Source organism: Cynocephalus volans, chromosome 4, assembly GCF_027409185.1.
Source record: "Cynocephalus volans isolate mCynVol1 chromosome 4, mCynVol1.pri, whole genome shotgun sequence".
In the NCBI taxonomy this organism is placed as follows: Eukaryota; Metazoa; Chordata; class Mammalia; order Dermoptera; family Cynocephalidae; genus Cynocephalus; species Cynocephalus volans.
Genome location: NC_084463.1, coordinates 40362519 through 40434607, shown reverse-complemented (window position 1 = coordinate 40434607; position 72089 = coordinate 40362519). Strand labels below are relative to the sequence as shown.

The following is a 72089-nucleotide window of genomic DNA, read 5'->3' as shown; positions in this document are numbered from 1 at the left end:
AAAGTGTCAGCCTCTGCGTGCATGGTGGTCAGAGGTGAGCTGTCCCTGTGGGGTCTGCAGGCTTCCCTCACCAGCCACACCCTCCCCCTAACAAAGGTGCTGGATGATGTGTCCACTGAGGAGCAAGGCACTCTGGCCCTGTAGTGTGAGGTCTCAGAGCCCAAGGCCCATGTGGTGTGGTGCAAGGATGGCGTGGAGCTGTGCCACAGTGACAAGTATGACTTCCTGCACATAGCAGGCATGTGCGGGTCTCATGGTGCATGACCTGAGTCATAAGGATGATGGTCTGTACACCTGCCACAAGGGCACCAAGGAGACCCAGGCCCATATCAGTACGAGTCGTGCGTGGTCATGTTGGCCAGAGCTTGGGGAGTGTAGTGGATTGGATTGTCTCCCCCAAATTCACTGAAACTTGAATTGTGTCCCCCAAGTTTTATGTATTAGGAACTTAGCTTCCACTGTGACTGTTAAGAGGGTAGGAAATCCTATCATGGTAGTCAGAAGGTGGAGCCTTGAAGAGGAAATTGGATTGCAGGACCATGCAGGAGTGAATGGATTAAGAATCACGGTCAGGGGCGCAGTTCTGAGGGCTTTAAAAGAAGGGAGCAGAGAGTCTGTCTGTCCCTCTCTCTGCTCTCTCCGCTATGCCATTTTTTGCAATGTGATACCCTGTCACCACCCTGTTGTTTCTTTACCACCAAAGAAAGCCTTCACTACATGTGTTCCCTGGACTTTGGACTTTCCAGCAATACATTGTGGAAACTGTGAGCAATACATTTTCTTCTCATACAAGGCGTCCAGTTCTGTGTATTTCATTATAAGCAACAGAAACAGACTAATACAGGGAGAGTTGGGGTACTGAGGTCGGGTGCTCCTCCTCCATGCCAGGTGGCCCACCCTGCTCTCCAAAACCAATGGGCTGCTCTGTAGACCCAGGAGAGGTCAGGGAGCATCCTGGAGGAGCTGGGGGATAAGGGGCCCAGGTGTCAAGGGCAGTAGACTGCCATGGCTCCATCTGGGAGTCCCCACAGGGGCCAGAGATGTTTGCTTTGCACCACAGCAGAAACCAGGTGTGCGGGTACAGGGGAGAAATCAGGGGAGCCTCATGGAGGTGGTGGGAGGGAGACTCTGAGCTGCTTGGCAGGAGCAGACTGGGAAGGGTTCCCAGGCCAAGGACACAGCATACTACAGCAGCAAGGGGCTGTGGGTGGGCCACAGTCCTGTGCTTCATGGAGCCTCAGAGAGGCCCAAAGGTCACCAGGCTGGCAGGTGGAGCCATCTCTCAATCCAGCCATGCTGCTTCAGAGGCTCAGGTCCCCTGGAGCACATCCCTCTCCACCAGGGCCACATTCCCTGACTGCAGGGCAGCTGCCTGGCCCCCCACGAGTGGCTTCTGTCTGTGTCCAGCTACCTGTGTTCCTGGTCTCAATTTCTAATGCATTCTTTTCTGCTCAGTGTGTGGTACAGTTGGTCTACTCTCTCAGAACCCCGTGGAGGGTCCAGGACAGCCTCGCTGGTTTGTGCAGAGATGGGGAGGGGATGGTGGCATAGTGAGCTGGTCCTCGGCTGGACTCCCCCTAGAGAGGAGGAGGCCCCCTTCATTCAGGTCTCTATCCTTCCTCTCCTGGAGGGGATGAGCGAGGGACTCCTGTGAGTGTAGCCCACAGCCATTGGTCATTGCAACAGCAGGCATAGCCAGCTGGAGGCCAAGTGGTGTGGGCCAGGGCAGTGTTGCTCTCTCAGACAGGCATCTGTGGGCCACTGGCATGATGGTTCTCTCATGGTCCACAGATAATGTTCTTTTGTGGGAAGAACATGCCCAGGGCAATTCTAGTCTGCCATATCCCTCAATCCTCTCTCTAAATCCAGTACCAGCTTTCTGACTCCCCAAACTCATGCTTAGTCCAAACTTTGAGTCTCCAGGCAGTTCACCCTTGGGGCCAGTGCAGTCACTCACTCCCCAGCTTCATAAGGGTCTGTTTTCATGACCTTCACAGGTATGGCTGGCTGTTGCCCCAGTGATCACCTTGCAACAGGGTCTGTAGCTGACCAGGGAGTCATAGCCATAGGCTTTCTGCAGCTGGACATGAGGAGGAGTTCCTCTGCCCAAAGATTTCAAGAAAAAAATTCTGAAGGGCCCTTATTTGTAATTCTAACAGAGGTGCTCCATGGACTCAAATCTGCCCCCAAATTGCTCCTCTGGCTGAATAAAACAGTTGTTGGCCACCACCTGAAGTAGCTGGATTTCTTGAAGCACTTTAATTTCCTACAGTCAGAGGAAAGAGCATGGTACTGACAGGGACTGCGTGGTTTATGCTGGAGGAGTCTTGGGCAGAGTTTTGGAAGTGGGAAGGGGCCAGTGCTGCAGTTGACTCTTGCTGCAGAGCTGACCCTAAATGTGGCATCAGTGCTGCTGCTGACTTTAGAGGAATCCTTGGAGATGCTTGTGCATCCAGATCAAGCACTAGAACTGGAAGATCCACCAACATAAGTCACTTTCCCCTTGCTTTTCAAAACACAGAAAACTCTCACTGCCTTTAAGGAATGTCGTAATGCATAACCTCTCACCCAGAAAGTCTTCTAGACTGCAGTCCAAACCACCACCCTGACTGTGCCTCAGTGGACACTAGATGCTCCATCTGATGAAACAGAAGGTGTTCAGGATGCTGCAGATCTGAGCTGGTCACATTGAACTTCACATAGACCACCATTATCTGGAAACAAGGAAAGTTCTGAAGTTGACAGGAATCGTTTGAGAACTGATTCAGCCAGGTGCCAAAGATGGAATTGCTGGTTCTGGGGTAGTCATATTGGCAGCAGCCAGAGACATGTCAGTTCCTTCCAAAATGCCCTTTCATGGCATCCTTGTTTAGCTTTGTGCTGCTGGAACTGCTGTTGCTTAATCAGAAGACAGACACACCCCAAACTCGGGGTCAACATACTCTTCCCACATTGCTGGGGGGCACAGAGGGCACTCCTCCTGGACCTCAATCACACTCATTTTTTTTAGTTGGTCTAGGGGTTTGTCATCCCCATCAGGATATGGGAGGATGGAGCCATACCTAGAGGGCACCATGAGGGTGTCCCATCTATCATTCTCTGAACACAACCTGCGTGTGAGGTCTACTGTGAGATTCTGACGTCCTGAGTAGAACTGAGGATCATGAATTGGCAACTCCATTGTTCATTAAATTCTGCCAAGTGTATAGAAAATTGACTGCATATAGTATGTACTTAACACATTTTTCTTGTATGATTAAGGCTCAGTCAGAACCTTCTGAGATACCTGAGCGATCCTGGAACCCCTCTCCCATAAACAAGAACTAGGGATGCTGTTGTGTCTACAGAAAAGACAAGGACCACCAAGGTTGAATCTCAAACCACTGATACAAGCAGTTAAACAGTTTTTCTTTCTATGTGATTCTTTCAAAACACATAAATCCCTGGGTCAGTGAGGGGTGATAAATTCTTTATAGAGGAAAGGGAAATAATAAATCTGAACAGCCATAGCACATCTGGGAGCCACTCATAGGGAGCCAAGCATTAGGTAACCACCTGCCACTCCCTGTCCTATTTAGTCCTACGAAAAGTAAATGAGATCTTCCCTGTCACTGAACTGCTTTTTAGCATAGAAAATTTAGGCTCAGAGGACTTCAGTGACATTTCCAAGAAAGCTAATAGACAACAGAGCCACCACTGTGCCCCAAAGGAACACACATTCACCAAGAACAGCAGAACCATCTCAGGCTAATGGCCTCACAACAAATTTTTTAGACATTACTAATAATTTTGTCATTCCTCCTCAAAATTGTTCTTGAAAACTTAGAATATTTCTCACTGGAAGCTTTCATATCTCTCCTCAAGCACACATTTCTGGAAGGTTTATACTTCTTCACCTGAGCTCCACCCTAGTCCTCTGAGTGGTTCATGGAGCTGCCACTGACTATATGTCTCTCCTCGTCCCACCCAGTGGAAAATTGAGTTGATCCTGAACTATGTCACACCCTCATGATGTAGACCCTCCATGAAGGCCTGCTGGAGGTGGCTCAGCTCTTCTTGGTGCCTAAGTAGCAAACTGACACTTAACTCATAGTAACTTAACCTATCAAAACTGTCTACTAGCCTTTAACTACAGAATTTCCACTTAAACCAATCAAATATTTCATTTGTTTTGCTGCTGTGAACACTGTCTAAAAGTTTCCCCCTTATGTTTCTTTGGTAGAGCCCCAAGCCACCTGAAGTTTGGTGCTAATTCATGAATTTCTGGTTACTCAAATAAACTTTTTAAAATGTTAACGTGTCTAAGCTCATTTTTATCAGTTTTGGCATCAGAAGTAGGATGTGAAACATACCTCCTGCGGGTGACCCACTGGAGCAGTGAATAACAGATGTGGGTACTTTTGAACCCCTTGTACACGTTGTTTTCTTGCTCTGTACTTAAGGTTCACCACCAGATGATGGACTATGTTAGAGAGAGCTCAGTCATGGGACACAATACGGGAAGACTGAAGGAATGAGAGTGTGTTTACAGAACACTGCAAACAGATCTCTCAGGTTTCACAGCTTATTTCTCCACCCCAGACCACACTCTCAAACTTATTAAATACAAATTTTAGGAGGCCATTGTCTTGGACTAAGTTTCTGTACTGGGCCCAACAAGAACGGACTAAAACTCAAAGTGGAGTTGCCCCTGCTAAGTTCCAGGTCACTTAGGTTGAAATCAGGAGAAAGAGATAACAGCAGCTTCCCAAATGGGCTAATTTAAATCTTCAATAGCCATGATAATGAAGTTATCTCTACTTTAATTCTTCCACAAAAGGAATAGTTTTATTTCTATTATTCTGTCTTCCTGTTCTCACCTTAGGAGGAAAGTAAATAAGAAATACCCAACCCATTTCTTTTGTTTTTGCTTTCTTCTGCCTTTTGCTGTCTTTAAAATCAACCTCCTCTGCTCAGCTCATTAGAACATTTAATTCTATTTTATGGAACAACTTGTCACCCGATTCTAAAATCACTTTAAATTAAACTGAGATCTTCATCTAAATTTATTGAAATTTTGTTCTTTGACAAGCCCCCTCCAATAAAGTAACATTTTCTAGAACCTTGCCTATCTTTCTCAGTCCAACTCTTCTTAGGTCCATTACAGAATTGAGTCCTCATGTCAAACCAGTGCCCCAAATTGGAGACCCAGAGGCACATCCAGAGAATCATAACTTACTTCAACAGAAACCATAAGAAACCCCTGGGGGAAGAGTACAGGTATAGGAAAACCTAAACTATAATTGGTGAATTGCTGAAGTTCGTGAGCTAAAATCCTTAGTGTTTTTATTAAGGTTTTAAAAATTTTTTAATCAGAAATTTACATGATTTACCTCTAGAAATAGTACCAGGCTCTTACAGTGAAGATCTTAGAAAAAAAATTCTCCCTGCCTTCAGCAAAGGGAGGCGAGGAGGAGAAATTAGCCATTTCCAAATGGGCCCAGAGAATTCTGTTCCTCTTAACAAGTTCTGCCTTCTAAAAAGCCCAACTATTTCTCAAATGACTAACAAACTGAGATTTTACCAGGAACAAACTATCTGGGGAAAGGAAAACACTTACTTCCATCCCCTTCTAAAATTCCTGTCTCACTAAACAAAAGCAGGAGGGTGGGGACTGAGAAGGATTTATGCAAATCAAGCCATAGAAACACAGGCTTCCTAAATGTAAAGCTAAACCATGGATCTGTAGAATGTTTCTCCTCACCCCACACCTTCCCACCATATCAACAGCTGCACAGCACATGCATAAAAACAGCAGAGCACAGCTGCTTAAACTGTATGCCTCTGACATATTTGAAGAAGTCTCTCGGGGTATGTCAACAAGTGGAAAACACTGGTGAAGTGGACAAATGTCAGGAAACACACAACGGACTGAGACAAAGTCATGAAGAAACAGAAAATTTGAATAGACCTGTAGTTTTAGACTGATGTGGTAATTAAAAACTTCCCAACAAATAAAAACCAAGGGCCAAATAGTTTGACTGATGAAATCTACCAACATTTTAAAAATTGTGAATACCAATCCTCCTCAGACTCTTCCCAAAAGCTAAAAACCCAACTCATTCTATGAGGCCAAAATTATACTGACACCAAGAACAAAAGACACTACATGAAACGAAACTGCGAACAAATGTCTTTATGAATATAAATGTGATAATTTTCAAATATATACTAGCAAATTGTATTTGGCAGATATTAAGAGGATTATACACCATGAATAAATGATATTTATCCCTGAAATGTAAAGATGGTTCAACACATGAAAATCAATCAATGTAATATACCACATTAGCAAACTGACTGAAACATCCCAAGTGTCTCAATAAATGCTGAAGAACATTTTATAAAATACAAAACCCACTTATGATAAGAACACACAAGAAGCTAGTATGAGAAAAAAAACTATCTCAGTATAATAAAGAACATATATGAAAAACCCACAGAAAGATCATAATCAGTAGTGAAATTCAAAAAGTCTCTCCCCTAAGAAAAAAGACAGGACACCTGCTTTCACCACTTCCACTCAATACTATATTTAAAAATCCTAGTCAGAGCAATTGGGAAAAGGAAAATGCATCCAAATTTGAAATGATGAAATAATGTTATGTCTCTTCACAGATCAAATCAACTTATAAGTAGAAATTCATAAAGAATGCACACACAAAAACAAACACCCCAAAAATTGGAACTAAAAATAAAATAAGCAAAGTTGCAGGATAGCAAATCAACATGCTAAAATTATTTGCATTTATATGCACTAATATGAATGATGTAAAAAGAAAATTAAGAAAATACCACAAATAAAAACTTTGAAATGCATAAAATACTTGGGAATTAACTGAGAAGACAAAACACTTGTACACTGAAAACTACAAAATGTTACGGAAAGAAATTAAGGAAGATACAAATAAATAAAAAGGCATTGAAAGGGACCTTAGCCAGAAAATCAAAGATCTTTGGGGTAACTGAGACCAAGCAGAACATTTTGGTCAACCGTTAACTTGGAAACTGATAATTATCAATTCCTTGAAGTTAGCAGAAGAATCAAGAGTCCCCCAGGAGATGAAATCAACAGCTCTTATGCCAGCTGACTTCAGAGGGGTGCACCTGCAATTAAGCGCTGAAAGTAACTTTCTTGTTTTTCTAACCTCTCTAATTGGCTGCGAACAAGAGGAGACATAAGAGAGAGGCAAGACAACCTTGGTGGCTGTAAACTCCCCCTTTTACTTAAAGGAAAACTGCATCCACATTAATTCAAAATCCAAGTCAGGTATTTTTATGACATTTGCTTGAGGTTATTATCCTTGAGCTCTCCCTAGGAGACAAGGACTCCAAAATCAAGGTAACATCAAGAACTTGAAGCTGACCACAGACTCTGTGACACTGAAGTTTCTGATCCATCATGGGACCCCAACATTTAACTCAGACCATCTGCTGCTCCAGATTCACCCCCTCTTTTTTTCTTTAGAACAAAAACATTTCTCATCTTCCTGCCTCTTCTCCTTTATAATCCACAGAACAGGCATCAGAAGTTGGGATGATTTCAGCCTGGTCATCCCCCAGATGCCAGTTATCTCCATAAACCTTCTAATCCTTGCACCAACATCTGGACTTTTGAGTCATTTGTTTAATGCAAGAGGGCAAGCTGAGCCAGGTCTGGTGGTAACAAATTTGGTGAGCCAAGCCAGGAAACACCCTTAGTTGCCAGGACATTCCCCTGAATCCCAATGGCTGGAGCAATTGGCTGCAGAAGCACACTGGATTAACCCAGTCATGTTTTGGGAGTTTATCCTGGGCTGTCAAGCAAGCCCTATGATGGAGAATTTGGGGGATTCCTAAGTGTCCACCAGGGTCCTTTTAACCCTGTGGATTCTCCTGTTCTCCTCACCATGCTGCTGGCTGCCAGTTTTCTCCTGGTTGGTGAGGAAAGAAGAGTTTGTAGCTGGATTGATGAATCCTTGGATCGGTGAGATATTGTTGGTGTGCACACCACAGACACCCTCTATTCCATGCTGTTTGTTAGGATTAATGTTGGGATGGGTACCATAGGTGTGGAATATGGCAAGTTAGAATTTTGCCCAAAGAATTTGTTTGTTAGTTGAGACATCTCATTGGGATGTGTATGTGTCCACGTGCTTGAGTGTTTTCATCTATATGTGGCAACTGTTTCTGCCTGTTCTTTGTGCTACTACTTTGGGGTCACAAGATCTAATCTCATGCCTTTTGGCCTTACGGTCACTGAGGAAAGGTAATGCCAAACCACAGCTGTTTTTAACTCACTAGGAAAGTGAAGGAAGGACCGGCTCTCTGAGAAAGACACTTTTGGTCCTGGAACCAAGTCACAGTCAGTTGCCCATTTCTTGTCTTGTGTTACCCCTCCTTCCTCCACTAGCCTTTAGTGTCAGGCTCGGGCCTTTCATGTGAAATATTTCAATATGGAAAATCCAGTGGTGTTTGTGTCCCAGCTAATCATAAGAATCTTCCAGTTGAAGGTTGGCACCAGACTTGAAATAAAGATCAAGGGTGTGGGGTAATATGGGAAGTACGTGTCAGTCCCCACTCAGAGTCCCCTCGGGTGCATAATCACAAAATGGGGTGAATACAGCTGCACCCCCATGACTAAGAAAATGATGAAATATTATTGTAATACCGTGGGGGCAGTGTATGTGTTAGATTCAGAAGAATGTTGGCCCTTGAATGGATCTCTGAACTACTGTACTTAAAATGGTATAGTATTAGAACTATTTTGTCAGAGATCTGGAAAATGGGATCAGATCCCATATGTCCAAGCCTTTATTCTTCTCCACAATCAGGATGCTAAGAAAGAAGGAAATCATCTCATGGTCCAAAGACAGGATAAGAAATCTCGGAAAATTGTTTTAGAGCTAGAAAACTCAGAGGAAAAAGAAATTGAAGACCAGGATTTAATAGAAACCTTAAATCTCCCTCCCACCTCAATTGATTCTGCACCTCTGCAGCCAGGGCACCTCAATGCTCCTCCAGATCCACCACTGTCAGGAGATGAGGACACAGAGATGCCTGGCCCCAGGTCTCTCCCAAGGTATAGTCAGGAAGCTGGAACGGTCTCTCCTTCCATAATCCCCAGGGCACCCAATTTGTCCAGGTGCAAGCTCATATGCAGCAGGGCAATTCCCTTTAAAGCAATTCCCCACAGGAGGACTGAGTGCTCAGCGACAACCTGCTGGTAATTTTTGGATTTATACACTGTTCTCAATGTCAGATCTGATGAACAGGAAAAACTCAAATCCGCCATATCGGGAGGATCCACAGAAAATGGCAGAACCATTCACTATTGTGTTTAGTACCCACTGCCCCACATGGGGTGATATCCAGTCCCTAATGTATATATTGTTAACAGCCGATGAAAAGAGACTAGTTATTGACAAGGCTACTGCAGAGGCTTGACAAATACATCAGGAAGATCCTAATGGGACCTCTGATCGAACAACTGCTTTGCCTTTGGTAGACCCTAATTGGGATCCCAGTAATGGGGGAATGCCGAGACTGGCACATTATCATCAATGCATATTGGCTGGCTTAAAGAAAGGGGGAACAAAGTTAATAAGCTTAAACAAAATCTAGGAATTATGTCAGGAGACTAATGAAAGACCTGCACAGTTTTTAGAATGGTGTATCAAGCCTATAGATAGTATAGTGATGTGGACCCAGAGGCCCCAGAAAATTTGAGGACAGTCAACTTAACATTTATTGGAGAGAGTGCCCCTGACATTAGAAAAAACTGCAGAAGCTAGATGGCACTCTTGGTATGAGTCCCTCATCACTGGTGGATATTGCTTTCAAAGATTACAATGCCAGAGAGGCTAAAAAACCCAGACAGTCTACTATCTTTTTGGAGACTGTAGGTTATAAGAAGAGAGAGGGGAAAAGGGACACTAGAAGAAGTTTGGAGGCCAATCAGTGGGCATGCTGTAAACATAACATTGGAGAATCACAAATCCAAAGTTAGAGAAGGGAAAAGAAAGAAATCAGCGGGAAAGAGTACAAAAACTGATGGTGAAAAAAGGAGAATAAAGAGGCCCAGGGGCTCCCCTCAATCTAAACAAACCAATTTCTATTTCCCCACAGGAGCCCTGGGTACAATTGACAGTGGGGAAAAAATTAGTTAATTTTCTAATCAACATGGGGACAATGTCCCCTGTGTTAAACAGTAGGTTGGCAAAGGACTTTAACCGATCTGTGCCTATAATAGCAATAACTGGAAAACCCCAACAAAAGACCTTCTTGCAACATCTTGAGGACCTTCTTGCCATCTAGCTTAAGACAGCTTCTGGTACCTACCTGAATGTCCAATTCCTTTGCTAGGTTATGATTTACTTTGCAAATTAAATGCTCAAGTAACCCTTTTCTCTGAAGATAAACAGCTAACTACAGGTGTCTCCTGAACAAGCTCTGCGACTTCACATGCTACTTGCTCAAACTGAAGATCCACTCATGGACTCATTTCCACCTGAAATTCATAAGAAAGTGAGTACACAAGTCTGGGCAGATGGGGTCCTAGGCTATGCAATCAATGCCCCACCCCTATCCATTGAATTAAAGCCTAAGGCACCCATACCAAGAAAGAAAAAGTAGCCGTTGAGGAAAGAAGTTTTAGAGGAGATTCAACCAGTCTTACACAAATTTTTAAAATATGGGCTAATTAGACCTTGCCAATCTCCTCACAATACTCCAATATTACCAGTAAAGAAGTCACACATGGGAGAATATCAGTTTGTGCAAGATCTCTGGGCCATTAATGAAACAGTACAAGATATTCACTGCACTGTTCCTAATGCATATACTTTATTGACCACAATTCCTGGAGATTATGTTTGGTTCTCTATGTTAGACTTGAAGGATCTTTTTTCTGTATCCCTGTAGATGAGAAGACCCAAGAGCTACTTGCCTTTAAATGGCAGGATCCAAAGACAAAAATGATTTTTCAATATTGTTGGACTGTGTTACCACAAAGGTTCAAGAATTCTCCTACCTGGTTTGGTGAGGCTTTGGTTCATGACTTAAAGCCTTTACAACTCGATGAATGGATTTTACTACAATTTATGGATGATATACTGCTACACATCCCCACTTATGAAAAATGTTTTAAAAAATACTATAGAGGTGCTAAACCACCTTGCCAAGCGTGGATATAAGGTATCTTCTCAGAAGGCCCAAACTTGCAAGGAAAAGGTTACCTATTTGCGGTTCCAACTACAAAAAGGAAAAAGAAGACTTTTAAATGAGAGAAAACAGGGCATAGTGGCCATCAGGACTCCTAATACCCAACACCAATTGTGAGGATTGTGGGGCATGGTGGGAGTTTGCCATATTTGGATCCCCAACTATGGATCTATAGTAAGGCCCCTATATGAAGCCTTAAAATGTCTGGACTCTGAACCCCTAGTTTGGACTACAGAATGTCAACAAGCCTTTGAAACACAAAGAAAATCTGCAGTTGGTTCCACCTCTAGGCCTTCCTAACGCCAGAAAGACTTTCAAGTTATATGTGCATGAGAGACTGGGGCTGGGGTTAGGAGTTTTTAGTCAAACTGTAGGAGAAAATCAACAACCTATCACTTACTTCTCCAGACAATTAGATCAGACTATAAAAGGATGGCCCCCATGTTTATGAGCAGTGGCCACAACATATGACATACTCCAGGAAGCCAAGAAATTTACTTTGGGACAGCCAATTGCTGTTTATGTGCCTCATCAACTGCTCACCCTCCTGGAACAGAAGGGAGCATACTAGCCAACAATGGGAAGGATGGGAAAATATCAAGCAATTTTACTTGATAATCCTAACATTAGCCTACAAGTTACTACCTCTTTGAATCCAGGAATCTTACTGCCTTCTTCTGATGAGCTCCCTTTATAGCACCAGTGCATTGAAGTGTTAGATTTGATTTACTCTAGTAGACGAGACCTGCTGATCAGCCATTGATGGATCCTGATGGAGAGCTATACATGGATGGCAGCAGCTTTACGGGAGATGGTAAACACTGCACAGGCTATGCTGTTGTCACTGCTAATCAGGTGATAGAAGCCATTCCCCTCCACACTGGGACTTCATCCCCAAAAGCCAAACTGATTGCACTCACCTGGGCTTTGGAATTATCTCAAGGTCAAAGAGTCAATATTTACTTCAATTCCAGGTATGTCTTTAGGATTTTGTATGCACATGGGGCCATTTGGAAGGAAAGAGGACTGCTAACTCCTGGAAGTAAAGATGTGAAATACCCTAACAAAATACTAACACTTCTACAGGCAGTGATGTTCCCTGCAGAAGTGGCTGTCATGAACTGTCCTGGGCATCAAAAGAACAATTCTATGATAAAAAAAGGGAGCTGGGCCACTGACTGAGGAGGTAAAGAGGCAGCTAAACAAGCCCCCTTAGTAGGTGATTTAATCCGACACATAGACCTCACCAGATTTACACCTCAATACACCATTGAGGATCAGGAAAAAGCTAAAGAATGGGGTTTCACATGTGAGGATCCTTCCAAGAAATGGAAAATTAATAAGTCACGCAAGATTTTGCTTCCTAAGGCACCTGTGTATTTAATTATTAAACATTTGCAGAAGGGGATTCATTATGGTCGAGATGCCCTGAGAGAATGGCTGCAGCCCCAACTTAAGGGACTTCACATGAGGAAAATTATTCAGCAAGTAACCAGAGGATGCCAAATATGTGCCAAAAAAATCCTAAAACAGAAGTACACCCAATACAACAGGGTGTACAATATAAAGGCATTTGTCCTTTTGAAAACTGGAAAATAGAATTCACTCAGATGCCCAGAGCTGCTGGGGATTTCAGGTATTTGTTGGTAATGGTAGGCACCTTCTCAGGGTGGGTAGAACGCTTTCCCATCTGATGTGAAAAGGTGTCTGAAGTAATAAAAACACTATTAAAGGAAGTAATTCCAATATTTGGGTTGCCCGCCTCAATACAGAGTGATAGTGGACCTGCTTTTGTGGCTGAACTGCTGCAAGCAGTGAGTAAAAATTTAAAGATCATCTGGAGGCTCCACACCTCCTGGGGGCCGCAATCCACTGGGAAAACTGAAAAGATGAATCAAATCTTGAAAAAGTCTTTACCAAACTCTGCCAAGAAACCCACCTTACCTGGGATAAGGCATTGCCCCTTGCCGTGCTCCATATTTGAGAAGGATCTAGAAGTGGACTCAAATTGAGTCCTTTTGAAATTGTATTTGGGAGACCTTTCCAAGCATGGTTATACTTAAGTAATCCTGAATTAGGAAATGAGATCCAAGTGAAACGGTATGTAAAACAGTTACATGAAACGTTGCTATTAATTCATCAGTTTGCTCTTTCCAGGTGCACTTATCCCACTGATGATCCTTTGAAACTTTTTTTTTCTTACCAGGAGATAAGGTGTTATTGAAGTCTTGGAGAGAACAGGGTCCTGAGCAACAGCTAAAAGAAAAGTGGGGAGGGCCCTATGACGTTTTATTAACCACCCATTCTGCCTTAAAGCTTTCAGGTATAAAGCCCTGGGTTCATCACACATGAGTCATAAGGGCACCTACTGAAGAAAATTCAGGAACAGGAGAGCTCCAAATGTCAGTGGAATTATAATCCAGTGGAAGACCTAAAATACCTGTTCAGGAAAGTTAAATAAATGGTTTTATGATTATATTTTTATGTAATTAATAGAAGATGCTTTTACATTGTACCTTGTTTCCCATGGTCCTTTCTATCTGAATGACACCCCCTCCACCACTTTTTAAGCCTGAAGGATATTTCTGGGAAATTGCCAATCTTACAGATCTCCCTGTGGGACAAGCATATGTCATATGGCATGATTTTGATAATTATGTAATGAAAGGTACCAGATGAAACAGCTCAATTTTGAATTTATGAAAGAAAATCCTTTCCTGGGATACCTTTACTTCAAAAGCCATAGAAAATATGACTTGTTACAAGAGCATTTGCCCAACAACGACACTGATAAACTATTAGAGCATTCTGATCAGAAAGAGCATTGTGTTACTATAGAAACTAATGATCAGAGGCTTAGAACTTTGCTTGGTATAATGGGAAAAGGACAGCAGCTTCATGTGTATTCTGCCACGGTATGATGTGCTCAAAATCTCCTCAGTCTTGTACTTGTGAATGGATGCCCATGGCCCTGGATAATAAAATTCTTAAAAATAAATTTATGGGAATCACATGGTTGGCAGAGATACATGACAGTACAAACTTGACCATTAGATCAGGTCAACTATGGGAAGCTTTATGGAATACCCAGACAAAAGCCAACTTGGGAGTAACATCCACCCACCTAACAGTGGTTTGGGACACCCAGAGATTCTGGATCAATTCTATATATCCTAATTCCACTGAGGCTACTAATATAATTTGACAGCAACATTCATGTTGAATACACAAGAACTGGCCCCCACAGAGACTGAAAAGAGATCTCATAGGGGGAATAGGAACAGGATTAGGCATTATGAGACAAGCAGAACTTGCAGCCACTGAAGAAAGGCATTCTCTAGGAAAACCCTCTTTATCCAAGATAGGACATATAGAAGGGATATCATAAAAAGAAGAAGGGAAAGGCTAGAAAGCAGCAAAAAAGGTTAATGAGGTCCTTATCAAATGGATAGAAAAAACCAACAAATCATACAATCTTATTCTGAAACTCAGAGATGGAAACATGCATGCACCCGAACCCAATGGGCACTAATGACCATACTGATACAAATGGAATCTGAAATAGGTATGAGACAATGGACCACAATACTCAGAGCCGACATCCAATCTCAACCTTTGGGAGGCTTATGGCCCCCATGCCTTATAGAAATTCCTGGATGGTAAATGTGAACTTAGGTACTGTGTTCTTAAAGCCCAGGTGCCTAAACTAAATAGAACCCAGAGTTAGTAATTCAATTAGCAGGCATTGGGATGATTGTCGATCACACCAGAGTCCTTCCTATGGGAAGTCATTGGGCTATTCTAACTGATTCAAACACATGGAATCCTATTTCTCTTTCTGACTGTGAAAATAAGAGGGGAAAATGGCTTTGCCTTCAATTTACTTGGAACTCTGATACCTTCCAAGTATGGCCTTTAATATCAACTCCTATGAACCACAACATCTGGTGTGTGGGAAAGGGTCATTTTTGTTGGGAGGGTCAATACAACACCACAGTGAAGCTGTTTGATTACTCCTGTATAGAATCTTCCTTCCCCATCTCTAAAACTGGCATCTGGTGTAATACAATGGTCATAGGAAAAATAGGTTTGCCTGCTGTAAATAAATCCTATGATAACTTAGATATTGAAGACAAATTGTTCCTTCAGACCAATTTCAATCCCTCTCAGGATGTCATATCCATGGAAGCTAAACGGCCACAAGAGGAATTATGACTTTTAGATGCTGACTTAGAATGAGTTTTACAAACCTCCAATGAGGTCTACCATAAAGTTCAAATGACAGTAGACAGTGAATGGAAACATATCCTGAACCTAATAAAGGAATACAGCAATGCCAGCAGAGGGGTTTGGGGATGGTGAGAATGTTTATTACCCACTGAGTTTCTCTATATATCTCTTGGATGAATCATTCTTACAATAATCATGTTATTCCTTGTTATTTTGTTCATATACATTTTATACAAATGTTTCAAAGGAAAAAAAAACTATGCAAAAGAAGATCAAACCTCAGAACAGAAAACTACGTCTTATTACCCCAAAGATGAAGAAGGAATTAAAGAATATTTCTATCGCCGTGTCAAGAAATTCCATTGGAAGATAAATTGTATGATGCCCTCCCTCCGCAGGAGGTACCTAGACAACATCTATGGCCCATATCCATAGAAATGGATAGAATGACTGACAGCGGGGCATTGAAAGGGAACTTAGCCAGAAAAGCCGCCATCTTTGGGGTAACTAAGACCAAGCAGAATGTTTCAGTTGGCCCTTAACTTGGAAACTGATAATTATCAATTCCTTGAAGTTAGCAGAAGAATCAAGAGACAGCCAGGAGATGAAATCAACAGCTCTTATGTAAATTTGCTTCAGAGGGGTGCACCTACGATTAAGAACTAAAACTAACTTTCTTGTTTTTCTTACCTGTGTAATTGGCTGCAAACAAGAGGAGACATAAGAGAGAGGCAAGACAACCTTCCTGGTTGCAAACTCTCCCTCTTACTGAAAGGAAAACTGCATCCACATTAATTCAAAATCCAAGTCAAGTATTTTTTATGATATTTGACTGAGGTTATTTTCCTTGAGCTCTCCCTAAGAGGTAAGGACACCAACCTCAAGGTAACATCAAGGACTTGAAGCTGACCACAGACTCTATGACACTGAAGTTTCTGATCCATTATGGGACCCTGACATTTAACTCAGACCATCTGCTGCTCCCAAACACTCCCCCACTTTTTTCTTTAGCACAAAAACTCCTTCTCATCTTCCTGCCTCTTCTCCTTTATAACCCCTAGAATAGGCATCAGAAATTGCAGTGATTTTAGCTGGTAATTCCCCAGAAGCTGGTTATCTGAATACGTCTTCTAATCCTTGCACCAACTTCTGGACATTTGAGTCATTTGTTTAATGCAAGAGGGCAAGCTGAGCCTGGTCTGGCAGTAACAGCATCTCATGTGCAAGGGTTAGAAGACTTACTATTCAGATGTCAGTACTATCACAAAGGATGTGCAAATTTGATGCAATTCATATCAGAAGCCCCATGACATATTTCAAAGAGAAATAGAAAGCAACATCCTAAAATTAACAGAATCTCATGGAATGCCAAATAGCCAAAATAAAAGAAAAAGAACAACAAAGTTGGAAGTGTCACCCTTCTTGATTTCAAAACTTACTCAAAAGTACAGTAATCAAAACATTGAGGTACTGGCATAAAGACAGACATGTGCATCAATGGAAAAGATAGGGAGCCCAGAAAGATACCCTCATATATAAATAAAATAATTTTCAACAGCCAAGATCATTCTGTGGGAAAGGAAGTCCATGGAAAAAACGGAGCTGGTAAAACTGAATATTCACATGCAGAAGTATAAAGCTGGCTCCTTGAGTCAAAGACCTAAAGAAAGAGCTAAAACTAAACAATTCTTAGAAGTAATATAGGACAAAACTTTCACCACATTGGACGTGGTAATTATTTCTTGGATATGACACCACAAACTCTGTCATCAACAACAAAAAATAGAAATTTGATTTCATCTCAATTAAAAACATTTGTCCCTCAGCGGACACTATCAACAGAGTGAAAAGGTAACACGTAGAATGGTAGAAAATTTTTCAAATCCTATATTTGCCAAGGTGTTAATATCTAGAATGGATAAAGAAAAAAGCATTTGACAAAGTTCAGCATACCTTCGCAATGAAAACAATAAACTAGAAACAGAAGGGAAATTACTCAAGATATTATATGACATCTATGAAAACCCCCACAACCCACATCATACTTGATGCTGAGAGACTGAATGCTGTCTCCCTAATATCAGAAACAAGACAACAATGTCTGCTGTTGTAGAGCATTAAAAATCTTGATTCTCATTTGATTTTAGAATAGGATTTTTAGGTAAATGCATGTATGGTTGAAAAGCCCTTCGGTAGGAGGCCACAGTTTACAGATAGAGGGCAAAAGCCCATCTAATCAACTCTTAGGTATGGGATTGTATACTTTAATGGTTTTAGAGTCAACAAGTGGTTGTCATACCGATCGTATTCAGAAATTTTAAGAATTGCTGAAGGGAAAGATGTGAAAAAAAATGTTTGCTAGGGGCAAGATGTCTGTTAGGGGAAATTTCAGAAATAATTATACTTAGATTTTATCATAAGAATGTAACTCTCGCTTAAGGAGAGGTTATACTTTAGATAATGAGCCAGTTTGACAAACTTAGCTTTTCAGTAATTGTACTTTGGAATGTCACATAATTTTACTTATGCTACTAATTTCCATTGTTTAAATATACTTAGTCGTAGATAACTTTTGTAATGTTGCCCATGTCCTTGTGTCCCTTTGTAATGATCAAATCAACTGAATTTTCTCGTGAAATTTCTTTGGCTTTACAATATAAAAGAAAAGCTAACTTTGAATAAGGGCTGTGCACACAGTTTTCTCCTTCTAACAAAGGAGGTACTGGGGCGCAGACCTATGGGCTTCTCATCGCATTCATGGTGTTTTGAGTAATCCTTTTTTTTGTCTCCGTTACACAGTGGCAAGTGTAACATGCTCTCCCCACTTCTATTTATCATGGAAACAAAGATGCTACCAGGGAAAATAGGCACAAAGGAAGTAATCCAGATTTTAAAGAGCACACACTCACAGTGCCCCCCTAAAATACATACAAAACCACATAGACTGTGTCACCACACACACAGGTGGGTGCACCCACACAGACACAAAACTCACTAACCATTAGAGATAACAGACAAAGGATGCCAAGAAATGCTCAGAGACACACACACAGCCCAGGCCTCTGCACTATTCACCACCTTTCTCTCCCTCTTCAGCAATAACCACCATCTGACACATTGTGTATTTTACTTCCACCCCTCATCTCTTGTTTCCTACAATGCCAGCTTCAACTGAACAGGGATATTTGTTCAGTTTTATTCACAGCAGCACCTACTGGAAAGGCTGTTACACAGAAGAGCAGCACTTGATAAATCACTGGGCTCCAACTCACACACAGGTTTTACACAAACCTCACCATAGACCCATATCCACTCAATTTGCACAGAGTGAACTGTTCTCATTCCAATCCCACGGGGCAGAGAGGTATGTCTTGGGCCCCAAACCAATTCCCAAGGGTGGGTTTGCCTAAATGAGTTGAAAATGTAGATCCACACAAAACCATGCACAGGGATGTTGACAGCAACATTGTTCATAATTTTCATAACTTGGAAGCAACCAACATGAAGATGTGTTCACCAAAGTTGGAGATACAAAATTAACACACAAAAACAACTGTACTTCTATGCACTTCCAGTACAATATCTGAAAATACAATTAAGAAAATAAATCTATTTACAACAGCACCCAAAGAATAAATACATAGGAAGAAATTTTTTTAAGTACAAAATTTATACTCTGAAAACTACAAACCTGTTGGAAAAAGCTAAAGATCTAAATAAATGGACAACCATTCCATGTTCATGGATCAGTAGGCTTAATATTAAGATGGCAATACTCCCCCAGACAATGTACGATTCAATGCAATCTTTATCAGAATGACAGTGACTACAGAAACTAAAAGCTGATGCTGAAATCTATATGAAATCATGAGGGACTCAGAATACAACGTGAAAAAGGGCAAATTAGGAGGACTCACACTTCAGAATTTTAAAACCAGCTACAAAGCAATGGTAATCAAGATACTGTAGTAATGACACAGGAAAAGTCATTTAGATAAAAGAACACAACAGAGAGTTCAGGAATAGAGATGTCAGCAGAATGACAAAGTTAGCTGCCCAAACACCTGTTCCTGGACAGAAATACGGAAAAACAAAAACTATCAGAAACAAACTTTTCTTTTCTTTTCTTTTTTTTTGACTGGTAAGGGAATAGCAACCCCTGGGCACAGTGTCGTCTGCACCATGCTCAGCCAGTGAGCACACCGGCCATCCCCATATACGATCCGAACCCATGGCCTTGGCACTACCAGCGCCACACTCTCCCAAGTGAGCCACGGGGCCGGCCCAGAAACAAACTTTTCAAAACTCTTAAAAACCATCAAAGATTTACAGCAACCATGTGGATGGAAAAAAGAGAGAGAAATGGTGAGAGAGCTTTGTGGAGTTTTCACTTGTCCTTGGCCCAATCTCTCCCTGATTTGGTGCCAGTCCTTAAGACAACAGCCCTAGCTCCTACTGCGGAGCCCTTGTCACTGGTTCCAGATACAGCAGAGCAGATCTTACTTGCAAATTATTGTGTTTGTATGTTATAATCTGTCTGGGGGTAACAAAGGATCTGAAACAAGGTTTGATTTTCTGTTTTGACAAAGTTAGAAGCCAATCAGTGTGGAAAACTGGGAGATCTAGACAATCTTCGTCATCTTCTTCTCCTTCCCTTTTTCTTTCATTTCCTTTTTTCCTTTTCTTTCTTTCTTTCTTTTTCTTTATTTTTCTTTCACCCTTTCATTCTTTCTCTTATTTAGCACCTGACATTCAAGAAAATCTCGGTGAAAACATTGGCTGCACACACCTAAAAAAATCAAAGACTTACAGTGACTACACACAACATGTAATACAGTCTCTACAGAAATACTTTTGAAAAGTCACTAAACAAATGGACAACTACAGCTTTCAATAAACAACAGTAGCAAACACAAGAGTCAAGTAAGGCCATCCTATCACTTGGGACATCCTCTCACCCCCATCTGGCTCACTGAAACAGTCAATGACCACCCTCCATGGAGACCCTGCACTCTGCCCCCACCCCCACCTTGTGTCCAAAGTGAACTTTGCTTTGCAGGATTTTGCACCATCTTACTGGTGTGGGTTTTCCTTGTTTTTTGGGATAGCTTTTCTTTCTTCACAAATCTGAGAGACTCCAGAAGGCAGAAATAATTTCTGTCATTTCCTCTCAATACCAGCATCTGATTGGCTGACCACTAATTTGTCTATAAGGAATAAAACTGGGGTTAGCGAAAGAAAGGGTTCATGTCCAAGAGGTTATGTTTTTAGGTGAAGGGCAGGCCAGGAGATTCCCACCAGTGCCAGGACAACCAGTTGCTCCCCTTAGAAGCTCCGTCCACAGCCACACTTCAGGCTGTCCTCTGAGAGGAGATGACCCAGGGGCTGATGTCCACTAGACCGTCCAAGAGATATGGCTGCTGTGGGCACCTTGTGTCAGCCCCAGACAGCTTCGATACCCAAGACAGGAGGATAGGAGGGTGGCTGAGGACACACCATCCTCCTATCTTCCTGCCCTGGGTATCGAAGCTGTCTGTGAAGTTTCCAAAGAGGAATCTCTATAAAAAAGATATTCTTGGACTGGCCAGTTAGCTCAGAGGGTAAGAGCACAGCCTTGTAGCACAAAGGTCATGGGTTCAGATCCCCATACCAGCCAGCCGCTTCAAAAGAGAAGAGAAAAATTTTTTTGATAAGGTGTCTCTGCCTAGGGACGATAATAGGAGGTGAGGCACAAAGATTTTTTATAGCAGAGTGGGAGGTAATTGTTCTCTGCTTATCTGTCATATGAAATGTTCAAAAACAAAAAAAGAAATACTTTTAAAAGACCCATCAATTGCTCTGTGAAAGTATGATGAACAATTAAAATACTGTTTCTGTTTGCAATGTACAATAATAAACAAATAGTCGACAACATTGTGAATTGGAGACAAGAAGTTGGCTTTGGGAATGTGGAGAAGGAACTGGAAATTTAGGGTTTTACTGCAAGCCCTAGAAGATGGCAGGCTGAGGGGACAGGGGACTGGATTTGAGACTCTGCTTTCCATACAATTGAAAAAGGCAGGGGGAGGCCAGCCCTCTTTGGAGTGTTAATTAAAACTAGGCAATAAGAGTGAAGGGGCTGTAGGCCCCTAAGGAAACTGAAATCTAACTCACACGCCTTTCTTGTAAATTACTAACTTAGAGAAAAACAAAATTTAGGCTTAAGCAACCAGGAACCACAAATGAACCTCTAATTACACAATCAGGAAATTTCCACCCAAATGGTGCAAATAAGGAGACTACACCACTGCAGCCAATCAATTATCTGCTGTTTTGCTTCCACCCACACCTTACAAACGTTTTTCCTTAAGACCCTCCCATGGACCCCAAACCACATACCAGGACTGGAGCTTCCCAGTCATAAATCACTGTTTGCTTAAATAAACTCTCCAACATTTTGACGAAGTCTCAGTTTAATTTTTAACAGTAGAAAGGAGGGACTGGAGACCCCAGGGACTGCATCTCCTTCTCTCCTGGACCATACACCGCGTGGGGATTTTCCCCATGACCCTCCCGCTGTCACCGCAATCTGAGGAGATGCACGGAGCTGCCCACAGAGGGCTCCGGACTCCTGAAGTCACAATGAAGGGATGAGACAGAACACCCAGGGGATCTCGGCTGCCACCCAGTGCACACACCGTGGCCATAGAGGACCAGTTCCGACCAGCCCCCTTCCGTGACGGAGGACCCTCCCCATACACCCATCATTTCCCAGCATCCAGACTGTCCTTGCTTCCTTCCCGAGGATCTCCCAGTCCCTGCAGGTCACAGGGCGACAGAGGCCATGGGTAGTCACCTGGGCCTCCCGGACAGGGAGCTGTGGAGACCCGCGGAGCTCCGCCAGCGCCAGAGACAGAAATCCCACCAGACTGTGGAAGGCCGCCCCCTCCTCCCTGGCTGTTCCCTGATTGGACAAAGCTTCAGGCCCCGCCCCTCTCAGGCCCTGAGTGGCAGGAGGTAAGCGCAGACACGTTGCTGAATGAGGCAGAGTGACAGGTTTTGGGCTGCAGCCCTTTTCAGGCAGGGCTTCCTCCCTGCTGTGGGATCTGACCCTGCCAGAGGAGATATTGGCATGTGACCTTGTATATAAGGTTATGTTCATTTATGACTTGTTCATATATGAGTATATCTACGTGTACACACACACACACACACACACGTTATTCACAAGTGGAAACAATGTGATAACAATTATTTTACCATTTAAGATTTTATAACCTTCCTGGCCTCTGGAATTTTGAGGAGGCAGCCTGAGCTTTGCAAAGGGAGGCGGTCATCTGAGGCAGCAATGTCCAGTAGAAATAAAACGTGATCCACGTGTGTAATTTTAAATTTTCTTGTAGCCGCATAAAAGAAAATCAAAAGAGACAGATATAAAATTGATTGTAATAATTTGTTTAACTCAAAATATTATCATCTTAATATGTGAGCAATACGAAAATATTAATGAAGTATTTCCTTTTTCTGGTACTAAATCTTCAAAACTCGCTCAGTATGTTATGCTTTCAGCACATGTCAATTCAGACCATCCACATGCCAGGTGCTCAGTAGCCACACGTGGCCAGCAGCTGCCACGTTGCAAGTGCAGCTCTGAGAGCTCTGATGTTCCTGATATCAGGGGGGTGAAGGAACTGAAACCCCCTTCTAGGTAAGAGGTGAGGGAACACCTGCTTCCCACCAACATCTCTCCTCAGGCCCAAGGGTGGGAGAGGTGGTGCCCAGACAGACAGCAGAGGGCTGCAAGCAGGAAGGGTCTAAGGAGAAACCACTGCTTGCCATCTGCTGCTTGGTGTGGGCCCATTTACCTTCCTAATGCAGCAATGCAATAAAAATGGGTCCCAGAACGAAGAAACACCGTGTTCTAAGATCTATCCACGCCTTTGTCCCTCTGAGTTTGGATTTGGAGGGGAAAGATTAAAGGCAAACTTCTTAATTTACTATTTGTTCTTGGCCATAGGGGATTACCCAAGGGTCAGGATATGAATAAACATCTTAGAATGTTAAAACCTATCTGATGATGCCAAGAATGAACTTGTAGTACCTTAAAACAAAAGAAAACACTGCTGAGTTTAGAAATTTTGTGCAAATATGTAATATTTAGAAACTTTAACAATGTATAACATTCATATTAAAATACATGCACAAAGCATTCACGTAAAGCTCTATGCATTACTTCAAAGGGAACCCACTTGTGTAACCACCAAATAGAACCAGCCTGACTCATGCATCTCAATAATCACTTTCTCCCACCCTCCTCCCCAAAGTAACCAAAATCTTAACAGCTAACAGTAGAGAACAACTCTGTCTTTTATACAAGTGTTTTGTTAATGAGCATTTTAAACATACAAAATAAACAAAATAGTATAATAGACCTGTCACCCAGCCTCAACAGCTAAGCATGTGGCACTTTGCTTTCACCTATACTTCAACCCAATCTCCACCCCTACAATTTTACATACATTTAAAAAAATTGAAACATGATTGTACATATTTGTGAGTTACAGAATTGAATATCAATACCTGTGTACAATATGTGATGACAAAATCAACATAATTAGCACATTTATATTATAAAATATATTCTTTGTCTATTAACCAGTTTCATGCTAATGCTCCTCCTCTCCTCCGCCTTTCAAGCCTCTAGTAACCACAATCCTGTTCTCCTGAAAGATGAGCACATTATTGTAATTGTTTTCTTCTTTTTCTTTTATATTTATTAATTTTTTTATTAGCTCCCACTTATAAGTGAGCATATGCATTATTTCTTTTTCTGTGCCTGGCTTATTTCATTGAACAAAATTTTCTCCAGGCTCATCCAGGCTGCAGCGAATGACAGAAGTTCATTCTTTTCTATGGCTGAGTAGTATTCCATTGAGCATATATGCCATATTTTCCTTATCCAGTTGTCTGTTGATGGAAATTTAAGTTGATTCCAACTCTTGGCTATTGTAAATAGAGCTGTGATAAACATGGGAGTGCAGGTATCTTTTCAACATGATGATTTCCATTTTGGGGCTGTATACCGTGCTAGATCATCAGGCAGTTCTATCTGTAGTTGTTTCAAGAACCTCCATAGTATTTTCCATGGTGGCTGCACCAATTTATAGTTCCACCAACAGTGTAGAAGGGTTACTCTTTCTCTGCTTCCTTGCCAACATTTCTTATTCTCTGTCTTTTTGATGATTGTCAGACTAACTGGTTTTGCTTTGCATTTCCATGATGATTAGTGGTGTTGTGCATTTTTTCACGTACCTGTTGGTTATCTGTATGTCTTCCTTTGAGACATGTCTATTCAGCTCCTTTGCCCATTTTTTAAAAGATGGTTTGCTTGTTATTTTACTGTTATTTCAGTTCATTTTATATTCTGGATATTAATACCTTGTTAGATATAAAATTTTTGTTGATTTTGGTATATGGCAGGAGGTACAGGTCTAGTTTTATTCTTCTAACATGGATATCCAGTTATGCCAGCATCATTTATTGAAGAGGCAGTCCTTTCCTTAATGTGTATACTTGGTGCCTTCCTCAAAGATCAGTTGACTATAAACATGAGTTAATTTCTCAGTTCTCTATTCTGCTTCATTGGTCCCTCTGTCCATTTTTATACCAGTGGCATGCTGTTTTGGTAATTATAGCTTTATAGTACAATTTGAAGTCAGGTAGTGAAATACCTCTGACTTTATTTATTTATTTATTTATTTATTTATTTATTTATTTATTTATTTATTTATTTATTTATTTATTTAAGTTCTCACGATTGCTTTGGGTATTCGGGATCTGTTCTTGTTCCATGGAACTCTCAATTCTATCACCTTTTCTCCAACCCGACACACACACAGGCTAACTACATGAGGAGATGGATACATTACATAGCCTGATCGTGGTGATCATTTCAAAATGTATACATACATCAAAACAACATATTTTACTCCTTGAATGTACATTTTTTTTTGTCAATTATACCACACTAAACCTGAAAAAATTAAAATAAGCATAAACAACCAAACAGGTTTTTATGTTAAAATATATATATTACAAATATATGTAGGCAACTAGACTTGTATCTTGAGGACTGGGAAGGATTCATGCGAAAAACATAATTTTTAAAATATTCATAACTTTTAGGAGCTAAGATTTTAAATGTCTAGTATTTTTTTTTTCTTTTAAAAGATGACCGGTAAGGGGATCTTAACCCTTGACTTGGTGTTGTCAGCACCACGCTCACTCAGTGAGCTAACTGGCCATCCCTATATGGGATCCGAACCCGTTGCCTTGGTGTTATCAGCACTGCATTCTCCCGAGTGAGCCATGGGCCGGCCCCCAAATGTCTAGTATTTTAAAGGTTGAAAAGATAGATGGAAGCTTCGCAGGAGAAAGGAGAAGAGCTAAGAAGATAATATCCAAAAAGCAAATTAGAATCCCCTGCAAAAAATTACATCTAGAAAAGAGAAAATATCCCATGAAATTATAAAATGATGTGCATTTGACAAGGACAAAGAAAATAACAACTTAAATTGAAAGAGAGACCATTTCTCCCATCAGGAAGTTAAACTACATTCTATCAAATATACAATATGTTCACATGTGGAGCCTCACATGTTGTGGATGGGTTGTAAATAAGCCTGGACCATTCTATTGAAATGGAGATGTATGGCCAGTTCCATGGTGGTATGACAAGTTCAGTTGCTCTGCTGCTCACAAAATGGTCCCACATATGGAGTTTAATGATCTATGATTGCTTTCTTTAAATGTTTAGTAAATTTAACTTGGATTTGTGTTTTGAAAGTTGTCTGATGAGAAAATGTAGCATAGGCCAGGGGGCTTAGAACCTGGGTTCATGCGCAGTTTGATCTCCCACTGCCTCACTGGCATGGGTCTTGGCCCCCTGCTCTTCTGTAACCTGGTGCTAATAAGCCTTTCCTTTCCCCCCTTTGTTCATGACTGATGCTGCCCTCAGCTCCAGGCAATGTCTGGGTGTGGGCACACTGACTGTTGGGGTCATTTGTGCACATCTTTCATGGCATCATGTGGAGGGCCATGATGGCTTCTCACCTAAGTCAGAATCTACATTTTTGTGTTCCCATTATTAAATGCTTAATAATTCATGAACAAGTTGTTCTACCTGGGGCCTCCACCTTGTTCTTACTTTTTTAGCTTCTTAAGGTGTAATGTTGGGCTGTTTATTTTGAGTTTTTCTTCTTTCCTGATGTAGGTGTTACAACTTCCTTCTTAGAACTGCTTTCAGTGTATCCTATAGGGACAGGGATGTTGTTTTCATTTTCTATTGTCTCCACGAATTTTCTTATTTCCTTTTTATTTTCTTTCTTGATCCATTCATTGATTTGGAGCATATTGTTTAATTTCCATGTATTTCTTATGGTTTCTAGTAACCCTTTTGTTATTGATTTCTAGCTTTATTCTAATGTGGTTAGACAAGATAGTAGGTATAATTTCAATTTTACAAAAATTTGTTAGTACTTGTTTTGTGTCCTATCATGTGGTCTGTTCTAGAGATTGTTTCATGTGCCATTGAGAATATGTATTCTGCACCTGTTGGATGATATATTTTGTAAATGTCTATTAAAGTCAGTCAGTCCATACTACAGGTCAATTCTAAGGTTTCCTGGTTAAGTTTCTGTCTGGATGATCTGTGTTTGGCTAAAAGTGGGGTATTAAAGTCTGCAAATATTAATGAGTTTAAGTCTATGTCACCTGTTAGGTCTAATAGTAATTTGTCATATAACTGGGTGCTCCAAAGTTAGGTGTTGATGGAGTTTGGATGTGTTGTCCCCTCCAAAACTCATGTGGAAATTTGATCCCCAATGTGGCAGTGTTGGAAACTGATTGAGTCATGGGGACAGGTCCCTCATGAATGGATTAATGCTCTCCCTGGGGGAAGGTGGATTAATGAGTGAGTTTTCACTCTATTAGTTCCCATGAGAGCTCATTGCTTAAAAAGACCCTGGCCCCTTATCTCTCTCTCTTGGTTCCTTTCCCCATGTGATCTGCTTGTACCCCCGGCTGCCTGCCACTTTCCACCATTAGGAGAAGCAACCTGAGGCCTTTGCCAGATGCAGCTGTCCCAGAATCATAAGCCAAATAAACCTCTTTCCTTTATAAATTACCCAGCCTCAGTTATTTCTGTTATAGCAACACAAAACAGACTAAAACAGAAAATTGGTACTGAGGAGTGGGGTGTTGCTAAACAGGTATCTGAAAATGTGGATGCAGCCTTGTTTCCGGGTAATGGGCAAAGGTTGGAGGAGGTTGGAAGACTTAGAAGAAGAGAAAAAGATGAGGGAAAGTTTGGAATGTCTTAGAGACTTAAGTGATGGTGAGCAAAATGCTGATAGAAATATGGACAGTAAAGGTCATGTGGATGGTGAGGTCGCAGGTAGAAATGAGGAATGTATTGAGAATTGGACAAAAGATAACCCTTGCTACATCATACCAAGGAACCTGGCTGCATTGTGTCCATGCCCTTGGACTTAGTGGAAGTTGCAACTTAAGAGTTGTGAACCAGAGCATTTGGCCAAAGAAATTTCCAAGCAGCAAAGCATGAAGGAAGATGCATGGTTGCTTTTAAGAGCCTATTCTTACTTATGGTGGCAAAGTCATGATGTAAAGCCAGAATTTTAAAGGGAAGCAGAGCATAAAGTTTTGGAAAATTTGCAGCCTGTCCATGCAGTAAAGAAGTAGAGAGCCAGCTTTGCGCAGTGGCAGTATCATAGCCAATGAGGTTTATCCGAGGCATGATTATTGCTAATTGAAAGAAGTAGAGAGCCAGAGAACAATGCAAGGGTGAAGCAGATAAACTGGTTGTTAAAGACATTATCTTGGCAGTGAGGCATCCAGATGGTAATAGTGGAGAAAATGAGAGGAAAGCCCTGCAGGCATTTCAGAAGTCTGGAAGCATGCCCCACACATCACAGACCCTGAGGCCTAGAAGGACTGAGTTATCCTGGAGGATACACCTGGGGCGCAGCTGCCCTTGGGATCCTGCTCCCTGTATCCCACCTGCTCCAGCTGGAACAGCCCCAAGTGTGGTCTGTGCAGCAGCCCTGGAGAGTAGCGGAAACCTTTGTGGTGTCCATGCTGTGTTAAGTGTGCAGCCGGCAGGACGTGAGAGCCGTGGAGTCATGGCAGCCTCCACCCAGATTCCAGAGGATGTATGGAAAAGCCTGGAAGTCCAGGCAGAGACCTACCACAGGAGCAGAGAGACCACAGAGGCCATCTACTAGAGCAATGCCAAGCAGAAAAGTGGGGTTGGAGCCCCCACAGAGAACCCCCACCAGGGAAATGTCTAGTAGAACCAGTGCAGCAGGGCTGCTGCCTTGACCCCAGAACTTCAGGGCCACTGGCAACATGCAACGCAATCCTGGAAAGGCTATAGGCACCAGTGTGTTTCACTGGGCTGTGCCTGGCAGAGCTGTGGGAACAAGGCTGCCTGATGCTTTGGGGGCCCTGATGCCCTTTTGTGCCCAGGATGCAGGGATTGTAATCAAAGAACATTATTTTGTAGCTTTAAGATTTAATGCCTGCCCTGCTGGGATTCGGACTTCTCTGGGACCTGTTTTTCCTTTCTTTTAGCCTGTTCCTCACTTTTGGAATGGGAAAGTGTACCCATTGCCTGTTCCACAATTGTATCTTGGCAGTAGATAAATTTGGTTTTGATTTTCAGGGCCACAGCTGGAAGGACTTTTGGGATAGAATGATTGTATGTTGTATGTGAGAGTGACATTAGTTTTGGGGGGCCAGGGGCAAAATGATGGAGTTTGAATGTGTTGATGAGTTTGGATCCCCTCCAAAACTCATGTGGAAATTTGATCCCCAATTTGGCAGTGTTGGAAACTGATTGAGTCATGGGAGCAGAACTCTCATGAATGTATTAATGCTCCCCCTGGGGGAGGGGGCATTAATGAGTGAGTTCTCGCTCTATTAGTTCCCACGAGAGCTCATTGCTTAAAAAGACCTTGGCGCCTTATCTCTCTCTTGCTTCTTGTCGCCATGTGATCTGTTTTTACCCGCTGGCTACCTGCCACTTTCCACCATGAGTAGAAGCAGCCTGAGGCCTGTGCTAGAAGCAGCTGTCTCAGAATCATAAGCCAAATAAACCTCTTTCCTTTATAAATTACCCAGACGCTGATATTTGTGTTATAGCAACACAAAATGGACTAAAATGGGTCTGTATATACTTTCTTGTTGAATTGATCTTTTTAGCATTATATAATAACCTTCCTGATCTTTTCTATTTTGAAGTTTCCTAGGCTTGAAGTATATATTATCTGAGATAAGCATAGCTTCTCCTGCTCTTTTTTGGTTTACATTTCGATAAAATATCTGTTTCCATCCCTCCACATTCTGACAGTGTGTATCTTTATAGGTGAGGTAAGTTTTTTTGCACTTTATATTGTGGATTCTTGCTTTATAATCCATTCAGCCACTTTGTGTATTTTATTTTATTAATTTATTGATATACAATGTAGTGATATATGTGTTCCTTTACCAATTCCTCTCTTTTCCCTCTCCCCCTCCCCCATCTACGTTATCTGTTCACTTAACAAGTTCAAGGAATTGTTGTGATTGTTGTGTCTTCTTCCCCGCCAACCCCTGCCCACTGTTTGTTTGTATATTAATTGATTGATTTTTAGCTTCCACAAATTAGTGAGAACATGTGGTATTTCAATTTCTGTGCCTAATTTATTTCACTTAATATAATTTTTTCTAAGTCCATCCATGTTGCTGCGAATGGTAGCATTTCATTCTTTTTATAGTACAGTAGCATTTCATTGTGTAGACATACCACATTTTCCTTATTCACTCATCTGATGATGGACATTTGGGCTCGTGCAACTCTTGTCTATTATAAGTAATGCTGCAATAAACATTGGAGTACAGGTATCCCTTTGACATAATTATTTCTATTCCTCTTATTATATTGTAATTAAGGCATTCAATCCATTTATATTTAGGGCTATTATTGATATACATGGAGTTGTTACTGCCATTTTATTATTTTTTTCTGGTGATTTTGTAGGTTATTTTTTTTCCCATACGTACTGTCTTCCTTTGTGGTAAAGTGGTTTTCTCTAGCATTATATTTTGATTTCTCGCTATTTTTAGTATGTCTCTTAAGCTTTTGTGTTGTGGTTACCATGAGGCTTACAAAAATCATGTTACAGAATTTTATTATAGTAACAACAAAAACATAGCAAACTCTATGCTTTGTTGGATTCCTTTGCTGGAGACATATTTATCTGTTCTTCTTCAATCTTTTACTTTTACTGCTTGTAATAAATACAAGAGGCTTTTTCTAAGGAAATCATGCAATAAAAATGAGAAAAAAGGATTCTGAATTGCAAAACTTTATTTAAAAAAGAGTAAAGCTTTACTTTAGTGCTCAAAATATAATTCTGGGTATAAAAGAAATCCTGTGGAATTCAACTTAAAATCCTTAAAAATAAATGAGTTCAGCAATGTAGCAGGTTATGACGTCAATGTAAAAAAATCAATTGTATTTCTATATACTAGCAATAAACATTCTGGAAACATAACTAAAAAAGTGATACCATTGAAAATAGCATCAAAAAAAATGAAAAACTCTGGAAAAAATTTTAGGAATGCAAGTGTTCTAATTTTATACTAAAAACAACCGAATGTAATGAAAGGACAAAAACACAAATTTTAAAATGGAATAATGACTTGGATATTCCCCTACCAGCAGTTCACTGTAATTTTTTAGAGCCCAGCATTGTTAGGAGTGATGGTACCTTGTACTTGGTCATCAGAGTTGAGGTAGAGAAGAGTTGATAGAACTGAGAAATATGTGAGAGCCAAAAACAAATGAACAAAAATCACATATTTGTGTGACTATGAGAGGATCCTGGACCAACCTGTTTTCCAAATATCTAGATTGCAATACTTGGAAAACCTTTGTTGACAGTTATGAGAAGAAAGAAACACACACACACACACACACACACGGGATTTCCCCCAGTTTTTAATTTTTTTTGTGTGTTGTTTATTGACTTTGTTTTTGTTGCAAGAGCAGGAAAACATTTTGTGTTTCAGGAGTCAAGTTTGAGAAACATCAGATGACCAAGAATAGAACTCATGAAATATAGATAAGATCTGGATGAAGTGAGGATAAAATTCAGAACCAGCATGCATCTTTGAGCACAGGTGATGCTGTCTAGCAAGAGAACACCAATAAGAACAAATACCAAGTCTTGGACATGGGGTCATTTAAACTTTCAATTTTGAACTCCCTATGTGGACTAAAAAGAAGGGCAAGAGAGTGTGAAGAGAAAACAGGGACACCAGTGTTACCGAAACCAAGGAGAAATTTCAATGGCTACTGAGAATTATATAATAAGTCGAGGACTAAGGAGTGTCTTCTGGTTGGAGACAGGAAGCCATTGCTGACCTGAATGAGCTTCAATTAAGTCCTCCATACTCCCATGAGGAGCAGACCATGAAGAACAGCACTTCTTGACATTGGCTTTTTTTTTTTAACCAAAATTATGAATAAGGGTTCCATTTCCATCTCTAGCATTTGAGCGCAAACTTTGCTCCAGCCATTGTGGATACAACTGCCACAATGTGGTTTCTGCTCTCCACCTTACTTACAAGGGCCTAAAAAATACAGTAACTAAGACTATTTTAAGGTTTTAAAATATTTTCTCAAGGAAACTAGACTGGTATGGAGGTACTCAAAGTCATACGATTTTATAACTATCTGTAGGAAAAAAATCTTCAGCAAACATCATTATTTCTTAAAAGGACTGCAGCAGCCCTAATACAATCAGGAACAATACAGGTTAAGTACAATAACTAATCAATCAACACTGTCCTGGAATTCCAAGTTAATATAAAATCACAAACAAATTAATGTGTTTTTAGATGACAGCTACCTTGTTACAAAAGGCACACTCATGAACCTGAAGAGAAACCAGATGGGTAAAACAGGATCTCTTCTTCAGAAACTTAACCCATGCAGTTATGGGAGTGTAGTCTATAGGAGGAAAAGTATCGGTGTTCAGTGGGGAAATGGAGTCTCTTCAATTTTAAACTTTATCATTGTTGTGTTGGAGGACCTTTGATGTCAATTTAGATAAATTAGTTAAAAATGACAGAAAAGCCCTGAGTCAAAGAAAATATTTGTAAACTGGAACTTCCTGTTTGAACAAGATGACAAGAACCATTTTTCCTCCTCCTATCTACAACGTCCAACTATAAACTATGGAATTTACCTAAGAAACACCCACAGGAGTACTCTGGAAGGCTGTAGAAATAAATAAACAACAGAGTGCCAGGATGTCATTATACTCTCACCAATCAGGAGAAGGAGACCCTCCTGATGTTTTCCAGAATGTGGCAACAGAAGGTAGTCAGGTAGGGTCATTTATCCCTAGACTCAACCTGACTTCTGTGACAACAAATAGCGACTACATTCCCGTTCCCCAAGCCCAGCATGACCTGAGCAAGATACTCAGAGCCCTGGGGGCAATTAGCAGACTGTGAGTCTGTTCTCTTTTTTCCCCTATAGATGCTAAGGCAACCAGGCAGCTCCTGCAATGACCCACCACAACCAGTGAATTATTCCAGGAAGATGTACATTCACATGTATGTCATAAGTTACTATTCCTTCCTCCAGCGCTTTAGGAGAAATATGCTTGGGGACTGTGGACATTGTCCCTATGTAAAAAGCTCACAGATTATGAAATCTGTTCCCAGAAAGCCTGACTTGTTGGGGTAGGATTGAGAAGTGCATGGACCCAGGAACACTAACCTCTGGGAGAATCTGCTCCCACCATCTCTGACATACTAGCAGAGTCATTCATTCTGCTGTTGTCACTCTCTGCAGCTCATGTCTTTGCTCTGAGACTCAGGGATGGTGTTTTTACACTGTTTGAAAAATAGCACAGCCCAGCTGTGAAGAGCAGAGATGCCAAGCCTGAGAAAAGAGAAAAATGGCACGTAGGGACCTTGGAAGCCTATTCATACTCCGTTTTCAAAAAAGGGCTTCTGAAAGACCAGTAGGCCAGCTCTGATTGGATAATCCTGTTAGTGGCCATCAGCCAATGAGAAAATAATATATTGAGACTCTTCCAAGAGTACTTGCCAAAGACCTCCACCTACAGCATATTCATCTTCAGAGTTCATTTTCATTTTTTTCAACTTTTCTTTTTTAATTATCACTAAGTCCAACACATAAAATTACACACATGTGGAATACTAGAAAATACAATTATATAACCATAATCACAAACTTTAGAATATGTCCATGACTCATCTCATTTGCATTTACTCTTTCACCACTCCAGCTCTAGAAAATTTTTAATGCCTTTCCTGTGCCTATGGATGAGCCTTTATAAAAATATCTTAAGTGCAAAAATAAATTATGTAGTTTCTTTAGGTCTAGTTTCTTTCACATAGCTGGACAATGTTGATGATCTTTCCTGTTAGAGCAGATATCATTACTATATCTGCTTTGATTGGGGAATAGTATTCTATGCCACAGATACACCACATACATGTTAAATTCTGCTTGTGGATGAATATTTGTTTCATTTACTTTTGGCAATTATAAATAGTGCTGCTATGAGCATTCATACATGAGTCTTTGGCCCTAAACTTATCTATTTTTTTATTTTTTTGCATGCACTTGAAAAAGAAATGTTTGAGCACTACGGTGATTCTAGATAATATTTTGAGAAACTGCCAAAATGTTTTTCAAAGTGCCTGCACTATTTTACATTCTCATTTACAATATGACAGTTCCATATTCTGTACATCTTTGTTGACACTTATTATTGCCTATATTATAGCCATTTTATTGGGTATTAATTATCCTCCTTAAGGTTTTCATTTGCATTTCTCTAATTACAATAATGTTCATATTTCCACATACTTATTGATAATTTGCATATCTTCCTTGTAGACACGTGTATTTAAATCCTTTGTCCATTTTAAAGACTTGATTGTCTATTATTGACTTTTAAGAGTTTCACCTTTATTTCAAAATATACCCCTCACAAAGATAAATAATTTAAAACTTTTTTACATTAATTGACTTGTCTTTTTATTTTCTTTATGGCCTCATTTGAAAAACATAAGTGTCAAAATGTTATCAAATGCAGTTTATCTTTTATTTCCTTTTCTAGAACGTGATTTTGGTGTAATTTCTAAGAAATTGTTACCTACCTTATAATTACAAATATTTACTCCATTATTGCTCTATAAGTTTTATAATTTTATCTCCTACAAACAATAAGAGATCTATTTTGAATAGTTTTGTGAATGGGTCTGATTTGTGTGAGGGGTTCAACTTTATCTTTCTGCAAGTGTATACAATTTTCCCAGCACCATTTGCTGAAAAAGCTGTCTGTACAAAAGACAGTGTTTTGTGTGTGTGTGTGTGTGTGTGTATTTTTCTGGAAAAAAATAGCTAGTCTTTGCCATGCAGTATTTCTCCCTTATGTGAATTCTCTGATGTCTGCTTAGGTGTGACTTCTGACAAAAGATGTTCTACATTCATTACAATGAGCGTTCCATATCCACAAGATCCACATTCGTGGATTGAACCAAATATAGGTCAAAAATATTTGAAAAAAAGAAAGTATGGCAATGCAAAATATACCAAAAAAACTACAACTACTTATATTGTTTTTAACATATTCAGTAATATAAGTAATCTAGACATGATGTGAAATTGTGCAGCAGAATGTTACACAATAGCTCACCACTTCATATAAGACTTGAGCATCCACAGATTTTGGTATCTATGGAAAGTTTTGAAACCAATCCACTGTGGATATGAATGGACAGCTGTACATTCATAGGTTTTCTCTTTCACATGAGTTCTCTGATGCATCCTGAAGTGTGCTCATGACTAGCAAGGTTTGATTTCTGGTAGGAAGATTTCCTACATTCATATGGTTTCACAACTGTGTGAGTTCTTTGATGTACACTGAGGTCTGCTTTACTGTGGAAACGTTTCCTATATTCTTTACAATCATCTGGATTCTCACATGTGTAAATTCTCCAATGCTTGCTGAGGTTTAACTTCTGGTGAAAAGTTTTTCCACATTCACTTCATACATAGGTCTTCTCATCTGTGTGAATCTCTGATGCATGTTGAAGATTGACTTACGTTTGAAGGTTTTTTCACACTCATTGTATTCATAGGGCCTTTTCTATGTGTGACTTTTCTTATGTTTATTGAGATCCAAGTTATGGTAGAAAGATTTTGTACATTCTTTATACTCATATGGTGTCTCACCTGTGTGAGTACTGTGATGTACATTGAAGTCTGATTTACTTCAGAAAATTTTTGAACATTCATTACATTCATATGGTTTCTTACCTGTGTGAATTCTCTGATGTCTGGTGAGGTTTGACTTCCCATGAAAGGTTTTCCCACATTGACTACGTTAATATGGTTTCTCACCTGTGTGAAGTCTCTGATGTACACTGAGGTTTGATTTAGAGTAGAAAGTTTTTCCACATTCTTTACATTCATATGGTTTCTCACCTTTGTGAGTTCTCTGATGTCCATTGAGGTGTGATTTAGAGGAGAAAGCTTTTCTACATTCACTACATTCATATGGTTTCTCACCTGTGTGAATTATCTGATGCCTGCTGAGGTGTAACTTCCTGTGAAAGGTTTCTCCACATTCACTACATTCATATGGTTTCTCACTTGTGTGAATTTTCTGATGGCTGCTGAGGTGTGACTTCCTGTGAAAGGTTTTTCCACATTCACTACATTCATATGGTTTCTCACTTGTGTGAATTTTCTGATGGCTGCTGAGGTGTGACTTCCTGTGAAAGGTTTTTCCACATTCACTACATTCATATGGTTTCTCACCTGTGTGAGTTCTCTGATGCCTGCTGAGGTGCGATTTCTTGTGATAGGTTTTTCCACATTCACTACATTCATATGGTTTCTCACTTGTGTGAATTTTCTGATGGCTGCTGAGGTGTGACTTCCTGTGAAAGGTTTTTCCACATTCACTACATTCATATGGTTTCTCACCTGTGTGAATTCTCTGATGCCTGCTGAGGTGCGATTTCCTGTAATAGGTTTTTCCACATTCACTACATTCATATGGTTTCTCACCTGTGTGAAGTCTCTGATGTACACTGAGGTTTGCTTTAGAGTAGAAAGTTTTTCCACATTCTTTACATTCATATGGTTTCTCACCTGTGTGAATTCTCTGATGCTTGCTGAGATTTGACTTCTCATGAAAGGTTTTTCCACATTCACTACATTCATATGGTTTCTCACCTGTGTGAATTCTCTGATGCGTGCTGAGGTGTGACTTCCTGTGAAAGGTTTTTCCACATTCACTACATTCATATGGTTTCTCACCTGTGTGAAGTCTCTGATGTACACTGAGGTTTGATTTAGAGTAGAAAGTTTTTCCACATTCTTTACATTCATATGGTTTCTCACCTGTGTGAGTTCTCTGATGTTCATTGAGGCGTGATTTACGGTGGAAAGTTTTTCTACATTCTTTACATTCATATGGTTTCTCACCTGTGTGAATTCTCTGATGCGTGCTGAGGAGTGACTTGATGTGAAAGGTTTTTCCACATTGACTACATTCATATGGTTTCTCACCTGTGTGAATTCTCTGATGTGTGCTGAAGTGTGACTTCCTGTGAAAGGTTTTTCCACATTGACTACACTCATATGGTTTCTCACCTGTGTGAAATCTCTGATGTACACTGAAGTTTGATTTAGAGTAGAAAGTTTTTCCACATTCTTTACATTCATATGGTTTCTCACCTGTGTGAGTTCTCTGATGTTCACTGTGGTGTGATTTAGATGAGTAAGTTTTTCCACATTCTTTGCATTCATATGGTTTCTCACCTGTGTGAGTTCTCTGATGTACATTGAGTTGTGATTTATAGTAGAAAGTTTTTCTACATTTTTTACATTCATATGGTTTCTCACCTGTGTGAATTCTCTTATGCTTGTTGAGGTTTGACTTGTCATGAAAGGTTTTTTGACATTCACTACATTCATATGATCTTTCACCTGTGTGAATTCTCTGATGCTTGCTGAGGTTTGAGGACTTGTGAAAGGTTTTCCCACATTCATTACACACATATAGCTTCTCCCCTGTATGTGTGCTCTTATGGATTATAAGGGGTAATTTCTTCATGAATGATTTATCACATTCACTATATTTATAGGGTTTCTTTTCTGTGTGTATTTTCTGCTGTTCAGTGAGTGCATAATTTTCACAAAACTTTCTCAAACATACATCAAACTGAAATGCTTTCTCTGATACTGGAATTGTCTCTTGGGCAAGAACAGCTGACTTATAAAAGGCTTTCCCATAATCAAATTTACAGGATGTCTCTCCCATATATACTTTCTTCTGTTCCAATAATATTGGCTCTGTGTTGAAGGATTTCCATTGTCCACTATATTCAAAAGCCTGCTGCTGAGCATGAATCTTGGAATGCTGATTAAGATGCTCACAATGTCTCCACAATTTCCCAGTTATATTACCCTCATCAGATTTCTCTCCAGCATGCATCCAATCAGCCTCTCTAGGAGGAAGTGCATTCTGACATACATTGAACTCTTTGCACCTCATTCCTAAATACTTTTCACTATTTATAATTGAATTTGAAATATGGTTTGAGCTCAAATGAAATGCTTGGTCTATTTCAACTCTCTCCTCACTTGATGTATTGCGGTTGGTAATTACAGCATCCTGCAAATGTGTATCATGATGTTCTTGGCTTTTTGTAATTAGAGCTTTGACTATCTGTACATCTAAAAGAAGAAAAAAATACCATATCCATAAGCCACACATAAGTACTGCTTAAATGAGCATGTAAAGGTAAAGAAGTTTTTTCATATTCTCATGAAATAGGATTGTACAAAAATGAATAATGGAAATTGGATTTATAAGTATACATGTTTCCTACATACTACCATCATGTAATAAATTGTATTAACATATTTTCTGATGTACAATTTTCTTTATTTTCCATGCATAAGAAAATATTTGGTAAAACTTTCACCTACACTTGGTCATAATTTTCAACCAAGTGCTTATCATGTGACATTTGTTTACCCTATTTTATTTCTCAATTTTATTCTTATAACAACAGTGGGTATCACATAGTGCTTTTCCCCCTTCTTATTCTGATTTGAGTATGGTAATACTTTATCAGATCAGGTACTTTCAGGATCAGCAGGAAACCAATTTTCTTTCATTTAAACAGAAATTTGGCTTAGGTTAAGAATTTTGCTCCTATTGTTCATTTAGTTTTTATTCTAAACGTTCGTTTAGTTTTTATTCCAGACATCTGGAAATTTTTCAGATAAAATATCTCCTTTCCCACACAGTAGATAAAACCATCTTACTACAGCTTTCTCATTTAACATCACTGCCTCTGCTTCTCAAAAAGCTCCATTTTACCACACTGTGCACCCCTTTTCTGCAGGTTTAAGACATTTGGTTGTCAACCCAGGATGTACCCACAATATTTCCATTTCTATTTAACTCCTTCTGAGTTTAACTGGCATTCTACCTCCGTTTTCTGGTGCAGACACCTCTGCTTTATAATTTGCTCTTTCTGAGGCTTTAATTTTTTGCAATGAAGATTCAGTTGTGTCCTATTTTCATAAAAAAAATAAAGTCTTGTGTACATTCCTTGTTATCTTGGTTTGGTTTAGAATAATATTCACAAAGAGAAGCAGAACGTGCTAACTTCAAGTTCCAGTACTCCACAAAAAAATCTGAGCCCTTCCAAATAAAACTCTTGGTTCACTTGATGTTGGGACACACAATCTCCTGAATCTCCTTCCAAGTCCAGTAGCTCCTTTCCAGGTGCCTATGCTGTATCCTTAACAGCTTCATACTTTCTGATTCATGGTACACAATGCTCACTTCTCAACCTCTTTGCTCATCTTCTTATTAACACCCTAGGTAACCTCCTCTATAATTATGACTTTAAAAATCAGCTGTAAGCAACCAATTTCCAAATTTGTAGCTCCAATAGTGATGTCCTCTCTAAACTCTCAATTTTATACTTATGCAAGTATAATATGTCAAATCTGGAGAAGAGTTAAGTTGAACTTACGTTATGCCAAAGTAAACAATAATCTTCCTAGAACTGCCCAATGTGGATATCCTTCTTAAATTCTCACTACCCACTTTTCTGTCTCTCTCATTGTGGTTACATATTCCTCATGATTCTAATACAAATATTTAATGTATATTATTATCTTGATTCTCATCAGAATGTGAACCCTATGAAAGAGACATCATTTAGATTATTGCTGTTTTAAGTACAACTCTATATAAAATAAACAGTGCATAAAACCCACTTAATTATGATGTAGTTAAAAATATGTGAATAAATAAATGTTTGTGCTATAATTTAAATGTTCCCCCAAACACATATTGAAGCTTGATCATCATATTAACAGTGTGAATAGTGTAGAAAATCTAACTATGGTATTTGAAGTGTAAGGCTTTGAGGAAGTTATTAGATAGTGAAGGCCATGACTTTATGAATGGATTGATCTGTTCATGAAATAGTGAGTTAATGGGTTATTGGGGGTAGATTGGTGGCTTTAAACAGCATGTGGACACACTTTTGCCACTCTCACCTTGTGACACACTGCACCAACTGTGGACTCTACTGAGAGTCTCCACAAATGAGAAGACCCCCACCAGATGTGATGCATCAGCCTTGGACTTGTCTGCCTACATAACTATAAAAAATAAATTTTGTTTCCTTATAAATTACCAATTTTCATTTATAAAGTTACAAGCAGAAAAACATGGACTAAAACATTCTGGAAGAAGATGTACATGATAATGGACCAAAAGAGAGCTACCAAGAATACAGATAAAGTTCACAGTAAATAAAAGGGTCTAAAAGAAGAAAGGCAGAGATTAGATTTGGGGAAATATATGAACTACTCATTAAAATAAAATGTGGGTGTATAAGTGTTAGAGCCCTCTTTCAAGATTATATAATGCATGAGTTTCTAAGTAGGCCAGCAGTTCTCTGGTCTGAAATCTAGCAAATATATTGGTAAAAACAGCTGAACATGACCAAAATCTGCTGGACCTTACTCTTTCCAGCCTCAGTGCCCAGGACATAATAACCTTGTAGACTCTGGTTTTGGGAGTCTATTGTCCATTGTTCTGCTTCTTGCTCCAACTTGAAGATCACTTCAGGTTTGGTAATACAGTACCCTTTAATGGATAATAAAAGGGACTTTGCAAAATTGTTGTCAGGTTCTTGAAAGGATGACAAGAGTTCATCTTAAGATGCTATGAAATGACAGGGCCAATTTCAATGTTTCTTTGGAGAGGGATGATGCATTCTTTATGGAATAAAATCGTACCTACATAGCATTAAATCTTATAAGTGATTATGTATCATACAAGAAGAAAGTACTGCCCCAACACTGAGGAGTTTCACTCACCCAATGACACCAGGTTGCTGTAGGTCTCCAGCATCACATTCCTGTACAAAGTCCTCTGACCATCATCAAGGTCCTGCCACTCCTCCCATGTGAAGTCCACAGCAACATCCTCAAAAGACACTAACCCCTGTAACAGCACATTTCTCCTCAACTCAAGTCACCAGACCTGGTTCACAAAATGGAAATCTGGAAGTTCATAATTCTGTGGGTGCATGTACATATGTATCTTACAACAGGTAATGTAGTCCATATGGTAGAAGAAAGAAAAATCACAACAGGAAGATTCTGCAACTGTAATCAATTATTAATTGCAAAAAAATACTACTACAAAGCCACTTTAAAGATCTAGACCATCATTATTGCTACAGATAAAAGGATGAATAAAATTCTACCCTCCGAGGGATCTATATCATAGTATGAAGACATAAGTATAAATACTTACCTGAAAAAAAAGTGAGTTGAACTAATTTAGAGCCAAGTGCAATACAGTGTGGTGTAAGAAAGAATGAGAAAATATAGTTCTATTTTGTGTTCAGTTTCAACTCCACTGAAATGCCAAAGATGCTTAGCTTTTCCATGTAAAGTATATGAGTAAAGAGCAAAAGTCAAGTCAGAAGGACACAAACAACTCACTCTATATTAAGGGAACTACATACAGTACTATGTCTAGAGGATGGGATAAAAACAATTTGACAAAAATCAAATATCAAAAATCTTATGCCCTCATTGTTGACTTTAAATTACTTTCAAATTAAAAGCATGTACCAAACATTTCCAAATTTCCTCTCTGTGTGCAAAAAAATTGCTTGTGTCCACCCCGGGGTGAATACTGCCACTTTTCAAACCACGAGGTGTAAATAATAAGGTCCTGTAAGGACAGGTAAATGACATAATCAGATTTGCATTTGACATTCATCCACTAGAAGGGAATGGTTAAGGTGCTTGTGCGAGAATTAGAAGGGAAGAAAACAGAGTACTAGATGATCACCTGTCATCAGGACACACAGCAGTAAGCATAGCAAAGAGGAAAAAAAGGAAAGAAAAAGCAGCAGCAGAACATGGTTCTACTTTGCTGCACAGAGAATAAAAATGAATCTTATTCCCAGGCTATTTACATGATTTCAGCTACTTAGGTATTGGCATTGTAAAGTAAAATTTGTAAAATTGGGTTAAAAAACATCTATAATGCAGAAGTGACACAGATTTGAACACATTATACTTAAAATATCTTTGGAAATGTCCAAATGGCTATTAGATATATAATTTCAGTGTTTAGGACAGATATCTAAGCTGATAATAAAGACTTAGAAAATATTAGAATTTCATCGATGTCTTTAGTAATCAGAGTTAATGAATCTATAACATTAAACTAAAAACTTAGGGAATCTGCAGAAACATTAATATATAAAGATAGCAGAAGAGAAATAGACTGTGAGGATCAGGAAAATTTTTCTGAATTTATTTCATGAATAAAGGAAAACTCAGTATTAAGAAGTCTACCAATACAATTGATCACTTTCATAGTTATGAAGCAAAATCCTTTGATTATCTATGTAAACATTAAAAAGGTACTTCTAGAAGTACATTCCACTTTTCTATTCCTGCACACACACACACAAACACTTGAAAATCATCACTACATTGTAAGAACAAATAAAAAGCTGAAGACTGAAAAATCAATAACTCTTCTTGAACAGTAAGAAAGAAAAGGACACATAGCACACTGCTGCCCCAAAGATTAGCGAGGCAGACAGGCAAATATATGGAGTCATGGCTTATAGGAGTGGATATTTACTATTGGAAACCACCATGGGAAACAGTGTAAGAGCGGGAAAACTTAAATTGTGACTGACAAATTGATGGAGGCTCATCAATAGAGTTGTAGACAACTCTGAGGGTTAAAACTCCAGGAGACCCAGTCATAGCAGGAAACCAAAGTACTGTGTAATTCACTGTCACAAGCATGAACAGGATCCTACAGTTAATAATAAAAAAGATCTCCCCCCTGCTTTCACCTCTGAGAAAAAAGGCAAACCTTTAAATATGCCAGAATATTCTGCTGTTTCTTCATTACCTACTCTAAGATATTTTGTTATAGAAGTCCAAATGGACTAAGACAGCTCCCACCTCTCCACAGCTTATGACCAAATTACTGAATGCATATTTACAGTAGTTTCTTTTTCCTGTTACATCATATCTGGCTATAAAGAAAACAATTACAATGCACTTTTAAAGACAAACCCCACCACCCCATAATAAACAAGCAAAGAAACACAGCTGGAAGTGATAGAGGAAGCATCAGAAAAAGCCATGATCATAATGTTAAAACTTTCAAACAAGTTATTTTAAAAAAAAAACTGATGAATAAGCTTAGGGATGAAATGGATAAAGTAGAGAGTACTTAACAGCAGATGGACAATGAAAGTACACATAAGAGTTCTAAGAAAGTACCAAAACAAGCAAACAAACATAAAAACAGTAGCACAGATCAAAAACACTGTAACTGAAATAAGGAATGTTTTAAATTAGCTTATTAACAGACTGAACAAGACTGAGAAAAGAATCTCTGAGCTTGAAAATACATCAATAGAAACTTCAAAATCTGAAAAACAAAGAGAACTAAGACAGAAAAGAACATAATATCCAAGGACTGTGGGAAACTACAAAATTGTCCCATAGAATAATGAGACAACCACCCTCCCAAAAAATATAGAAAGAGAGACAGAAAGAAACAGAATGTATATTTGGAACAATAATGCCTGAGAGCTTCCACAGATTGTCAGACACCAAACCATAGACCCAGGAATCTCAGAGAATATCAACCATGATAAATGCCAAAAACTTCACCTAAGCATATCATTATTAAAACACAGAAAATCAATTTAAAAAAAAAACACAAAAAGGAAAAGGGAACAAAATCTTACTATACTTATAGAGAAGAAAAGATAAGAATTACATATAAAATCTGCTCAGAATACATGCAAGTAAGAAGTCAGTGAAATGAAACAATCAAAGCGTCAAGAGAAGAAACCCACCGACTTAGAGTTCTCTACCCTGTAAAATCATCCCTCAAAAGGGAAGGAAAAATACTTTCTCATATGAACAAAAATTAAGGAAATCTGCTGCAGTGTAAATGTCTTGCAAGAAATATTAAAAGAATTTCTGTTGACAGAAGAATAAGATGCATATAGTCAGAAATCTTGATCTCCATAAAAAAAGGAAGAGAATTAAAAAAGAAATAAGTGGAAGTAAAATAAAAGATTTTATTTTTCTTATTCTGAATTGATCTAACAAATAAGAGGTTGTACCCAATAATAGTGGAAACAATGTATAAAGTTCTATATGCTTTTACACACACACACACAAATTAATAATTTTAAAATAGAAAGTCAATAGCGACAATCAAAAACAAAGAACAAAATATCTGATTCTTCGGAAAGATAAATAGAGTTAGGAATCCTATAAAAAGGCTATGGAAACACAGGACCAAAACAACCAATATTAGGAATGAGAGGAGGGGCATCCCTACAGATCCTGTGGACATAAAAGGATAATAACGATATACTGTGACTAATTCTCTTGCACACATTTGAAAATTTAGATAAAATAGATCAAATCCTCACAAGATACAATTAACAATATTCACACAATATGAATAAGCATATATCTGTTATAGAAAATGAGTAAATCATTAATAATCTTCAAAACAGAAAACATCCATCCCAGATGTGTTCAATGGTAAATTCAACCAAACATTTAAGGAAGAAATTATAGCAATTCCCTACTGTGTATTGGTACTTCCCAACTCATTCTATGAGGACAGCATTACCTCAATACGAAAACCAGGAAAAGACATTACAAGAAGAGAAAAGTACAAATCATTACCACTCATGAATATACATACAAAAGTCCTCAAAAAAATATTGGTAAACGTAATCCAAAAATGTATTTTTAAAAAGCTGTGCATTATGATCAAGTCAGATTTGTTCCAATCATGCAAACTGGTACACATTTGAACATCAACTAATATAATCCATCACATCAGCAGACTTAAATAGAAAAACCTTATGATCATAGCATAGAACCAGAAAAAGCATGAGACAAAATACAGCACCATTCCTGATAAATACTCTCAGTAAACCAGAATTAGAGGGAAACTTCATCAACTTGATAAAGTCTATCCACAGAAACCCCAGCTAATATGATACTTAATGGTGAGAAATTCAAAGCCTTCCAACAAAATCAGAAACAAATCAAGAATGCACCATCTCAACACTCTTTTCAACATCGTACTTAAAGTCCTAGCTCATGCAATAAGATAACTACTTAAAATAAAAGGCATACATAAAGGAAAATAAAATAAAATTGTCTTTGTTTACAGATCATATGATAGTGTGTAAAAAATCCAAAACGGACAAAAAAACTTCTGGAACTAATAAGTGATTATAATGAGATTGCAGGATCCAAAGTTAATATGCAAATTTGATCACTTTCCTATATACTAGCAAAAAACACGTGGAATTTGAAGTAAAAAAACAAAAAGTGAAAAAACAAAAACCACACTATTTACATTAGCACCCCAAAAATGAAACAGTTGTGAATCACATATCTCACAAGAAATTAATATCCAGAATACATAGACTCCTTCCACTCACAAGTCAAAAAACAAATAACCTGTTTAAAAATGGGCAAAGGCCTTGAACAGACATTGCTTCAAAGATGATATACAAATGGCTAACAAGCATATGAAAACATGCTTGACATCACTAACCATTAAAGAAATGCAAACTAAAGCCACAATGAGATATTACTTCACACTCAATAGAAAATCACAAGCACAGGCAAAATTGGAACCCTTGTCAACTCTTTTGGTGGTGGGAATGTAAAAGGGTGCAGCCACTATAAAAATAATACAGTGGCTTTTTAAAAAATTAAAATTAGAATTACCATATAATCCAACAATCCAATTTTGTGTATAAATTTAAAATAATTAATAGCAGTAGTGCAAAATATTTGCACAACTGTGTTCATGGCAACATTATTCACTTAGGAGTTGGAAGCACTCCACATGTCAACAGACAAATGTGAATACAGAAACAAAACATTTTATGTTCATAAAGGAATATTAGATAGCCTTAAAAACAAAGAAAGTCCTCACAGTCTTAAGCTGTAACATGGAACTTTGATAATATTATGCAAAGGAAAATAAGCCACTCACAAAATGACAGATATTGTATGGCTCCACTGATGTAAGTCAAATTTTTAGAAACACAAAGTAGAATGGTGGTTGTCAAGGTCTGGGAGGAGAGGGAAATTGAGAGCTGTCATTTAATGAGTACAGACTTGCAGTTTTCCAAGATACAAAGTTCTGGATATCTGCTGCACAACAGTGTGAATATACCTAACACCACTTAAAGGTTAAGAAATGGTTAAATTTATATGTGTATATGTGTTTTTTTACCGAAATTAAAAATAGATTATTTTGAAAATAATTTTAAGAGGCCAGTAGTTGATCATACTGAAAAATAAGTGAATAAATAAATAAAAATAAATTGAGTACCCAAAAACAATTTAGGAAAGGAAAAACAGGACAAAATGGCAATTGAGACAAAGAGAAACTGGGAAGCAAAATAGCAGACCCAATTCTAAGCTTATTAATAATTAGTTTCAATTGAATTGGACTAAATATTCTACTTTATGCAGAGACTGTCAGGCTTGACAGGAAAGTAAGACCCAACTATATGCTATCCACAGAGACATGATTTAAATACAAAGACACAAACAGAGTAAAATTTTTAAAAATGGTAAAAGATGTACTACACTGACAGTAAGTATAAAAAGCCTAAGTCAAGATATTAATATTAGCAAAAAGAAACTTCAAGACAAAAATATATCAACAGGGAGAAAAAGAAAGCCCTTTCATAATAACAGAAGTATTATATGCGAGGAAGATGTAACAATTATAACTATGTCTGTGCCTAAACACAGAGCCACAAAGTACACTCACATGGTGCTTAAAGACTGGGTAAGTTCTGAAAAATGTGTCATTAGGCAAGTTTGTCACTCTATGAACCTCATAGAGGGCACTTACAGAACCTACATGGTACAGCCTACTACATACCTGGACTACCATGTACATTACTGCACAGATATAAATGGGGTCTGTTGACTAAAATGTTATGTGGCACATGAGTGTACCTGAAAAAAAAACTGAGCTAAAGTGAGAAATTGACAAATCCACATTCATAGTTGCAGAATTTCTTTTCTTATGAAATAACCAGATAAAATTATCAGGAAGAATACAGATATAATTGACAAAATTTTAACTATATTATATTATGGATATGTATATTTGTTCTCTGTCTCTGCCTCCTAGCATACAACTCCTAAAATCCTTAGACTCTTCAAAGTGATGAGTGTCACTGTGCTTGCTAATCAGTTGGCTGGTGGCTGGCTGCACCTGGGTAAATTCAGGATGGGAGCTGATTGTCAGCGGAGCCAACTTTGTAATTAGAGGGTTGGGACTTACAGCCCACACCCCCAACTTCCAGGGAGGGGAGAGGAAATGAAGGTTAAGTTGATCAACAGTGGCCTATGCTATAATCAATTGTGCCTAATGCGACCTCCATAAAAACCCAAGAACACAGGGTTGAGGGAGCATCAGGACAGTTGAACTCATCCGTGTGCCAGGAGGGTGGTGTACCTCATATCCAAGGGAAAGGAACCTCCTGTGCCAGGACCCTTCCAGGCCTCACCCTTTGTATCTCTTCACATAATTGTATTTTTCAAAATGTGCTTTGGAATGAATGAGAAAGTGTAAGTAAATGTTTCACTGAGATCTTGGAGTCCCTTTAGTAAATTTATATAGACTAAAGAGAAAGAAGGGCTTTGTGGGAGCCAGTCAGAAGATTCAGGAACATTGACTTGCAACTGGCATCTGAAGTGGGGACAGTCTTGGGGATGGAGCTCTTAACTTACGAGATATGATCCTACCTCCAAGTAGACAGTGCCAAAATAAATTTGAATTAGAAATGCACCCTGCTTGATGTCTCCTGCAAAATTGCTTCTAGGCTTAGTGTATGAAGAGAAATCCTCATGTATCTGATGTCAGCTGCCAGCAGTGTGTTGGGAGTATAGGAGGGGAAACTGAGTATGTTTTTTCCCGTCCAACCTAATTGATATTTGTAGAGTACAATCTGAAGCTGCTATGAATAAATGTGTCCACCAATGTTAATGTGTTGGAAACTTGATCCCTGTTATAACAGTGTTAAGAAGTCAGAAAATCCAATTATAATACTTGAAAGGTGGGACCTTTAAGAGGTGACTGGATTGTGATGACAATGCCCTGGGGAATAGATTAATCCACTCACAAAGTAATGGATTAATGTGTTAATGAGGTATTGTGGGCATAGAATGGTGGCTTTGTACACTGGGCACATGAAAGTGCTCTTGCCATTCTCACCATGTGTTAATCTGCATTGCCACAGGACTCCCTACAGAGTCCACACCATGAAGAAGATCCTGGACTTGAGCTTAGCCTCCAAAATTGTAAAAAATAACCTCTTCTCTTAATGCATTATCCAGTTTCACATATTCTGTTGTAAGAAACAAAACAAAACAAAAGAAAAAGAAAAAAACCAGACTAATACAGGAACACTCATCAAGACACAGTACACACTGACCTATAAAACAAGACTCAAGACTGAAATACTATAAAGTATGTTCTCTAAACACAATGAAATTAAATTAGAAACCAACAACAAAAGTATATTCACAAAGTCTCAAATATTTGAAAATTACATGACACACTTTGAAGGGAGGCTAAAAATCAAAGAGCCTGTGTCTGCTCTGTGGGGGTAGCTTTGGTCTACTGGATTTTAATGCACAGAAGCCTGTGCTTTCTAAACTAATGATTACATCATTTCTTGTACCAAAAGGCCAGAGAAAGATAAAAGATGAAAAGGAGGCCATTGGATCCCCAAATTACTATAAGCAAGAAATAGAAAAAAAAAAAAGTTGGTCAAGTACAAACCCAAGCATGTGAGGATTAAGGATGCTGACAGAAAATTGTGACAGCCAAAGGGGAGTGTAAAGAGTCACAAGGAAACTTTCCAGGGATGAGGACCAGGCCCTGTTCAAAGAACTACAGCACGTGGCCAGTGGGAAGAACTAACTGATCAGACCAGTGTCTGCATGTGGCTCCCCTTCCCACCAGCCCTCTCTGAAAGGAAGTGCCCACATGTTCCTGCCAGTGTCTTCACTGTGAGGTGGGTGTGTCTGGAGGAGCAGATGACAGGCCACAGGACCTGTTTATGTTGGGCTTTCAGCCCGTTCTGTAACAGCAAAAAATTTCTGAGGCTCTTGAGAGTGGAAAATTATATTCTGCACATGACAGAATTTTGTGGGTAACTGTGGTCTTGAATTTTTTTTACCTTAAGGTACATTTCTAATAGCTACAAGGAAGTATTCAACAGGGAGTTTAATCTATGGTTGAAAGGCTGGCAAAGAGGTACAAACTGGAGAGGAATAGGTCTGAAAACTACAGAGGATTGAATCTCTCAAGAAGAATTGCAGAGTGAGAATAGGGCCCAGGATGGAGTGATTGGATGGACTCTGCTACAAATAGAAAGTAGAAGAATCCAGAGAAAAAAGAAGAAACCGTCAGTGAGGTCATCATAGCAAGTAACACAGAAGAATTTCTGGGAACAGGTCATGAACAGCAGTTTCAAATAGGGCAGAAGATTCAAGTAAGGCAAAGGCTAGAGAATAGTCATTGAAACTGATTATAATTTAGGTGATTGGCAAACTTTTGAAGAACTGAACTATAACTACACTGAGTGGGTTCATGAGCAAATGAACGGTGGGAACATTTTCCAGAAAATATAACTTTGCACAGTGTGCTGCACACCTGCAGGAACACAGGAACCGAGAGAAACCTGCAGAGAGTGACGCAAGAATCTGTGGTTGACTCAATCCTCACAATGATCCAGGTTTTAGCTGTGAACCAAATAAGGCCTTCCCAAAGCTGTTTGGGTTCACACTGTGTTAGAAATTGCAGAAAAACCTTTTTAAGGGAATTGTTCTTTACCACTAGGTCATTGTGTTTACTGCAGAAAACTGAAAGTATTTGTTTTCAAGTTGGTGGTAAAAAAAAGAACTTTCCACAACATACTCAATGAAAATAGTCTGTCAGACTTTGGTGGCAGCAAATCTGGATGTTCCATAAAAAATGTAGCATACTGTCCTCTCAAATTTCATTCCAATCAAGAAACAAAAGTTCCTTTTTGCCATGACATCAAAAGGACCGGATACAAATTTTCACTCAGCATGGAGTATCCTAAGTTCTGCCAAGCTGCTGTGTCTACACGCCTTTTTCTTTTATTCCTACATTTCCCACAAGCTAAGTTTTACTTATTTATACTTTTCTATTTTAATACATGGACCCCATAAAGGTCATAAATACAATGTAAGACAAAGTAAAGGACATAAACAAACAACTCACCAAAGACTTATTCATTTTTTGTTGCTCTTGGAAATGCAAATAGCACTCTGGCAGCACAGCTGAAAGAGAAAGAAAATGGAGTGAATTAAGAAGAGAACTGGTGTGACTTGATCTTGGATTCTCCTCACCAAAACACTGCCGATTAGCTGGAAACAAGAACCACCACCACCAGCAACACAAGAGACTTTTCTCCCTATTGGACGATAGTCCTTTATGCCTCAAAAAGAGGAAGCACATAAATAACTGAAGATGCATCTATAAATACATTAATTGACAAAAAGCAGACAATTTAATTTGGGGTTAATGAAAACAGATGAGGGTACTTAAAAAGTCTGCATAAACATTAAATTAAAAGATAATGTGAATCCTTCAATACACTTTTTGAAGTCCCCTCATAGATTACCTATTGCTTTAGCAATATCTAATTTTACCTTAAGATATAATTTAATCATTTAAACCAAAGAACAAAATATCATGTCTTCACTAAAATTAATGTGATAAAATATACCTAGGCTGTATTAACCATTTGCCTATTAATACAGGGATTTCACACAGGAGTCCACATGAGTGTTTCCACTATAACATATCTTGCTTTTATATACCTAAACATCAGAAAAGTGTACATCTTTCACCCCAACATTTTTTGCCCATAAGTATAAAAAAAAAGTACATAGTACATATTTCTTGTGGTACACTCTTCCAGTAATAATTTCCAGTGTCAGGTATCCCTGTATCCATCTTCTCATACAGTATGTTCTTGCAATAAACTGGGCTTTGCAATTGATTTTCTTTGGCAACTAAGACATTAGAAAATGTGATGCAAACATGGCTTTGGAAAGTGATTGCCATTGGTGCTTGCCTTCTTAGACACAGTGATGTTGTAAAGAAGCCTGGGGCTATGCTGTTGGAGACACAGGACCTACCCAAGAGCCAGCAAAAGCCACAGGACAAGAGAGTGATGACATCTTAAACCAACCAGCCTCAGTCGAGGCACAAGCTGACTGAAACCTCATTTGCAGTCCAGGCAACACTAATATAGAAACTGCCCACCTGAGCACACTCGAAAAAGCATTTCCATAGCAAATACACATGTAGCAAATGAAATATGTTTTGTGTTTATTTCTGTTTTTGTAAGCCATTGAATTTTGGTTAGTTTCTTACCTAGCAAATACTAACTGTTACACAGAAGATGTCAGAACTCAACAGTAACAAAATTATTTGGAAGAAGACATTTAAAATTACATGTCAAAAATAGTCAATAGAAATTCAAAATCACACACACAAGTTTTGAAAATCACACAGAATGACAACTGGATGGACTTCAGTGAGGTTGCTAGAGCTCACGGACGCCACATGAATTATATAAAGCAATTGGTTGCATCAGTAAACTGTTTTGTAAGTTTTTAAAATTTATTTCTCAAGTCATAAACAAGTCTATTTACCTAAGTCTATTTACCTAAAAACATAAAACATAAAAAGTGTCTGTTACTTATAAGCAAGTATTACACTGTAACTTAATTACATTTTAAGACATAGGTGTGGGGCTGACCCTGTGGCTCACTCGGGAGAGTGCGGCGCTGGGAGCCCAAGGCCATGGGTTTGGATCCTATATAGGGATGGCCAGTGCACTCACTGGATGAGTGCAGTGCAAGTGACACCAAGCCAAGGGTTACGATCACCTTACCGGTCACTAAAAAAAAAAAAAAAAAGACATAGGTGTGGAGAAGCGTGATGCAGTCTAATCTGCCCATTTTAAATAATGTTAAATGGGCTCCCATTATATCCTTGCAGATTTCACAATTTTAAAGAACAGATTATTAACATTAAGTGGAAAACACTTGTGTTGTTGACCCTTTGAAATCACATAATCCATAGAAAGTTTTGGAAATAAAAAAGGATAGTGATATTTAAGGCAAAATAAATTAAAGCAATGTTTGATCTAAGTTAATTTCATTCTCACAAAGATAATCTCAAAAGTAAACAAACGCTTTTTTATATTTTTTTATTCTTAGTTTTACTGTAACATAGTTGATTGTACATATCTGTGGGGTTCAGAGTTGAATATCGATATCTGTGTGCAACATGTGATGCTCAAATAAGGATAACTGGCATGTTCAACAATATACAACGTCATCATTTTTCACAGCCCTTTATCAATTCCTCCCTCCCCCTTCCCCTTTCCCACCTCTGGTAACCTCAGCTCTCCTTTTGAAAAGTTCAATGTCTTATTGATTGTTTTTCTTTCTTTCTTTTAATTTATACATTTATTTTTTAGTGCCCACTTATGAGTGAAGGCATGCAGTCACTTATTTTGACTTAAGTGTGGCAAAAGGATAACATTAGCCAAAAAGTCAGGCTGTGTAACATCAACAGATTATGTGACCACGGGCAAATCACATCTCCTAAAATCCATTTTAAAACGATCTTTCTAATAAGGTAGGAATAACTTGGCAAACACTTCCTGAACTATTGAGAACAACTATTAGGATAGTGAGAGCCTCAGGATTCTCTCTAGATGCCAAATATGGTGATAGGCTATGTTTGAGAGAGCTCAGACACTAGAAGCAATCAGGGAAGATAGAAGAAACGAGAGCGTGTTTAGAGGGCACTGTAGGCAGATCCTCTCAGATATGACAGGTTATTCCTTCATTCCAGACCATATATTCAAGCCCCCTACTATAAGTAACATTTCCTAGGCCCTCGCCTATACTCAAACTCATGTCGCTTTTGAAAGATGGTGCAAATCTTTCAATAGCACTCAGTCCCCAATAGCTATTGAACGAGAACACCTCACTCAATCAACCAACTCGTGTGCACTCCAGACACTGGGATCAGTAATGGGTTGGGCTGTGCAACGCTAGGATCTTGACCTTTGGGGACATTGTAGCCTGTGCTCCGAAGCACTATTGAGAGGTCTCAGGCCAGAGGGGAATTCTTGCAGGGGAGATTCCTTTTCACTGCGCACCATCCTTCAAACTTTTTAACACCTCCTTTACTCCTAAGAAAACTGGACCATCAGCCAGTGGCCCAATGTTTCTCCTAGAAGTCACTGTCCCTGGAGACTCGGTCATGTACAAACATCTGTAGACTTGGACCAGAAGTACTAGGCAGGCCACACAGTGCTGGAGGGAACAGAAACTACACTTGCTAAAAGAGACACCAAGACGCCCCACAGATACAACTTGCAGAGAGTAACACTGAGTGTGCACACGCTTCACAATTCTTTCTCTGGGAACTTGAGGGAATTTCGCTACTATTGCGAATGCACTCATCTTACACATCAGTAAACTGAATGTCACTAGGTTAGTACCAGGTGCCCTCATGGCAGGGCCGCAACGGGAACTCACCGCACACCTCCCAGGCTCACGCTGTCTTCAGGCGCCCCCACTCCAGACCCGCCGCCATCTTGGTCTTGACCCCCAATGGCGGAGCTTCTGCAACCGGCTTTTGTTCTCCAGGAAGGACAAGCCCCGCCTTCTGGAAGCCCACCTTCCTCTGACGAAGCAGTCGACAGAACAGGGGGAGGCCCCCCTTCCCCAGCCCAGGTCCATGGTTCAGACCAGCCCATCAGGCTCCGCCCGCCTCAGACCGACCAGCGGACCTGTTCCACCAAACGCTGAGACACCCGTCTGCTCCACAGGGTCCCCTCCTTCACCCTCGCACCCACCTTCAAGGACACAGAATCCAACCACAGAACCTCGTCAGCACCGTGGAGGTGGCAGCAGCCTCTGGAAGATGACGGCAACTGCGCAAGGCCGCACATGCGCACCAGAAACCCAGAACAGCCCTGCCCGGATCCCGTGCGGGTGACGTCATTTCAAAACGAAACTACCTTTCCCAGGTTGCAGAGCGAACTGAGCGGCACATGCGCAGAAGAAACACACGGCGGGTCACATAGCTCTCTGCAGGTGATGTCAACGGAGGATGAGACTTTATTTCCCACAAGCCTCCGTGGTCCCCCCTTGGGCACAATGGAGGAAATTTTTATTTCTCCAGCAGGAAATCTGCTACTGGGACACCGGGCCGTGATGGAACAGCTGTGGTCTCTATCCAGATGTTGGTGATGAGGAATTCTGATTCTTCATTAAATCCTTATTTGATGAGAGACATTGTGGTCATAAAGGGAAAATTCAATGTAGGCAAATGAGTAGATGATATTAATAAGTTCCTTTTTAAAAAATTTTATTTCTGATATTAGTATATCTGTTATATAGATACATATATCGCTGTTATAGAACCCAAGTCTATTTTCTACAGGTGCATTTTAAAGTATGAAAAAAAACTGTTTCCCTATTTGAGTTTATTTTATTTTTTAATGTTTTTAATTTTTTTGAAGTAACTTATTATACATATTTGTGTGGTACAAAGTTAACTATTAGTAGTCGTGTACTACGTGCGACGGTAGACTCAGGATAGTTAGCTTATTCATCATTACAATATGTAATCATTCTTTGAAAATGTTTAACAAGCCAGAAATTATTATGGTAACTTTCTTCCAGTTCATCAAAAGATATTTGTTTTCATCCAATAAACTATGGATTTTATTGTACAATTGGGAAAATGCTATTGTGTATATAGTGAAATAAAATAGCAGGTCATAGGGTAGGTGCACTCCATAATCCTGTGTCAATTTACACTTGCAGTGTCTGATAATTATTTGCCCCCAAACCCCCAGGTCCTATTCATTCATCCATATATGCATCAGTCAAATATTTCGTTATTTGTTTTTGTGTGTTTGTGAGTGTATGTGATGGGCCTGAACTTTTCCTTTTCTTCCCTGGTTTCTGCCACAGAGTTGGCAAGGAATTCTGTGCATGGGTTTCTCAAAGCCCCTGCTACCACTGAATCTTCTTTTCAAACACAGAAATGCCTGGCTTGAGTCATCAAGGTTGATGTGGGCTTGAGTGGTAGAATGAGACCAAAATTGCTCAGAGATTATTATCATGGGGATCTGGTGATAGTCGGTAAGACTGAGAACAGTGGCTACTGTTTAGGATAATCTAAGAATGGCATTTTAATAAATATGTTCTGACAGAACAATTTATCATAAAGAGGAAAGAAGAGAAAAAGCTATGTGTCAACAATGAAGGTGCAATATATACTATACCCAGATTAACAAACCCGAGAGAATTTGCTGCTGGTAGATAGGAATACAAGAAATAGAAAAAGTGTTCTTAAGCCTGGAAGCAAGTGACCCCAGACAGTAATACAAATTCACACACAAAAAAGCATGGAGCCACCGTAAAGGTAAATGAGAAATTATAAAAGGCAATATAAATGCACATTGTTTCTACTTTCTTCTCTTAATTGATTTAGAAAGAAACCTCATAAAGCTGTACATCTACATTGCATTGTTCTTCCTGCAACATATAGAAATGTAATATACCAGAACTGATGAAGACCACCAGGCTAGAATTTTCTGAGGTCCTAGTGTGAAATCCACAGTCCCAGACCTTCTGTGTGGCCACAGCTGAGGGACATTACTCTCCATGAGAGGGTCTCATAAAAATGCTGCCCAAGCAGTCATCTCAACATCCAGCCACGTGGATCTTGAAGTCAATGTGAATGTTTGACTTATTCTCTAACACCAGTGGTTAATGAGATGAAGAAAAAGAGTGCTTGAAATCCACCAAAATGCTTCTACCATGAGGTTCACATTGGTACATAGTGGTAGTCACATTGACTAAGCTGTTGGTCACAGGTCCTCTGGTGTCATGTTTAAGAAACCACTTCCCAAAGCAAGGTCACAAAACTCTGCTTCTATATTCTCTCATAAGAGTTTTATAGTTTATTTTTTACATTTAGGTTTATGATCTATTTTGAGTTAATTTTTGTGTATGCACTGAATCAAGAGTTTAACCTCATTATTTTCATTGTAAATATCCAATTTTCTTAGCATTATTTGTTGAAAACCCTAAATTTTACCTTTACATTGTCTTGTCATATTTGTTGATAATCAATTTACTATAAATAAGAGGATTTGTTTGTTAACTTTCAATTCTGTTCTACTGATACATATATTTTTTTCTGTGCTCTGTCACTATCACATTGTCTTCATTGCTGATGGTTTCTAGCGAATTTTTCAGTATTGTGTTGATTCTACTGGGTCGCTTGCACTCTCACATAAATCTTAAGATGAGCATTTCTGGGGAAAAAAATGTAGCTTAAGTTTTAATACGGATTGTATTGAATCTACATTTCAGTTTGGCAAGTATCATCATGTTAACAAGGAATATTAGATACATAAACCAGACATGTATTTTTATTTATTTAGATCTTTTATAATTTCACTCAAAAAAGCAGTTCTGTTTTTGCTGTAAACATCTTGAACTTTCAAAAATTTATTCCGAAGTAGGTGTAAGATTTTAGCAGATATTCTTTATCAGTTTGAAAAAGGTTCCTTCTATTTTTAGTTTGTTGAGTGTGTTTAATCATGAAGATGTGTTACCTTTTTTTAATGCTTTTAATGCACATATTGGGAATCAGCTTCTACAGACACTTTAAAACCAACGGCTCATCTTCCTTTCTGTTTCTGCATCCTTCTCTCACAAACGCAATCTTTCTGAAGGCAAATCAGATTCTGAACATTAAAAACAGGGTGAGTGGATGAAAGAATAGTTGAGAACCCTTGATCTCAGTTATCCTTGCAGCTGACTGCTGTCCTATTGAGGAGGGTTTGTTTTCACTCCTGTGAAATATCAATTAGAAATTCAAATACCAATAATGTTAGAGGGCAGGAAGGAAGATACCTGCAGAGTGCACACTTTAGAAATTTGTCCTCTCTTTATTTACTGTGAAGTGGAAATATTAGCACAATGGAGAAGAACTTGTAGAAAATACAGCATATCAAAGGTGTGTGTAGCTGAAAATAAAAGAGAAAAATAAGTAAATCTTTATTTACACAAGGATTATGTTGAAGGAAGTAGAATAGATTTTGGCCATAGATTTCAGAAGTGGCTTTGTGCATTTTGAAAATACTGCTTCGGGTTTATTTTATGAGGGGTCTGATACCATCCTCTCTATTTCAGAAGTCTGGATGGTAACCACTGTGTCTGCCTCCATCATGTGTGGGAAGTGTCTGTTCCACATTCTCTCCTGTTACAGGTAAGAGGGCTCTGGGAGTCACCTGTGGGTCTTCAGCTGGAAAGCATGTGACAGGCTGTTCTTGGGTTCTCGCTCTTTTTCCTTCTCCCCTAGTCTCATGGGATATCTGTAACCTAAATGCTGTGCACCCTGTTTGTTTGTGATTGTAGTCAAATGCCTCAGTGAAAATCTCCCAGTCACTTGTAGGCTATTGTGGGAAGGAGCAGACAACATTTGGCTGGGCAGGGGAGCAGCAGGTTACAGACATCCAGTGAGAGTCCCCACCCCAGCCAAATGTTGTCTGCTCCTTCCCACAATAGCTTACAAGTGACTGTGAGATTTTCATTGAGGCAATTGACTACAATCACAGACAACCAAGGTGCACAGCATGTCAGTTTTTAATTCAATAGATATAATTTCCTAAATGGTGTAAGGTAAGGGTCCGACTTTATTTTTTTGCACATGTGTGTCCTGTGTTCCCAGCATTATTTGTTGAAGAGACTATCCTTTCCTGATTGTGTAGCTTTGCCATTTTGGATGAGGATTATTTGACCACATATGAGGGTACTTCAAAAAGCTATCTTTTATTCTATTTTTTCACAAATATTTTGACGTACACTCTTGTGTGAGATTTTATTTCTGGGATTCCTGTTCTATTCCACTGGTCTAAATCTCTGTCTTTATCCAAGTTTCGTACTATCTGGATTACTGTAACTTTGTAATATGTTTGGAAATCAGAAAGTGTGAGGGCCAAAATTTGCTTTTCACCCATATATAGTATCTTTAGGTTTGTTCTCTCCTTCTGAATGTTCAACATATTGTTTTGGCTTCTTCCTTCCTTCCTTCCTCCCTTCCACCCTCCCTCCCTCCGTCCCAGTTAAGAGTGAGAACATGTGTTATTTCCCCTTCCTTGTTTGGTTTATTTCACTTAACATGATTTTCTCCAGACACATCCATGTTTCTGCAAATGGCAGAATTTCATTCCTTTTTATGGCTGAGTATATATACACATTTTCCTTATCCAGTCATCCATCAAAGGACATTTAGGTTGGTTCCATATTTTGGCTATTGAAAATAGAGCTACTATGAACATGGGAGTGCACGTACCCTTTGGCATGATTATTTCCATTCCTTTGGATATATGACTAGTACTGGGATTGCTGGATCATATGGTAGTTCTATCTGTAGTTGTTTCAGGAACCTCCATACCATTTCCCATAATGACTGCACTAGTTTACAGTTCCACCAGCAGTGTAGAAGAGTTCCCCTTTCCCCACATCCTTGCCAGCATTTGTTATTCTCAGTGTTTTTAGTAATGGCCAGTCTAACTGGCATGAGATGATATCTCAATATGGTTTTGATTTTCATTTCTCTAATGATTAGTGATGCGGAGCATTTTTTCATGTGTCTGCTGGACATTTGTATGTCTTCCTTTGAAAAACGTCTATTCATCTTCTTTGCCCATTTCTTAATTGGATTATTATTTATCTATATATTTATTTTTACTGTATAGTTGTTTGAGTTCTTTATATATTCTGGATATTAATCTCTTGTCAGATGTATAGTTTGCAAATATTTTCTCCCCTTCCATACATTGTCTTTCCACTCGGTTGATTGTTTCCTTTGCCATGCAGAAACAATTTATTTTGATGTAATCTCATTTGTTTATATTTTCTTTACTTGCTTGTGCTTTGGGGGTCTTCTACATAATGTCTTTGTCCAATCCTACTTGCTGAAGTGTTTCCCCTATGTTTTCCATTAGTAATTTTATGGTTTTGGTCTTATATTTAAGTCTTTAGTCCATTTTGAGTTGATTTTGCTATGCGGTTAGAGGTACAAGCCCAGTTTCATTCTTCTGCATAGGGATGCCCAATTTTCCCAGCACCATTTATTGAAGAGGCAGTCTTTCCCCCAGTGTATGTTCTTGTTGATTTTGTCAAAGATCAGTTTGCTGTAAGTATGTGGATTGATTCCCAGGTTTTCTATTCTGTTCCATTGATCCAAGTGTTCGTTTTTATGCCAGTACCATGCTGTTTTGGTTACAATAGCTTTGTAATAAATTTGAAGTCAGGTAGTGTTATGCCACCGGGTTTATTACCAGTTTTTGCTCAGGATTGCTTTGGGTATTTGAGGTCTTTTGTTTTTATATGTGAATGTTAGGATTGCTTTTTCTTTTATTGTGAAGAATGTCATTGGTATTTTGCTGAGGATTGCATTGAATCTGTAGATTGCTTTGGGTGAGATAGGCATTTTCAGGTTGTTAATTCTTCCATTCCAAGAGCATAGTATGCCTTCCCACCTTTTTGTGTCCTCTTTAATTTCTTTCAGTAGTGTTGAAAGTATAGAATACATTATTTTTAAGTATGCTCACTCTGTTGTACAACAATATATATCCTGAAATTACTTGTTCTGTCCATCTGAAATATTTTATCCTTTGATCAACATATCTCCTTTTATCACCCCACTCTGAACCCCAGATAACCACCATGGTACTCTGTTTCTATGAGTGAGACAATTTTGGATTCACATATAAATGAGTTTATGCAGTTTTTGTCTTTCTGTGCCTGCCCTATTTCATTCAGCATAATGTCGTCCAGGTTCATGCATTTTTCTTTTAAGGATAAAAAGTATCCTGCTGTTGTTTTTTTTTTCAATTACTGTACATGCATGTGGGTACAATGTTGATTTTCAATACTTGTTTTCAACGTGTCGTGGTTAGATCAGTATAGTTAGGTTATTCATCATTACAATATACAATCATTTTTTGTGTCTGTTGACCAAATCCTCATTAGCCCCCTTCCCTCTCCTCTCTCCTACCCCTCCATTTTCCACCTCTAGTTTTTTTGTAAAAAAAATGTAATTTTATTAATATTATTTTTTACATTCTAGCATGTTGTTGCCGTGCAGTTGGGAGGGAGGGGGAGAGGAGAAAGGGGAAGGAAATGGAGTGGAGGAAGGAGGAAGGAGGAGAGGGGGTATTGAGGCCTGTGGCATCCCCTCATTCCCACAGGAGAGACTGGGGGGTTTCCAACAGTGGCTTGCTCATTGCTGGGCTGATGTGAGGCAGGTGTGATAAAAGCCCCCACCACCCACTGTCCCAGCTTGGGAACCCAGGTCCCTTCTTGCTACAGCTTGGTGGTTGTCACTGGGCTGGTTGCATGTGTTGGGGTATGTGGCTGATGCCCACGAGCCCCCACCATCCTGGGTGGGACAGCTCGGGGCACTCCCTGCAGTGGCTCAGTCCTCACCACTGGACTGGTTGTAGGTGTCAGGGGGTTGTGGCTGTGGCCCAAGGCCCTACACCACCCCAGCTCTAGATAGCCCAGGGTGCTTCCTGCAGTGACTCAGTGATCACTGCTGAGCTGGCTGTGGGTGTTGGGGTTGTGAGGCCAAAGCCTGAGATCCCCCACGAACCCAGCTCAGGAAAGCCTGGGGTGCTTCCTGTGGTGGCTAGGTGGCTGCCACTGGGCTGGTTGTGGCCACATCTAGTTTTTTAAAAGTTCAGTCTATTACTGTGATTGTTGTTTCTTTCTTTCTTTCTCTCTGTCTTTCTTTATTGTTCATTTGTTTATTTATGGATTCAGCTCCCAGTTATGATTGTGCATGTGTGGTATTTCTCTTTCTGTACCTGGGTTGTTTCACTTAGGAGAATTTTCCCCAGGCTCATCCATGTTGTTGCAAATGGCAGAATTTTATTCTTTTTTATGGCTGTGTAGTATTCCATTATGTTTATATACCACAATTTCCTTATCCAGTCATCCATCGGTGGACATTTAGGTTGGTTCCAACATCTAGCTATTGTAAATAGAGCTACAATAAACATGGGAGTGCAGGTATCTCTTTGACCTGATGTTTTACAATCCTCTGGATATATCCCCAGGACTGGGATTGCTGGATCATGTGAAAGTTCTATCTGTATTTGTTTCAGGAATCTTTGTACTGTTCTCCACAATGGCAGTACTAATTTACAGCCCCATCGACAGTGCAGGAGGGTTCCTCTCTCTCCACATCTTTACCATCATTTGTTATTCTCTGTCTTTTTAATAATATATATACCACATTTCTTTATTTAGTCCTGATGGACATGTTGATTAACTTCATATCTTGGCTATTGTGAATAATATTGCAATAAACACGAGAGTAAAAATATTTCTTTGACATACTGATTTCATTTATTTTAGATATATACCCATATGTAAGATTGCTGGATCTTATGGTAGTTCCATTTTTAATATTTTGAGAATATCATACTGGTTTACATAATACCTTTATTAACTTACATTCCCAGCAATGGTGTACAAGTGCCCGCTTATCTCTGCACCCGTTCCAAGAGTTTTCTTTCTTTTTTAGTAATAGCCATGCTAACAGCTGTGATGTAATGTCTATTAGTTGTTTCTTTAAATTGCCTTTCCCTGATGACTGGTAATGTTAAACATTACTTTTTCCACATACTTAGTGGTATTTGTATATCTTCGTATGATAAATACATTTCCAGAGTTTTTCGTATTTAGTTTTTTGTTCGGTTTTTCACCACATTTAATTGGGTTATTTGTTTTCTTGCTATTGAGGTAAGTTCCTTATCTATTTTGGGTCTTAACCACTTATAAGATATATGGTTCCCAAATGGTTTTCTTATCCTGTACGTTGTCCCTTTACTCTGTTGACTGTCTCCTTTGCTTTACGTGAGCTTTTAGTTTTATGAGCTGCCATGTGTCCATTTCTACCTCAGTGAGCTGTGCTCTAGAGTTCATGTCCGAAACGTCTTTACTCAGGCCAAAGTCATGAAGGTTTTTCCTCTAGCAGTTTTACAGTTTGTGGTCTCAGGTTTAATTCTTTAATTATTGTAGGTTGTTTTTTTTACATGGGTAAAATATGGTCCATTTTTGTTTTTCTGGATGTAGATATTCAGTGTTTCTGACACTCTTAAAGAACCTATTGATTTCCCATTTTCTGTTAATGATATTTTGGTCAAAAATCAATTGACCATAAACGTGTGGGTTTCCTTTAGGACACTCTATTCTATTCCATTGGTCTTTGTATCTGTTTTTACGCCAGTGGCATGCTCTATTGATTAGTAGAGCTTTATATTATATTTTTAAATCAGGTAGTGTGATGCTATCATCTTTGCTCTTTTCACTCAATTTTACTTTGCCTGTTTGGGGTCTTTTGTGGTTCCATTCAAATTTTAGAATTTGTTTCTATTTATGTGAAAAAATGGTATAGGATTTTGATAGACATTGCAATGAATCTGTAGATCACTTTGGGTATTATGTGTATTTTCACCATATCAATTCTTCAAAATAATAAGCACCAAATATTTCCATTTATTTTTGTATTTTTCAATTTCTTCCTTCAATGCTTTATCCTTTCACTGCACAGACATTTCACCACCTTCGTTAAATTTATTTCTAAATATTTTATTTTTTTCTTTCTTTCTGATTTGGATGCTTTTTATTTATTTTTCTTACTTAACATTTTGGCAAAGACTTCCAGTACTATGTTAAATAAAATTGAAAAGGGTGGCTATTCTTTTCTATTTCTGAACTTGATAAAAAGCTTTCAACCTTTAACTGTCGAGTATCGTATTCGATTGAACTTGTCATACATTAACTTTATTGTGTAGAAGCACATTTTTCTATACCTAATTTACTGAAATTTTAGTCATTGGTTAAAAATATGTTCAATATTCTCAGTTGCGTTTTTCTTTTTCGTATCTATTGATATGATCACATGGTTTCTGTGTTTTAGCCTGTTAATATGGTATGTCACCTTTATTGGTTTGCATATGTTAAAACTCCCTTACCTCACAGAAATAAATCTCACTTGTTCATGGTGAATAAACCTTTTAATATGCTATTGAATTCAATTTTCTGCATCTGAATTTATGAGTGAGACTGGCCTATAATTTTTCTCCTGCAGTGTTCTTGTCTAACTTTTATATAAGGTAATGCTGGCCTTCTAAAATGAGTTGTAAGTCTTCCATCCTGAACATTTCAGAAGATTTGAGAAGCACTGGTATTAGTTCTTTAAGTGGCTGGTAGAATTTAAACATGAAGCCCTTGGGTTCTGGGCTTTTATTTGATGAGAATTTGGAGGGAGATGATTATCATTTATTCAATCACCTTACTTGTTATCTGTCTGTTCAGATTTTGTCTTTCTGTGTAATTTTATCCTAGTAGGTTGTATGTGTCTAAAAATGTATTCATTTATTCTAGGTATCCATTTTGTTGCTGTAACTCACTGAGAGTCGTTTAAATTTTTTCATGTTTGTTTTTCTCCGACATCAGTTGAAATGTCTTCTCTTTCATTTTTTATTTTACTTACTTGTGTCCTCTCACTTTTCTTATTAACCTAGGTAAAGTTTTATCAACTTTGTCTTTTAAGAAAACAAAAACAAAACCAAAAAATCTTAGTTCTGTTGATCTTCTCTAGTTTTTTAGTTTCTATTTTATTTATGTCTCTGCTCATTTTTGTTCCTTCATTCCTTCTACTAACATTGGGTGTGGTTGTTCTTGGTTTTCTGATCCTTTAATTGTAATATTAGGTTGTTCCTCTGACATTTTTTTAATGTGGATATTTACTACTATAAACTTTCCTGTTACACCTTCTTTTCTCATCCTGTAAGTTTTGATATTTCTTGTCTCCATTTCTGTTTATCTTATAATATTTTTTAAAATTTTTATTTTGATTTCTACTTTGACCTATGAGTTGTTCTGGAGCATGTTGTTTAATTCACATGTTTGTGAATTTTTCAAATTTCTTCTTCACTATGATTTGAATTTGTCCGCCTAAATTTTATGTTCAAACTTAATCTCCAATTGAATTCCATTAAGAGGTAGGCCCTTCAGAGGTGATTAGATTATGAGGGCTCCTTTCTTATGAATGGTATTAAGACTTATGTAAAAGGAACTCTTTATACAGTATTTGGATCTTTTTTTTTTATCTTCTGCCATTGCTATGAGGATGAAAAGCTTAAGGCACCATATTGGAAGGACAAACCCCAGTTATTAATATTTTGTCTGTCTCCTACATGTTTTTTTTTCTTTGTGATCAACAAGCCTTTCATAAAATATCTGAGAGTAATAAAATCTTAATTTAAGCTGATAACATTTTAACCTTGATTGCAAACAAAATCTATATTCATTTGCTCTAAGCCAACATTTCATGCTTTTGATGTCACAATTTACATTTTTATATAGTATATTTCTTAACAATTTTTTATTGATATTGAAGTTTTTAATAGTTTTCTTTTCTCTTTTATTCTATAGATATAAGTGATTTACACATCTCTGTTACATTATCATAGTGTTTTGAATTTGAATATATATTTATCTTTAGCATTATGATTTTTACTTTCATAGGTTTTCGTGTTTTAGGTTAATGTCTCTTCACTTTAATTTGAAGAACTCATGTTAGCATTTCCTGTAAGGGAGGTGGTGGTAATAAATTCCTTCAACTTTTGCTTGTCTAGGAATGTCTCCATTTTTCCATTTCTAAAGGACAGTTTCCCCCTGTGAACTGTTCTTGTTTGACTTTCCCCCCATCTTTCAGCATTTCACTATCCCTTGGATTGCAAGGCTTTTGTTGATAAATCAGGTGATAGCTTAAAGGGGGTTTCATTATATGTGATGAGTCTTTTGTCTGCAAGCTGCTTTCAAGACTCTCTCATTGTTTTGAATTTTAACATCTTGATAATTCACTTCAGATTATATTGTGTATGTATGTTGATCTTGCCTCAGGTTCTTTGAGCTTCTTGATGTCCACATTCCTCCCAAGATATGGAGGTTTTCTGACAGTATTTTTTTAAATAAACCTTCCTCCCCTTTTTATCTTGCTTTTCCTGCTGAGATGCCCATAACTTCTATGTGTTCACAGTTGATGGTGTTCCATGGGTCCCTTTTGTATTCTTCACCTTTTTCCATTTTGCTGTTTTTGCTGCTCCTGTTGTTCCTCTCAGTGGCTTATTTCAAATAATCTGCCTTTGAGTTTGTTGGGTATTTCTTCTGCATGATCACAACTGCTGCTGAAGGTCTCCATTCATTTTTTTCACTTCTCTCATTGTTTTCTTCAACTCCATCATTTCTGTTTGGTTCCCTTTTTATGGTTTCTATTTCTTTTATAAACACAATTTTGTTTATGTATTTTTAAAATTGTATTTAGTTCTGTATCAGTGGCCTTTTTTTTTTTTTTTTTTTTTTGGTTGCTTTGTTTGTTTGCAGCTCACTGAGTTTCATTAAGACTGTTATTTGGAATTATTTTTCTACCAATTCATAGATCTCATTTCTTTGCAGTAAGTTACTGGAGTTTATAAGTTTCTTTTAATGTCATCATGATTCACTGATCCTTCTTTATCTGCTACATTTGCATTAATGTCTGTGCATTTGAAGGGATACATACCTCTTATGGTCTTTACAAGTTATGGGCTTTAAAAAACATTTTGGCAGGTTAAGGGCTTCCCCTTTTAGTTTCTGAGTCCATCTGAGTAGATAAATTTGGTCACAAACATTCACATTTCTATCCTGCCAGCCATGGCTCAGGTTGTAAACATGACAGGACTATGAGGGTTCCAACCCCCTACCAACCTGATTCTGTTCAGGAAGGGCCCCTTTCATCTCTGCTACACAGACACAGACACACACACACACACACACACACACAGAGTTATGAGGAACAGGTGAAAAACTGCCCAGATAAGATCACAGGTGAGGACTGGCCTAAATAGACCTTCCCTGGGCTGCCCTGTGTTACCTGTGACTGCCTTCTACCAAATGACCAAAGGTGTTGGGGGTGAGGACTGAGCCAATGTCTGCATTATTGAAAAATTTTCTCACTCCAGGCTTTTCTGAGGCAAGCACCTCAGAAAGTCAGGACACAGCAGAAAATCTTCCTCTCTTGAGTGTTTCTTGCCAAGTGAGCTGAGCAGGGAGCTTTCTCTCAAATGTAGGTGTCTGGTTACCAAAGTTCTAAGTTCTTTTTGGGTCTATTGTTAAGGAAGTGAGGTCACATCTTCAATGTTACATGACCTGGGTCTCTGTCTTCAATACCCTCTACTCAAAGATTCCACTAGGCTGCTGGCTGCTCACCCTCCTCTCCTTTGTCACCTCTTTCAGAGTCCATGATTGTGCAAACACAGCCCTTCCTCAGCCCCCTGGGAAAAAGTGAATGGAGCTGGTGTCTCAGGTTTGAAGACCCAGAGCTAGATCAGATCCTCCTTTTTCTTACCATTTCTGTGACCCCAGACCAACCATTGTGTCCTCTAAGTCCTTCTTGTCTCTTAATATGCACAATGGGAATCATGCCAGCATCTACTTCATAGGAAACTCATCAGGCATGTATGAAATAAAACTGAGAAATCTCAGGCTTGGTGCCACATGTAGAAAGATAATGCACACGTTTAGAGATAAGAGGTGAGGAAAAGAGTGAGAGGCAGCATGGACTAGAGCTCTGATAGGCCTGAGTTCCAGCAGTGTGATCTTGGGGAAGTCACTTCTCTTTTTGGCCTCATTTTTTCATTCAATGCTGGTAAAACTTTAACATTAAATACAATTCAGATATTTTTATCCTTTGATAATAAACCTTCCACTTCCTGTCCATCATGTTTACAATGAGACCCATGAGCCTCCCCTCAGCCTAGGAGGTGGCAGCCTCCACGGTGGCTCCAACACTGCCTGGTTATTCACTCGCTTCTGACCAACAGGATAAAAACAAATGTGAGAGTATCACTTCTGTCTTAGTCATTTCAGAGTGTGTGACAAAGCACTGTAGACAAGATCACTTGTAAATAACAGAAATTTACTTCTCACCATTCTGCAGCCTGGAAGTTTGAAATCAAGGTGCCACCGTGGCTGGGTTCTGGTGAGGACTCCCTTCCAGGTCGCAGACTGCAGACTTCAGGCTGTCTTTTAACCTGGCAGAGAGGGGAGGAGAGAGCCCTCTGTGGTCCATTTTATAAGGCCAGTCATCTCTTTCATGAGGGATCCAGCCTCATGACCTAATTACTTCCCAAAGGCCCCACTTTCTAATTTTATCACATTGGCTGTTAGAATTTCAACATACAATTTCGAGGTGGTACAAAAACATTCAGACCATTGCAGATTCCAAGATTTGATTACACAAAAAGCTGTCATTTTCTTTTACTCTCTTCAATGTTTTCTGTTTCTCTCTTTTCCATTCTATTTCTCAAACTGTGAATGCAAGCTCCTATGTTATCAGCTTCCCTATGCAGAGGCCCACATGGCAGAGATCTGAGGGAATATCCAGGCCAACAGATGAAAAGAACCTTAGGCTGTCCATCTAAACTGAGTGAAAAATATTTTTTACCAGGGAGTCAGAACACAATGGGTCTTTGATAGAAAAGCAAAGCCAGCAGACACTTTCTGAGTACCTGAAACGCTTGGGGTCACTTGCTCCAAGCACCACAATTTATAAAGAGAAAAACTGATATACTTATTTTCTGTAGCCCCTGTCTACAACAGACTGGGTCACTTGCACTTTCACATAAATCTTAAGATGAGCATTTCTAGAGGAAAAAAATGTAGCTTAAGTTTTAATACAGATTGTATTGAATCTACATTTCAGTTTGGCAAGTATCATTATGTTAACAATGAATGTTAAATAATTAAACCAGACATGTATTTTTATTTATTTAGGTCTTTTATAATTCACTCAAAAAAGCAGTTCTGTTTTTGCTGTAAACATCTTGAACTTTCAAAAATTTATTCTGAAGTAGGTGTAAGATTTTAGCAGATATTCTTTATCAGTCTGAAAAAGGTTCCTTCTATTTCTAGTTTGTTGAGTGTTTAATCATGAAGATGTGTTACCTTTTTTATATGCTTTTAATGCACATATTGGGAATCAGCTTCTACAGACACTTTAAAACCCACAGCTCATCTTCCTTTCTGTGTCTGCATCCTTCTCTCACAAACGCAATCTTTCTGAAGGCAAATCAGATTCTAAATATTAAAAACAGGGTGATGAATGAATAGTTGAGAACCTGCCTGATGAAATAATGGTGGAAACGCTCCCAGGTATTGGCTGAGACCCAGACTTTCAGATCCAAAACTCTCAAAGATCCCCAAACAGATTCAATTCAAAGGTCCTTTCTGAGACATGTTATAGTCCAACTGTCAAAACTCAAAGACAGACTGAGAACACTAAATACAAGAGAAAAGCACTAAATCTCCTATAAGGAAGTCCCTATCAGACTAACAGCAGGTTTCTAAGCAGAAATCCCACAGGCCAGAAGAGAATATAATGATATATTCAAAGTACTAAAAGAAGAAAACCCTGCCAGCCAAGAATACTATTTCCAGCAATGCTATCCTTCAGAAATGAAGGAGAAATAGAGTATTTCCCAGACAAACAAAAACTGCAGGAGTTCACCACCACACAATCAGCCCTATGAGAAATCCAAAATGACAATCACCCATGAATATATTAACAACAAAACCCACTGATATGTCAGATATGCAATGAAGAAAGAGAAAGAAACTGTATCTTTCCACATCAAAAAACCAATGAACACCAAAGACAAACATTAAAGGGAAAGAAAGAAACAAAAGGTACTCAAAAGAACAAAACAAAAATCAACAAAATGCCAGGAGTATGACAATAATTTTCAATAGCCACCCTAAATGCAAATGGATTTTATTTCTCATTCAAAAGACACAATTTCAGATTTTGTTTAGTGTATTACTAAATTTGTTATGGCCTGCTAACCCATTAGATAAACAATTTCTATTTGTACCCATTTTGTGGTAATAAACACTGGGTCTGTTGCTGGCCAGATAAAACTTAGAAACCCATGAGGACAGAATTCCTGATTTTTCCATTACCATCCCTGGCACAGCAGAGGCCGCAGTTTATAAGCTTTTGGAGGCGGGATGGTGAGCACCCATGATGACGATCGGCATGATGGCAGGTGCCCCTCATAGGGAAGCGCACCGTGTCATTGGCCCTGGTGGGAGAAAACAGCACAGAAAAGCTTTGCAGGACCAGGTACCACTCAGCTCCTCATGCAGGTTTATGTCAGGCCAGGATGGGGTTATCAGCCAGACACCAAACAAGGTGACATGATGGGCTCTTTTCAAGCCCAAACCATCATTCACATAACTGACCACAAAGAAGGCAGGTGGCAGCGTCCAGAGTGTGGTTATCTGGGCCAGCCTGAGATCAGAGGGGCAGCCTAATTAGGCTGCAGACTGCTTTCTAGATGCATAGTATGGCATGGGCTTAAATGCTGTTCTCACACATCATGCAGTGTGAAGCATCTCATGGGTAAATCACTAGATGGTATAGCTAAATATTTTTAAGATATAATAATCTGTATTATATATAAATATGGTTTTTTCTCAGACTTATTATTTTTAAAACTACCTTTTTTTTTTGCTTTGTCCTTTTTAAAATTGATTTCATAATAATAAAAAAACTGACTTGAAACCAAGTTGGGAATCAATTGCAATGCAATAGCCTATGAATTTGAACCAATGAGGTAGTGGGAGGAGAGCACTTGGTAACACCTGTCCCTGCATGTTCCTCCCAACACAGACCTGCTGCTCCCTGCTCCCTGTGGGGGACATGTGGGGGGCTTCTCCCTGCCCTGTACTCACACAGCCTGAGGCACCCTGCATTACTGTCATGAGTGGCTTTATAAAAGTGAGCATTTGTGGAAAACAAATAACATCTAGGAAAATGCAGAGAGGGTTGGGGTAGGGGCAGGCGGCCTCACCTTGCGGGCCACCAATTCCTCTTGGGCCAGCTTCCCCATCTCTGAAATAAGGGTCATCTCCATTTGTGCTGCACTTTCATGTTTCTATGAGGTACTTCAGTTTCATGTTTATTTCTGATTTGTACACAGAGAAGAGTCTGATTTGAACTAGCAATACCTTGAATCTAAGGAACATGCAGGTCTACCCTTTATATGTCTGCCAATTCTGCCTCTGTACAGATTTGAAAAAAGGAGGTGAGTCACTGAATATGTGTTCATTCCTGGCTTTTTTTTTTTTTTCAATTAAAATTTCTCTTATTTATCAGGAAAAAGTGTCATCATAGTTTACAAAATTAAGCATTTTATTTTAGATCAAACTAAAATAAATTGTTATTTAAATGTTTCTTCCTCTGTTAACAATTTTTTGGCTGTATTTAGTGCATATAGTGAGATATAAAGGAATAAATATTAAAGGCTGAGTAGTAAGACTACACTGAGGGAATTGAATCACTTGTCAAATTTAGCCAAAATAATCCATTGCTTTACCTAGTTAAAGTTTCCATTTCTTCATGGTAATGAAGAAAATACAATGCCAATTTTCTAAATTCATGAATGCTTGGTTTTAGAATAGAACAGAATAGACAGGCAGGAGCCATGGGTTATGGAGAGGGTGGCATGTCAGTCTGGGGGACGTTTTAGTGTGGTGGAGAGGAAACACTTTGTGGTTACTGTCTGGCTGTCAGTCTCTCTACAGACAGCACAAACACTCAGGTCCTGTGAGGCAGACGCACTGTCGGGATTTGCAGATCTCATAGTTATTCATTGAGGATTCTTGAATTTTTTAAGAACAACTTTGCAGAAACAAGTGCTTTTACTGAGAGTTTAACATTAACAATGTATGCAGCATACTGTTTGTAGAGTACTTAGAATAAGTACGATAAATCTCAGTTCACTGCATGTGTGAGGACAAAGGTAATAAAATAAGTCTTCATTCTGTGTTGGTTCTAAAACTGTGTTACTGGCCCAGTCAGGGGCGAGTGGTCTTCACCACCGCCATGTGATCGCGTGTGGTTCCCAGACTCCCTGCTGTATCCAGGGGATTGCAGGTTTGCCGGAGCAGCCAGACTCGTTCAAAACTGCCTGGTTAATGACAGCTCATCATCTTCCCGTTCCCTGTTTTCTGTGGAGGTTCCACTTCAATACAGTCCTAGAAGCAGTGCATCCGTGGCCACCCATTCTCACAGGCCTCACAGATTCCGTACGAGAATATTAAACGTCCTTCATAGACACTCCTCAAACTGTGGACAGTTTTACAAAGTATTTAGAAGTGAGAAAGGAGGAGAGTGGAGAAATGTTGGGCCAGTTCTAACCTCTAGTAACGGTTTTGGGGGAGAAGTACAGAAATGTTACTATTGTCCACAGCAACATGATTCAGAGGCATTTTTATGAGCAAATTTCGAGACAGTTTCAAATGAATAGAGTGATTTTGACATTTTTATAAGAAATTTTACTTAAAGAAAAATATATCACCACTAAAAACTTTCTTGATCAATTAAATATTCACTTTATTAGAAATATCTCAACATTCAAAATGACTTAAACAATATAATAAAATCAATGTACCCACCGAAGTGTAATAACTGGGACATTACCGGTGGATGGAAAGAAACAAAAGTGTAATTCCTTATGGACGACATGAGCATGTGTTCAGAAAACCCGAAAGAATGTACAGAGTAACTATTAAAATTAACAATGTGAGTTTACTAGGACCACTGGATAGAACACCAGTTGTGCAAAAACTCAATTGCATTTCT

General features: G+C 38.9%; 2 pseudogenes; one reads left to right on the top strand and one right to left on the bottom strand.

The window, feature by feature from the left end:
* Positions 1 to 21886: 21886 nt before the first annotated feature.
* Positions 21887 to 53557, bottom strand: LOC134376044 (zinc finger protein 717-like; annotated as a pseudogene).
* On the top strand, positions 28216 to 28284 carry LOC134377390 (U4 spliceosomal RNA; annotated as a pseudogene).
* Positions 53558 to 72089: the final 18532 nt, after the last annotated feature.